Source organism: Setaria italica, chromosome III (assembly GCF_000263155.2).
Source record: "Setaria italica strain Yugu1 chromosome III, Setaria_italica_v2.0, whole genome shotgun sequence".
NCBI classification, from domain to species: Eukaryota; Viridiplantae; Streptophyta; class Magnoliopsida; order Poales; family Poaceae; genus Setaria; species Setaria italica.
Genome location: NC_028452.1, coordinates 48,298,518 through 48,369,252, shown reverse-complemented (window position 1 = coordinate 48,369,252; position 70,735 = coordinate 48,298,518). Strand labels below are relative to the sequence as shown.

At 46.6% G+C, this 70,735-nt stretch overlaps 5 protein-coding genes, 2 long non-coding RNA genes and 1 pseudogene across 8 annotated transcripts in view; 1 reads left to right on the top strand and 7 right to left on the bottom strand.

Annotated features, from left to right (window-relative positions):
* Window positions 1-1,418, bottom strand: part of LOC101766215 (protein IQ-DOMAIN 14) — a 2,238-nt gene extending 820 nt beyond the window's left edge. Inside the window, exons 1-3 of the mRNA XM_022825597.1 lie at window positions 550-1,418; window positions 183-434; window positions 1-103 (exon numbers count right to left, since the gene is read on the bottom strand). The exon at window positions 1-103 is cut by the window's left edge and continues 820 nt beyond it. Coding sequence (XP_022681332.1) covers window positions 1-103; window positions 183-434; window positions 550-1,008 — 814 coding nt within the window. The 5' untranslated portion in view covers window positions 1,009-1,418. The remainder of the gene's footprint in view (window positions 104-182; window positions 435-549) is intronic.
* An 11,989-nt stretch (window positions 1,419-13,407) lies between these two features.
* LOC101770524 (VAN3-binding protein) lies at window positions 13,408-19,259 on the top strand. 2 transcript variants are annotated; one of them, XM_022824853.1, is made up of 7 exons: window positions 13,408-13,864; window positions 14,333-14,443; window positions 17,500-17,899; window positions 18,000-18,314; window positions 18,420-18,469; window positions 18,584-18,641; window positions 18,758-19,259. In XM_022824853.1, the coding sequence occupies exons 1-7, from the start codon at window positions 13,532-13,534 to the stop codon at window positions 18,964-18,966; spliced, it is 1,476 nt and encodes a 491-aa protein (XP_022680588.1). In that variant the 5' UTR covers window positions 13,408-13,531; the 3' UTR covers window positions 18,967-19,259. The 2 variants fall into 2 exon arrangements, with proteins under 2 accessions (XP_022680588.1, XP_004963111.2); XM_004963054.3 differs by having other exon boundaries at window positions 14,330-14,443.
* Window positions 19,260-20,005: 746 nt separating this feature from the next.
* LOC111255695 lies at window positions 20,006-20,880 on the bottom strand. The gene is made up of 3 exons (XR_002677171.1): window positions 20,816-20,880; window positions 20,421-20,508; window positions 20,006-20,346 (listed from the first exon to the last, which is right to left on the bottom strand). It is a non-coding gene; the product is annotated as an uncharacterized LOC111255695 (long non-coding RNA).
* Window positions 20,881-20,903: 23 nt separating this feature from the next.
* On the bottom strand, window positions 20,904-24,604 carry LOC105914038 (annotated as a pseudogene).
* Window positions 24,605-25,095: 491 nt separating this feature from the next.
* On the bottom strand, window positions 25,096-29,102 carry LOC111256586. Its single transcript, XR_002676629.1, has 2 exons — window positions 28,817-29,102; window positions 25,096-25,427 (listed from the first exon to the last, which is right to left on the bottom strand). It is a non-coding gene; the product is annotated as an uncharacterized LOC111256586 (long non-coding RNA).
* Window positions 29,103-42,552: 13,450 nt separating this feature from the next.
* On the bottom strand, window positions 42,553-43,591 carry LOC101770130 (calmodulin-like protein 5). Its single transcript, XM_004963053.2, has 2 exons — window positions 43,070-43,591; window positions 42,553-42,972 (listed from the first exon to the last, which is right to left on the bottom strand). Exons 1-2 carry the CDS (start codon window positions 43,403-43,405, stop codon window positions 42,787-42,789), a joined length of 522 nt encoding a protein of 173 aa, XP_004963110.1. The 5' UTR covers window positions 43,406-43,591; the 3' UTR covers window positions 42,553-42,786.
* Window positions 43,592-57,133: 13,542 nt separating this feature from the next.
* Window positions 57,134-58,046, bottom strand: LOC101765798 (chitinase 2; the record flags this gene model as incomplete). Its single annotated transcript, XM_004964123.1, has 1 exon — window positions 57,134-58,046. A coding segment is annotated over one exon (894 nt), but the record flags the coding sequence as incomplete, so codon positions are not given.
* A 5,203-nt stretch (window positions 58,047-63,249) lies between these two features.
* Window positions 63,250-64,323, bottom strand: LOC101764584 (glutathione S-transferase T3). Its single transcript, XM_004964120.1, has one exon. The coding sequence runs from the start codon at window positions 64,321-64,323 to the stop codon at window positions 63,250-63,252; it is 1,074 nt and encodes a 357-aa protein (XP_004964177.1).
* Between the last annotated feature and the right edge of the window lie 6,412 nt (window positions 64,324-70,735).

Sequence of the window (70,735 nt, the reverse complement as noted above, 5' to 3'; positions counted from 1 at the left end):
GCGTCGTAGTCGAGTAGCAGCTGCTGCTCCGCCGCGCGGCCGCGCCGCCATTGTCCACCTCCACAATCTTGACGTTCTCCTCCGAGCCCCTCTCCACCGACTCCTGCCGGAAAAAAAACGTGATCTTCTCGTGCCAACATGATCATCGATAGATTGCTTCCAAGAAGAACGGCGGTGCTCACCAGTGGCTTCCGGGACCGCGGGTGCTGCGGCGACCGGCGGCTCGGCGTTGGCCGCCGCGTGGCGGCGGCGAGCTGCTGCCTGCCGTGGTCCTCCCCGAGGAGCCGCAGCCGCTCGGCGCGCGCGCGCCGCTGGGCGTCGACGAGCGCCTGCATCCGCCGGAGCGTCACGTTCGCCTGCCGCCGCACCAGCTGGCCCCTCACCATCGCCTGCAGCCTCACCATCCCTCGCAGCGCGCACAGCGCCTTCCTCGCCTGCGCAAATGGAGTCGCAAATCATTTCACCCCGGCAGAGAATCGCCGTGACCAAGAACTGATCGACGGCGGCGCAACGCAATGCGGCCGCTGGCCGGTCCAAGAACGTGCGTACCAGATACGATCGGAAGGCCGACTGGATCCTGATCGCCGCCGCGGCCTCCTCATCCTCACCGCCACCGCCGCCAACGCCAATCCTCGCCAACGCCGGCGGCGGGAGCGAGGCGACCGGCGCCGCGGTGGTCGCGACCTCGGCGACGGCGTGCTGGTCCTGAGACACCGCGACACGCACCTCAGCCTCCGAGAAGCAGTGCGACGACGAGGACGCGAGCGGGCCCTGTGGCCCCTGGCCGCCGGACGCGCCCGCGTCGACCTTGCCCACCGCCGCCGCAGCAGACCCCGGCCGCCGGAAGCTCCACCGCCTCTTCTCCCTCACGGACGGCGTCGCCGCCGCCTGCGCCGGCAACGGCGCCGACAGCACCGACTGGCAGTCAGCATCCGCTTTGTCCTTGGCCTTCCTCCCCTTCTTCCCCGGCAGGAAGAAGTTTCTCAGCCACCTGCCCGCCTTCCCCATCCGCAGACACAAGACGACGCACTACAACCCTGCAACCGCCGCCGCCGCCGCCGCCGCCATCAAGCACTTGCACCGGCAGGCGGCAGCTGGTGCTGATGCAGGGGAAGCAAAATGGAGCAGCAGAGGCTCTGTGAAAACCGGAAAGTGGAAATTATTGTGACGGATCACAGATCACTCATCACTCTCTGACGCCCACTTCGCTCCAGGCAAGGAGATTGTTCCACTGCCTCACACACCTCCTTTCTCCTCTCTGCTCCTGCCATGTGAGCAACTATTTACAGTCCCTTCAATTTCGTACCCGCCACCACAAATGACTGCCGGCTTCAATCGCATGAAATGGCCATAGCTTACCTGCCATTTACGAAACAATGAAAACCAGACCGATTAGTGTCCTGCTAACCACCAATTACGGTTTCCAAATGAAGACGAACGGCAAAGTAATCAACGGCGGTTAATGGTGCGATGAGGAACAGGCTAGAGAGTACAGAGGGTGTAGTAGGGTTTAAGGGGGTAGTCACCGGTCAGAGCTGCGCATGTGGTGAGTGAGACGAGTACCATCTTTTGCGATCAATGTGGGGACACTGCCGCTGCTACAATACAACAGTTTCATGGAAGGTCCCCAGCACTACAGCAGTGGCAACAGTGCTCTATCATCTTCCAGAAACGCATGCAGGCTGCAGGCTGACACATGGAGCAGTTCTTGCCTCCTCCTCAACCAATAACCATTAACGAACCAATCTGATTTTTTTTAAGAAAGAGAAGAAGAATAAGCAGCCATTGAATTTAGTAAGTGGTACTCGTTGGCTCATGATCCAAAGCAAACCTGCCCGGATTTACTGAATGGTCTGTACATCAGCTCGAATCATTTCGTCAGTACATGCAAGTAATAAATGTATAGATATATAAGTATATATGTATATTGTATGCAAGTTTAGAACGCACTGACTGACCTGCTGGTGCAGGGGTTAAATGTGCTAGGCTGGACGTTGGAACAGGAGCACTGTCGACCAGAGTGAAGGAGACAAGCAGGGACCATTGGGCCATGGCGTCGTCCTCTTCCCCCGTCGATGATTCAGTTTGAATGGAGGAAGCTGAGGCCGATCGGCCAGGGATTGGAAATTTCGAACTCTGTTCCCTCTCCCTGGTTCTCTTCTCTTCTCTGGGTGCACTGAAAATGCTAGCAGTAGTAGCATCCATTGTTGATGTAATGATGTTCATGTGTGTTTCTGCAGGAGTTTTGCTGGGCTCCGATAGTCATAGTCTGATGTAGGCGATGATGTTCTTGGCCCTCCGTCGTATCTCTGACGCCGGCCCGTTTCCGGCGGGCCAGCGGCAGCCGTGAATGTCCTCGCCGTCCTCCGTGCCGTTGGTCAGGCCGCGGCCGGAGCGAGCGAGAACGCGCGTTCGTTGGATCGGAAGAGACGACGACACGGCCGGCTCAACCAACTGGAGTGATGATACGTCGCGGCCGTGCGAGAGGACCACGAGAGATCTTCTTCCCCACGCTGACCCCGGAAAAGGACAGGGGAGTGTGTTTTTGGAGTGATCATCCCGTGGCCTGAACTGGAAAGCGCCCGCGGCAAGTGAGTGATCTTCCATGGATGCTGCCAAAGCTTGTCAGTAACTGGGGCGGTAAAAGACGACGGCTGCTGTAACTTGGGAGGGGAAAATGCTGCAGTAGCAACACACAGCTGGAAGAATTCAGACGATGGGACGAGTGGTGTCAGCTCAAGGTTTATTTGAGCTCCCGTTGCCGCGTTCCGGACAACTTGTTGGCGAATAAGGCGGAAAAAAAAAACAGGGCACTAAGGTAGAATGTTTCCCTCCAAGCACATTGCTACATCTCAATAATCTCATAAGTCATCTCATGTAGTGTCACATAGAATTTTTCTAATGTGAATAAGAGAGGGTGAAGAGAGAGAAAGATGTCGTTGTTTCGCCAAACAACCACCTCATAGGCTAGAGTTTAGGACTATGAGACGACTACTCAACCATTGTACGAGTTGTTGTTGCCATACAACTTATAATATTTCTTTTTTCTATGCACAAATGAAGGAAATAGAATTACTATGAGACAACTTAAAAAGACAACCCATTGTACAGATTGTTTGTTAAGTCGTCTCAAGATTACATATCCATGCATTAGACCGCCTATTAGAGCAACTCCAACAGATTGAGAAAACTTCATTCCCTTGTACTAGCTAAAGGGGATGGAGAAAACATCTTTTCATCATATAGGAGACAAGTGCTCCAGCAAATCCCCTTTCTCTATTCCTCTTTCCCTTTCTTCTGCCAAATGGACCCATTGTCAAAGGGTAATCTAATTTTTCTTTTCTTTTTCTCTCCTCTTCCTCCCTCGTCTCTCCCGTGTATCCCGCGAAGGCCATGTGGCAAGGGTAGGCGGGAACCGCGCGCGGCGGGGCAGCTGCCGGCACAGTGGAGCAGCGGCGCGGGAAGGCGAGGTGGCGGCCGGTGTGGAGGGGCAGGGTGGCTCTAGCGCCGTGTGCGGCCGCACGCGGCCCCCACATGGATGGGCGGCGCGGCCACCTGCGCATGGACCGCAGAGTTCACTGGCCGGGGCGACAACGGGTATAGTGGCGCGGCAGGGCAGGGCGGCAGCTCGACCGGTTGGGGCGACATGGGATGGCGTCGCGGCAAGACGGGCCGACAACGCTACAAAACGGGCTGGCGGAGTGGCAGGACTGTGACGCGGCCAGATGACCTGGCGACCAGTGCGACAGGATGTGGTGGAGAAGGAGAAGGCAACGCGGTCGAGCAGAGGCTGGAGGGGCGCAGCGAGTAGGAGGACGAGTGGAGGAGAAGGTAGAGACAAGAAAATCAAGAAAGGGGAGGGGTAGGATCCCTTTTCTTAAGGGGACAGGGAGGTGGGTTTTCTTAATTGAGAAAAAATATAGGGAAAGGGGATTGTTTTCTCAATCTGTTGTTGGAGGAGTGTTTTTACCCCTCAATCCTCTTTAACCAGGAATATAGGGAAAGGGGATTGCTTTTCTTAATCTATTGGAGTTTCTCTTATATAACACCAATGTACTCGCCCTGAAAGTCAATTTTACTGTATCACCATTAACAAATGGCTAATTCTATTTTCAACCCTCAGCTACAAAAATGTTCACCCTTCAAACCAAAATACTAAAACTGCTCATTTTTCAACCTTGGCTCATGTTTTGGAGGGATTTTGGGATGACACGGCATCGATGTGGTGGTGTGGTAAATGGTTGTTATTAATAATAAATAAGTGATATTTTGGAGTTGCCTTAAATCAGCTATTTGAATTTTTATTGCGTATTACTTGTGTGCTAAATTTTGGTATTTGAAGATGATACATATAAATTTTTCATTTTTCTTGATGTGTAGTTTCATCAAAGTATACTACAGCTATGTTCAATATTTTTTATTAAATACTAGTCAAGTCCTTGTATCGTAGACCTTGTCAACATACAAAACATAACTTATTTGTGAGTGCATGCACTATTTTGAATTTTAAAGATTTTTTTATAACTTTAAAACAATGAAAATTTCTCGCCTAGGAGTATATGCTAAGGACTAGCCTTAGTAATTTTATAATAAGTGGCATAAAATACAACAGTACTGCCAAACGCATAGTATTTGAAACAGAACCAAATCATTTTCATCACAGTTCACGCCATACCAAATTTGTTTAGGTTCTAAACAATCATATGTACACCCAGACTTTATGTTTCAAGTAGTTTACTGATTACCAAATTCTGGAAAGCAGTGTCCCAGTTTGTAAAAATACTATGTCGCAAAAAAACTTCAGATGTAAATATTCTTACAAAAACTCTAAAAAGGAAGGTAAAAGTTTAATTGGCACACACCATTTTTTTTTGTTAGGTTTATTAAAAATATTATACGGACAACTTATACTTATTTATATCATAGATACTCCGTAAGTGAAAGAAAAATTCAAGAGATTCTAATACATTGCCCAATTTTTCAATGCCAAAAGTATTTTAGCATTTACCATGTCGCCACGTGCAGCCACTAGCCAAGATTGAAAAATGAACGGTTTTGAATAGCCGAGGATTGAAGATGAATATAGTGTGGTTGATGATGGTTCCGAAGGGTTATAAAATGGATTTTGTGTCGAGTATGTTTTTTTTTTTGAGGTATTGTGTCGAGTATGTTGTGAAAGTCGACATTTCCCACTAAGGGAAAAAAAAAAGGAATGGCGGTAAGAGTGGGCCATGCGTGGGTCTGGAGTAGTGGCCGGGTCTTGGCCTGTACCTTTGAACTTTGGGCTGTGCTGAGACTCATTCTTGGGCCAGCATCCCGGCCGCTCCTCCCCGCACGCAGTCCAGCCAGCAATCCAATATATCTTCTGGAAAAGTTTTCTTATACATCTTCCTCTTTCCGATGTTTAAGATGCGTGCTGCTCTTTCTAAATCGTTGGATCGGAATACTTCTCCCTCCACAGCAACACACTGCACACAACGCGTGCACTAGGCTCCCAATCAGGAGAATATTTGGTCCTAAGTGGAATATGCTTTTGGATTTCAAACTTCAAATGTATTTTGTCTCCCAAACCGTAGATTATTATTTGAATCCATTTGAACCACCATATTCTTGAGAATTAATCTAACGTAATGAGATCCAATATGATTATATTTTGTTGTATTTTAACAATCAACATTTTAGATGAACTATCTCAACATAATGAACGTAAAAAAAAGTTGATGAATGTCAAAAAAATGTTGAGCTAAAATATTGGTAAATGTAAAAAATGTTAGTGCTAGTAAAAAATCATTGATCAATAATGTTGGTGCAAGTTAAAAAGTTAAAGAAAAATGTTGGTATATATAAAAAATATTGATCAACGTCACAATTAAGCCAGAATTTTTTTAAAAAAATGTTAATAAATGTGAATAAATGTTGATGGATGTAAAAAATGTATGTAGGTTTAATATAGGCTTTTATATGTTGGTTATCCGGAAGGCATATAGGAGGCCCCCAGTCCAGCTAGCTCGGTGAAATGGAGGTGGCGGACTGCCGCAACTCAGACACTGAGGTGATCAATTTCAGTTCCTCGAAGTATTACAAACATACAAGTTACAACAATATACCATGCAAAGTGTAGCTGCTCGTACGTCGAGGCTGTATCTACAAGCACTAACTGCAAGTGCAATGAAATTAAGAGTGGACGACCAAACTAAAAATAGGTAGCATGAGGGAGACAGCTTAATTCGTTCACCTCACACCGGAAGATTTTTTTCCTCTTTTGAGTCCTTTGAATCCATCTGTTTTTTTACTTCTGCTTTTATTAACATAAATGCAAAGTTCTCGCATGTTTTCAGTTTAAAATTTGATAGAAATTATAATGGTATCTATGTATGTATACTCTACGCCTCAACGGATTTGAGCATGGGATTGAGTATGGGCGTTATCACTATTGGATATAGAATTTTTATCTTCCAAATTTTACAACAGACTGAAATAAAATGCAAAAAGTGACTAGGGGTGCATGCCCCTCCTAGGCAGCTCCCCACACTTGTAGCTCCCCAATGATCGACAACTGATACTACTATCATATCCCCAATGACGATCGACAACCGATACTGTCAGATTCAGTGTGCCCCCATGTGGTGGCTACGATCACCAAATGTACCTATATCTGCGAGCAGTTTGTGGGCATGCCATAATGCTTTGAGGTATTCCGCTAGTTCTATTTATGTTGTATTAAGAAGGAAAAATCATAGTATGACCGGGTGTTGCCATCTTTGACTTCTTTATGTGCTACAATAGAGTTCAACTGGTGAAGATCCGATCCAACTAGAGGCAACGGGGAAATGATGGCTATACTACACCAAGGATAGAGACCTTGAGAAGTATATCTTCCTGGCAGCTCCGGCGAAGCCTTGTGACACGTGATACATGGGTGCTCCAGACAACCCCCTCGTGCATGATTTGAAGTACCGTACCCTAAGATTGAAGGATCGCGGCATAAATATTGCTATCATGTTGATGGCAGACGTAGTGCAACACCGTATATCTTCGTTAAGATAGTGTCCACATTTGACGTACACTTACTATAGCGTAACCTAAATAATTATTATAAATATGCAATATAAAATATATATGCAGTATAAAATATTTTTTCTTGCAAATTTTACAACAAACTGAAATAAAACAGCAACAAACTGAAATAAAACACGAAAAGTGACTAGGGGCATATGCCCTCCCCCAACTACGTAGCTCCCTAGTGATTGACAATTGTTATTGTCAGATTCAATGTGCCACTATATGGTGAGTGCAATCGCAAGTCATTCATACACACCGCATATGCTTTTCTTCAAAGTCAGCATGACATGTATCTATAACTCCCTAGATGTGTGTCTGAGCAACAAACAAGGGTGAAGCCAAAGAATTACCATGGGAGGGGCCAACCTTCGGAAATGATACATTAGGAGGGACAATACATAATTTCTTCATTGATTTACATGGTCAAAATTGTTTATGGGGTGTATCTAGCATGGCGTGTGATACTTGATGCTACCCTATTTTAATGCCACGTCTCCTCCAACATCCTCAATCCAACCAATTGTTTTCCATTTCCTTGTTCTTTTCTACTAGTATGCTAGCGGAGATTAAAGTTTGGAGAGATTGGTTCCCCATGTTGAGCAGAAAGAAACTGGAGAGCGGGGGCATCATCTTCAGGGCTAGCTGATGAAGTTAGTCGTGAACCCAATTACCCAATAGCAGTCCATTTCCGCGTGGCCCACGGGCCATTCGGCCTCCCTGCTGCAGTTTCCCTGTGCCGTCCGCTTGACGTGTTTGCTGCTCATCATCAGCAGCAAGCAACGTGGGCACATGAAAAGTCCGGCAAACATTCTCTCTACCTGCAGGCTGCATGGCACGTTGCTGATGTATATGGTTAGTTTGCCTTTCAATCCTCCCCGGCTAAAATTTTCCTAACAACATTACACACACATAAACACCACGTTGGTGCTTTGTCGTTGCCCGTGTACCATTTCGGAGACCCTTTTGATCACTCGCTACAACTATAAACCGATGAAGCCTCAAATGCACCAATTAGGTTAGAGAGATATTGTGATTATTCTAATATATAGCTAGGCAACAAATGACGTGCATATCACATGGTAATCGCAAACTTCACGTGGGAAGGGGGCATATGGCCCACACTGCCCAAGTTGAAGATCCTTTCCATGGAGCAAGAGATGCAAAGTGTGTAGTATGATCGTAATTAGGCATTCCTATAAATCACCGGCAGACCTAGTGAGTGGCCAACACATTGTCGCCTCAAGTTGGTGACTCAGCCACTGATCTTCCATTCGGTTGTTTCCGCTTAATTGATTGTGGGTGGCCAAGGCAAGGTGCACCATCCCCCCTACATATCGTGGGAAGAACTAAGATGAGATCATCAATGAAGCTAGTAACTTGTCTATACACATGCATGTTTCATTTCGGCAGCATATTGATCCTACAACATATATATGGATCCTAGGCTGGGAATGACGGATAGCACGTACATGGCGGGGATTGTGGCAGATGAGTACGTGATGGGAACAAGCCAACAAATAAAACAACCGTACAAGCGCAAAAGCACTGATCTAGGACTACCCTGCAAATTAAGGTAGGGGAAATGGAGGTCTGGAGTGAGTGATGGATGAGCTTCCTTCCCCACGTTGAGCAGAAACTGAGCGGGAACTTCATCTTCGGGGCTGTTAAAGTTACTCGTGGATCAAATAGAGATATGGGCCGCTATTTGATCCTAGCTAGTATGTATGTGGTTGGGGAGGCCCAACACATGTTCGCGGCTGCCCACGGGCTGCATCCACGTAAAGAAAGCTGTTGGTTCATGGATGGCTTGCTTGCTTGTACCGACGACTGTTCGGTAGGATGGCGGACGATGATGATGGTGATAGAGGTTGAACAGTCGTCGTGCCGTCCAATCCAGGTCATATGGCTGGAAACTAAACGCACGTGCATGGCGACATTTAGAGCAGAAAGCTCCGGCAGAACCCTCGCTGCATGGGCCATGCAAGCATGGACGTGCGCGCGAGAGCGACGACGGGGCTGGGACCGTACACGAGAGCCAGCGGCCAGCGAATCCGACCTGACTCCGGTGGTGCTGCAACCACAAGGAGATGGATGGCCGATCTCGTCGAATCATGCATGCACAAATAGCATCGATCGATCGTCGAATCCTTGGGAGTTATTGGTCGGCGGCCGGCGCATTATGATCGGAGCCCCTGGTCCCCTGGTCATCGCCAACCATCATGGAAGCGATCGAGACGCCGGCGGCGGCGGAATTGGGAATAAGCCGCCGGCGACGCCCGCACGACGATGACCCTCCCGGCGTCATTACCGACTCACCATACGTATGATACTGGCTACTGCTACTGCTCCAACTCTCCACGCGGCTCGAATTAATCCTGCGTGGTGTGGACCTCGACCATCGGTCGATCTCTAGAGCAGGGCCACTGGCGGCCGCGCGAAGCTGCAGCCTACATCCAGATCGATCGAGCTGTGCCTGTGCTCGCGCAGCCCGCGACATTCCCCTCTCCGACACGCGCGGTTTCTGTGCGTGCTCATCCTCATCATCATCGGCAGCAACAGGCGCATGCATGAAAAGTTGGGCGAATATTCTCTTCCTCTCTACCTGTGGCAGCAGCATCGTCTCCCGGCAGCGGGGGCAGGGGCAGGCGGGCAGCTTCAATTTTATCAATCCACATCCCCCGGCGATTGGCCCTACTTTCCGCGACATTCCTCTTGTAGCTAGTCCACGACTCCGAAGCATGCAGCAGCTAGCTAGGTTAAGATAGTACGTACTCCAGTAAGCTACAGTTCATGAAAAGCCCTCTCTCGATCGCTGCGGGATGTAAGTAACATTCTCTGCAGGTACAAGCAGGCTTTACCGCCCGATGGAATCACTGCATGCAATGCGCTTCTGCTTGCCTGCTGCATGCGACACGCTCTACGTTGTCACCTGCGTCTCCGGTTGGGGGGCCGCGGCTATGATTGCGGTTGCAGGGCACGCGCGCGCGCCTGCTCGTCCGCGTGCGAATAAGCTAAGCAATGCCCAGGCCAGCTCGATCGGCGAGGCAAGTCACACGCTCCTTCTGGCCTTCATCCATCCATCATCCTGATCGACTTCTCGAGACACCATCGTCGAAACTCCAAAACCTCAACTATCCAGCCGAGAGATTCCCTCGTCGGTCGTTCGCCGACTCGTCGCCCGCTCCTTCGCGGTGGCCGCCGGCGGTGTCCTCTACTCCTCTAGCAGGGGGCCACTGCCCACTGCACCAGCTGGCACTGCCAGTGCAAGTGCAAGTGCAACTGGAGCACGGATCGAGAGGTACAATGGCACTGTAGGATTGGAAGGAATCTTATGCTCTCAGACTACTCCCGCCAAGTACGTACAGTAGAGTACTCCTCCTACTACGCGTCTACAGTAGCCGCGATCTGCACCGCTGGCGGTCCTGATCCGTGGGGGCCTCGCTCTCAGCTGGGTCAGGGACCTGCATGAACTGCAAGCTAGCTGCGCAGCATGCAGCAGGGCCAGCAGCAATATCAGGGCATCAGCCAGAGCCTGGCATGGCTTTATCTGTAGCACTGGTTGCGAGTTGCGACTGGTTGCGCACTGCAGCTATCGTTGCGTGTTGTTGTTCGATCGAGTATCTGCGTTTGGCCGAGGTCCGAGACATGGAATTAGTAATAAATACTCTTATTTCTTTCATAAATAGTTGTGTCCAGCTGCACAAAAAAAAAACATGTGTTTTGTAAATTATTTTCTTATGTGGCATGGCAAGCAATGTCATGACAATTTGTATTTTTTTTGTGGGCGGTGGTAATTTTTTTTTTTGCATGCAGTGGAATTTGATTCTGGTGGGTGGGCCCATGCATGCGTTGACTCGCGTTGAACGTGGCCACGTCGCCAAGCCATTGACTCATTGAGCAAGAGATGTGCCAAGTGAACCTTTTTTCCTTTTCTTTTCAAAAAAAGTGTGGTGTGCCAAAGTGTGTCCTTTGGAGTTTGGTCTCCTACCGGGTGGACCTAGTGGCCTCTTGGAAATAGTACTCTGTACACTCCGTTGTACTCCAGCTGGGAGCTGGAGCTGGCCTGCCTGTGTGTCAAGATGATGAAGTGGACGGGGTCAGCAAGAGCCGCCAGAGAAAAAAGTAGGGGGTGTGGGGGTGGGGTGACGGTGCGCCGGAGGACTCTCTTTGACCCCCCCTGTTTGTTGAATCGATGAACATACACACCAGCTAGATAGAAGGAAGCTAGCCAAGAACAAGTGCCGGTTATGGTGGTCTTGCAGTCAGTATCAATAGAGTGATGGGGATAACAATTTTGGTGGATGTCAGCAGGGCTGTCAAATCCCTCATCCGATAATGCGAGTGACCACAGTCCACAAACACTAGTCTCCATGATGAAATCGGTAGACCCTAAACTGGAGCACTCAAGCAAGATGAACCTCGGCCCTACTGTTCTGTTCAGCTTCAGCCAACCAGCTATAGCAAGCCTGACGGAGACCCTGAAGCAACCGCACCCAACACTAGCCAAGCATCAGCAGTTCAGCCACACACTAAAATCAGCTAGCAAATCTGTCTCTGCCTGTGTTGCTGCCAACTGTGTCCCTGGCGGGTGGGCCCACCTCCCAGTGACTCAGGTTACTAGGCTCAGCGAGCAGACAGACAGTACTGTTGCAAACTGGAGCAAGAGATGCCGATTGTTCAGTGTGGTCTGAAATCTAATTACTCCTCTGTTTCAGCACAACTAAAAATTGACACTCTTTTTTTTTCATCGTTGTACATGCATGACGTGTTTCATGAGCTCCAGAGCTTCTAGGATCGAGGTTTGCATCAAGCAATGGATAAGAATAATCAGCTGGTGCTTTTAAACAGGTCCAACCAACCAAAGGCCTCCTTTTCAGCACCTTTAAGGCCCAACCAACATCTAAAACTGGTCCTAAACAACACAAAACATCATGATGGTTGCAGTTTGAGGCTCACAGTCCCAATGCAGCTCAACAACCAGAGTTTTTTTTCGGACCACGTCATTGTTGCAAACTTGCAGTTGCAACGGACACCATGCGTCGTGTGTGACAGTGTGAGCGTGAAAAGCCAGCCTCACCGGAGTGTTGGTTCTCGATCCCACAAGCGGCCAAGACGGCCGGAAGCTTTTTCTCTCGTCATCTGGTGTGCAGTGAGTGAGGAGTAAAGCGGCCCAGGCCCAGCCGAAAAGGGGAGAACTAAAGGGTCAAAACGTCTGAACAAGGCAACTGAAGAATTATGTTGCACTGTGGTTCTAGCTTGTGCCAATAAGCTGCATTTGGAGGAGTAGGCTGTTTGGAGAAACATTGCAGTGGTGATGTTCTTTTATTTTAGGTACCTTGCAATCCATGAGGTAACGATGATTATGCTTTTAATAGTGCCTGTTGGTTTCTATCGTTGACTCTATGCTATCACTGTACCTCCTATCATCTTGTTATTGTCGTAGCTGACCTGTAAGCCGACCTCTGATGGTCCGACTTGTCGTTTCCGAAAAAATAGTTAGCCCATACACATGCAACTAATAAATCCTTCACAATTATCAATCATATTGCATACCAAAGTGTATAGTCTTGGAGGTTAGGATCCAAAAATTCATCGAGTTGACATCATCAATTTCATATAAAAGTGCGTTGTTGACACCTTCAAGAGAACAGGCTGACAAAATTTGTCGTATCAAACTATCCTCAATGTAGAAAAGTATAGTCCAACTAAATGATCAAAACATGGTACTCCCTCCTTTTTAAATATGCACGTTAGCTTGGTCTAAGTATCATGTATTTAAAAGTGCAGGAAATAATAAGTTGCTTAACAATCCATTTTACTAAATGACTCAAAGTTGGTACTAAGGGCCTGTTTGGCAACCATGTGTTAAAGTTTAACACCTGTCACATCGGATGTTTGGATGCTAATTAGGAGTATTAAACATAGGCTAATTACAAAACTAATTGCACAGATGGAGTGTAATTCACGAGACGAATCTATTAAACCTAATTAGTCCATGATTTGACAATGTGGTGCTACAGTAACCAATTGCTAATGATGGATTAATTAGGCTTAATAGATTCGTCTCGCGAATTAGCACAGGGTTCTGCAATTAGTTTTATAATTAGCTCATGTTTAGTTCTCCTAATTAGCATCCGAACATCTGATGTGACACTGTTAAAGTTTAACATCTCGTATCCAAACACCCCCTAAATGAAAAGCTGCAATTTTTTGAAGTGAAAAAAAAAGCTGTAAAAAATCACACACAAACTTTTATGCTTAAACGGTTAACCCATCTGCAGTCACTCTCCCAGTCTCCCTCTATAAAACCGCCCACTTCCCAAAAGCAACCACCGCACCGCGGCCTCCCTCCCTCCCGCTCCGCTCGCCACCACCTTTCCGCCTTCCGCGCGCGCCCCACGCACGACACGACCGCGCGCACTGCCCACGCACGCACGCACGCGCGCAGCAACCGCCGCCTCCGGCTCCGATGACCGACGCCGGCGGCGCCAGGAGGGCGGGCGGCGGCGGTGGAGACCTCCCGCTCCGGCCGCCGGAGCCGCCGCGCGACCCGCTGGAGTTCCTGTCCCGCTCCTGGAGCGCGTCCGCGGCCGACGTCTCCCGCGCGCTCGCCGCCGCGCCCGCGCCGGCACTGGTGCCGATAGCCGGGGCGGGCGCCGCCATCGACGAAGACGTCGCCGGGGAGCTCGACTGCGACGGCTCCGGCGCCTGCGGCGGCGGAGGGCCCGCCTCCGGGAGCTCCTTCTCCTTCGCGTCCGCGGCCACCTCGCAGCTCATCATGGACCGGATCATGGCGCAGTCGGTGCGTGCGTCCTCCGCCGCTTTTGTTTCCTCCTCCACTAATAAACAAACAAAAAACAAATCCGGTCTTTTTAAAATTCAACACGGTCTTCTTCGTCGAATCCTTTTTTGTCGAACTGGTTGGTGCGATTGTGTCATGTCGTTCTAAATGTTTGGTTTGATTTCGCATCCCCTTTGCTTGCCTCTGTTCTTCCTGCCGATTACTGGTACTAGCTTTCTTTAATGCCACTACCTGATACCTGACTTCCCTGTACTCCTGGGGAGTAAAAGTGAGGACAGCAAGAACAAGACGAAGCTGAGTTTTTTTTTTCCCAATCCTCCTCCACGAACAAACCAAAAGAGAAACTGGGAAAAGAAGACAAACATTTGATGTTCTACTCCTGTTGCACGATTGACGCTCTGTTTTTCCGGCGATTGGGGGTACTGAATTCGTAGCTGATGGGTTTCTTGTTTCGCTGGGCTGCAGCAGGAAGTGTCGCCGCTGACCTCCGGCCGGCTCTCCCACAGCAGCGGGCCTCTCAACGGCGGCGGCTCGCTCTCCGACAGCCCCCCCGTCTCGCCGGAGATCGACGAAGCCAAGGTCTGTTTTCCCTCTCCTCCGCCGGTTCCGCTGCACGTTGTTACTGCTAGTACCATTACTGGTTGTCACATTAATTAATCATCCAATGAATCCTAAAAATCTGAATGGACTTGTTGGTTTCAGTTTAATCTGAACACTTAGTACTAGCATTCTCGGGGCAGCATTTCAAAGACAATTAAGGTTCTTTTTTTTTTTGGCAGAAGACACATTCTTGGGGCAGCACTTCAGTACTACTTCCTTGATTGCTGCTTCCTCTGCTTTGTTAGGCACTGCATTTTTTTTGTTTGGTATCTCTGCATGGTAATATGGTATTAGCAGTAGCAGTAGCTGGCAGGCTCAGATATGCTGCAAGCCTGCATCTGCCTCGTGATTTCCTCAGCCATTTCTCTGAGCTCTGCAGGCTGTATGAGCTGGTCATTTGGTCGCTGTTCCCTCTGTTTGATGCTCTGTTTTCCTTTGGGAACGGATCACTAGTTTGTTTTCTTCCTTGTGCGTGTGTGTGCGCTCAAAAAACCTGGTCAAGGATAGGTTTAACAAAGTTGTAGATACAGCAAGGAAGCCGTGAGAAAAGTAACACAGGGGGTCGGTCTTGCAGCTTTTCTATCACAAAATTTTCTACAGGGAGGGAAAAGAATCAAAGATTGAAAAAAAGAGCTCGAACATACGCCTTTCTCTCCATCCGATGAAGCACCACTTTACTTCCATTCCATGTCTCTGAATCTATAGATTTGGGGGCAAAGTGGCTGCATGCCAAAATCATTGGGCAATGCATTGTAGAATTTGCAGACAAGACATATATGGGGATGAATATGAACGCCTTTTGCCTGCTCTCTCACCTGTAGCATTTCCTCACCCCAAAATGGGAGGCCAAAATTTGTGGTCTTGTGCTTGTAACTTGTGCAAACCAAGCCATTCTTCTTGCTCATGTCTTCCCCTTCTCCTTTTGCTGAATTCCTCTATTTGCCACTGCTGCAGCTGCTGCTTGCTCGAGTAGCTAGTTTGTGTTTTCAGCTGTCCACATGAGCTATCACAGCAATGATTGCTCATTTTCATGTCCTTTTTGTGGTTTCATAGGCGTGCGTTACCTTTTTCTACTACCAGTGCTAGTTTTTGCGCGTCGCGCCGTGGCCTATCATGACCCATGCCGTTTAAGCTGATGCAAAACAAGAATTAGGGCTATCAAATTAGTCGGCAGCTTAGGATAGATCCCTTTTGTTCAGATTCCCGCTGCTCCCTCTGTTTGATGTTTGGTTTCTGCATTTTTATCATTGACCTTTGCTTAACAGCAGTCAAGTTTTGGTCTCACAAAGGTACTGAAAATCTGAAACTCATACGAGTTCTTGGTCAAAAGACATGATCCTCTGCCTCACTCTCTGTTGCCCATCTTCAAACTGAAAGAGGGCCAGGCTGGGAGTGATCTCACTACAGTGACCTGCAACGCTCCCATCCCATTCCATCCATCCTCCTCCCTTGGACCTTGGTGTTTGCCCGGTTGCCCCTGATCTGAACTGTGCCTTTGTACTACAAGCTCTGACCATGGTGGTGGGGTAGTGGGGCCTGGTGGCGATGTGGTGGTCTCTGCCTCTCTGGTGCTCTCTTGCTTGGTGCTGAAGAAGCTTTGGGCCATGTTTAGTTACTCCCAACTCCCAACTTTGACACTATGCAAAAAAAAGATTCCCCATCACATCAAACTTGCGGTACATGCATAGAGTACTAAATGTAGATGAAATTAAAAACTAATTGCACAGTTTTGTTGTACTTTGCGAGACGAATCTTTTGAGCCTAATTAGTCAATATTTGGACAATAATTCACAAATACAAACGAAACGCTACAGTGTGCTACAGTGCTGTAACAGTAATTTGGCACCTCCCAAATTCCCCAACTAAACAAGGCCTTGATTCCATAGCCCCAGCTGCAGCTGCCTCTCCAGCTCTGCAACTGCAAAGGCTGCAAGCCGCAGCTCCTCTGCCATTCTGGTCTCCTCCTCCAACAAGCAAACACTGCAGCATGCCCGGTGCCCCACAAGCTGCCCCCATTGAAAAGAGCAGGAGGGCTTGCAGGCCTATGCAGTTCTTGCCTCACCACTTTGACCTTTAGTTAGGGGGTGTTTGGATATGAGGTGCTAAACTTTAACAGTGTCACATCGGATGTTCGGATGCTAATTAGGAGGACTAGATATGAGCTAATTATAATACTAATTGCAGAATCCTGTGCTAATTCGCGAGATGAATCTATTAAGCCTAATTAATCCATCATTAGCAAATGGTTACTGTAGCACCACATTGTCAAATCATGGACTAATTAGGCTTAATAGATTCGTCTCGCGAATTATACTCCATCCGTGCAATTAGTTTTATAATTAGCCTATGTTTAATACTCCTAATTAGTATCCAAACATCTGATGTGACAGGTGTTAAACTTTAACAGGGTGTTCCCAAACACCCCCTTAATTGCTCCCTTTTTGCACACGCCTTTCTTACCCCTAATCAAGTGTTACTGCCCCAGCTTTTACAGTCTAATCTAATGATACAGCCTTTTGCACTGTCTTCTCCTGAGGCTAATCCTGTCCTCTAAAAATGCTGCTGCTGTGTCTCTCTCAGTCTTTGCTCCCCCCCTCATGATTGTGCCATGTGTTTGTGTTGGTTTGCTCGTGGCTGAACGTTGGTCAGTGAGTGCTCGCTGGTGCATGCGTTCGCTCGGCAGAAAGGCCATGGCACGCCCTCGCGATTCCATCAGTGTGTGCCTAGGGAGCCTAGATTAACGTCATGGAAACACAATGATTTGCAGTGGTCAGTGAAAAGGTGGCCATGCTTTGCAAGGATCATTTACAGTTACTGCTTCTGTGAGTATATGGCCTACTGACTAGGATTATTGGGATGAATCCTGTCAGCTCATAATCTGTTCAAGTTCTGCAGCATAACTATTTGCAGAATGGCATTTCAGTTAAGGTGTAGGATTAACGGAGCAATTGTCTGCAAAAGAATGCTACCTTTGATGTGAAGAATAGTAACTGAATGGCTAACTGAACAATTGGCTTTCTGAAAAAAAAATGCAGTTCTGCAGACTGGCGAGCACGCCGAAGCCGCAGCCGTACTCTCGGGGTGGGAGCAAGACGGTAGGCCGGTGGCTCAAGGACCGGCGGGAGAGGAAGAAGGAGGAGACGCGAGCCCACAACGCGCAGGTCCACGCCGCCGTGTCCGTGGCGGCTGTGGCCGCGGCCGTCGCCGCCGTGGCGGCCGCCACCGCCGCGGCCTCGTCGGGGTCCGGCAAGGACGACCGCGGCGCGCGCACGGACATGGCCGTGGCGTCGGCCGCGACGCTCGTGGCCGCGCAGTGCGTCGAGGCCGCGGAGGCCATGGGCGCCGAGCGCGAGCACCTGGCCGCCGCCGTGGGCTCCGCCGTCAACGTCAGGAACCCCGGCGACGTCGTCACCATCACGGCAGCCGCTGCCACAGGTTCGCGCCAGCTGGTTCCAACCAGACCCTGCAGCATTTTAGTTTTTGTTCGCTCCAATTGGAGTGACATGATCGCGTTGCGTTATTTTGACTCTTACAGCGCTGCGCGGCGCCGCGACGCTGAAGGCGAGGGTGCTGAAGGAGGTGTGGAACGGGGCGGCGGTGATCCCCGTGGAGAAGGGCGCGATGGCCGGTGGCGGAGGAGGACGGCATCACCAGCAGAGCCACAAGCACAACGGCCAGCTGAAGCACCAGCACCAGCACCAGCTGCGTCAGAGGGAGCTGGAGAGCAGCAACAGCAGCAGCAGCTGCTTCAGCGACGAGCTCTTGCTGGCTGAGGAGAACAACTTCCTCGGCATCTGCACGCAGGAGCTGCTGGCCCGCGGCAGCGAGCTCCTCAAGCGCACCCGCAAAGGTATCGAACGCTTTGGCCGATGTTCTTCGCTCATCGCATTGCTGCGATCTTCAGTTGCCGTGCGCGCGTGCTGACGAAGATGATGATGGTGATGATCGTGTGCAGGATCGTTGCATTGGAAGGTCGTCTCCGTGTACATCAACCGGATGGGCCTGGTATTATGAACTTAAACTCCTGTTTTCTTGAATTGCCTTGATTTTCTTTGAGAGAAATGCAAATTTGTAAAGGAAAAAGTTTTGAATCCTCATCTGTGCTTGCCGTTTCCGCAGGTGATGCTGAAGATGAAGAGCCGGCATGTTGGGGGGACCATCACCAAGAAGAAGAAGAGTAAGTGTCCTGATTGCAAGCTGCAAAATGTCGCCATGGCTGGCCTTGTACACTGTTGCTCCGTCCTTAGTATCCGGTGGCGCTGACATTGGATTGGACAATGCCACATTGTGCAGGCGTGGTGGTGGACGTGTGCCGTGACGTGGCGGCGTGGCCGGGGCGGCACCTGCTGGAGGGCGGGGAGCACCGGCGCTACTTCGGCCTGCGGACGGCGGAGCACCGGGTGATCGAGTTCGAGTGCGGCAGCCAGCGGGAGCACGACATGTGGACCAAGGGCGTCGCGCGCCTCCTCGCCATTGCCGACGCCCGGAAGCGCGCCGTCTGATCTGGCAACCGTCGTCGATGCAGGTGGCAGCGACGGCTGATCACAGGGTTGTCATGTAGCTATAGCTAGGGGTCTCACACTCTCACTCTTACTCTCATGTCGCGGCTGTCTTTAGAGCAGGGATCAGGTTAACGCGTGGAGTCCCATCTCTCAGGAAGAAATCGCAAGTGCTTTGATGTGATGCTAGCTGTTGGTCTCACTTGTTAACGGATTCTGATTGCAATAGCTGAATGTTCAGCTCCCTTTGCAGAGGAAAGGCAAGCTGAGGTCTTGCTTTGCCTTTGCTACGCTTCTGCTGTGCCTGTGCACTGTCTCCACAAGCTCAGTCCGACCTGGCACATGCTCCATCTCCATATGTGTTTGCTCTAGGGACAAGACTGTGACTGTGAGACGTGCTAGGCCTAGACGACGGCCCGACGCCGCTGCGATGAGGGCGGCACCGTAGAGGTTTGCTAGCAGCAGCGGGGAATTGGAAGTAGAAGCAAGCTATTGGGGACAGGATCAGAAGGATTCTGGCAGGACAGAGGAATTGGTTTGATATATCAAAGGTGTTCATTTGTTCATATCTCCGCCAACCTATCCAACTTTCAACTCAGTATGCGCTTGCCATGTGGGGTTTCTCCCCGCCACGCGTTGCACGTTCAGTGCTCAGTGTTTGGCACACATTTGTGTCAACAAACTATTATCTACTCGCTCTGTTTCAAATTGTATGTCATTTTAATTTTATAGGTTCATAGATTTTACTATGCATCTAGACATACATTATAAATGTATAGCAAAAATTATGCATTTAGAAAAACCAAAACGACGAAACACAATTCGGGACAGAGGAAGTACAGTTTTTTCTTCTTGTCTTCCCATAACTGAAGGTTTCAAGGAGACAACACCATTACCCGCGCGCAATCTTCATCTCAATTGCATGTCCTCACATAACGCTTATATGTGCAGCGAAGCAATCCTAACCGTTTCACCTAAGACAAAGATTGCACAGAATTAATAAAAGCACCAACTGGCAGGTAAAGAAATGAATGACCCACAATAGAGGCTGTCCTTTCACATTAGCCAACTGAACAGCATAGCAATAAGAAGAAATATGCTAGGAGGATATATAGGACAGCTCGGTAACTGGAAAAGAGTACACTAGCCAAGAATCAAGAGTCAACTACCATTTCAGTAGAGACGGAAATTACTGAACCTAACCAAATAAAAGGATTAGCAAAAATATGAGCTTGAACATTTCAACCTTATACCTTGCAGCCATGCGAAAATTACGGTATGGGCAACATTCCACGCGGTAGCATTTCTTCATTCAGATCCAGCAAGTTGGTCTACTCCACGAAATAGTTATCCAGGACGTCAGATGGCAAATTTCCCATGAGGCTGAAAAGATGAAAAATACTTTAAAAACTATCTCATTCGATTCCCATGCTCAAAAAGGTTTTCGCTTTGCATACTTGTATAAAATACAAAGTGCAGCTCTGGTCTTGCTTTTTTACTTCAACAATAGGGGCTGAAAGCTGTAACTCAAGATCTCCCATCACTCTGCATAAAAAGAGGCACTAATAGTTAGCGTATAGACACCATGTTTCTTTGCAGTGAATAAAATGCTAGAAAATAAGGACCATCAGTCCCCCTCCCCCCAAGGGTCTTCACCTCTGGTTTCCACTTGAAGCGAGAAATGAGACAAGTGACTGGTAGGCCTTACCATCACTCTTTTTTTTTCTCATCTAAAACTGAGCTTTGCTAACCAACAATGAGACAAAATGGTGATGCTTTTGTTTTGTTTCCCTTTTCTGGATGGGTGTCTAGGGGAGTGATAGACTTGTTTCTATCAATCAAATCAACTTACCGTAAGTGATCGGCCACAGCATGATTGGCAACTTTGCCTCTGCCATCATTCAAACCATATTTGACCCCCTGTGTCAAGATTTTTACAAGGTAAGCCATAAGCTCAGTATCGATAACCATGAAAAGAGCAAACTGCGCCGTAAATACAAATATAATATAACTGTCTGCACAGTATGAAAGTAACAGATTTTAAGCTTGAGGAAGTGGCTAGCAAACAAACATGGTTGCCATGGTAATCTGAAAAAAATAAGAAGAATATGACTAAGAGACAACTTACTTTCGAATGTTTGGATCAAGAGAGGATGCTGGACTTTGCATGGTCCCATTGTACCTTCGGTTCAGAGATTCCACATTTATCTCTGCACAGCACATAGACATGATTTCCTATGCTACTGATTGGCATCATATTACATATGAAATTTGTCCAATATACCACCAACTTGCAAGTCGCATGGTAACTCAAATTCTTAATAGCACATAAAGGCAGTCTAGACTTGCTCCACATGTCAGTTTCATTATGTGAAGAAAGAAAAGCTGGGCGAAACCAAAAGAAAAAAAACTAAACAGATTTAACTTCAAAATTCAGAATGCAACTGGCAGTATAAGACATTATTTTTCCATGCCTCTGATTCGGTATCATGGTAAATGTGACCAATATAGTCTGTCCAATATAGTATCACCAAGACACCAAGTTGCAAGTCACGTGGTTATAGAAGCCCAATATTTTCTTGACAATACTTCAAGGGAATTTACTTGCTCCAGGTATCAGTTTCATTATACGACAACAGAAAACATGATGAAACCAAAATGAAACTGAAAGGTTTGACCTAAAATCCAATTAGCAACAGACAGTACAACAGTAATGGCTAATTACAGGTATTAACTTCAGCGCACATAATATATTTTTTTAGGACAGCACACACAATAATAATAATGGAAAGACATTCTAGATCAAGACTTCTGGGGGTGCATAATATCAGCATTCATTCATGTGCACTCATGCTTGTGTCATGCATTGTTCAATACTGCCAGAAAAATGGTACTATAAGAAACACAGTTATCAATACCTATACTCCGGAGCTGATCCAATGCAGCCAGAAGATTGTTATCTATAAACTCAATCTTTTCCCTGACATAATCCAACAACACTACAACAGCAACAAATGGTACGCGTGTCAAGATGCAGCATATTAGCATTAGAGTATTAGACAACAAAGGATGGTGCAATAACATCTACAAATTACCTGATGGTGCATCTATCCAGATCCTTGGTCAAGTGAGTCCCTAAGAAAATAAGGGCATAGATAGACTGTTATGGAACAAATTTGCAAAGATGCAAATTTGTAGTAATGCAGCAACTATGAAATCTCTGAAACTACAAATCCATGAAGTTGAAAGGCTAATTTCTTACTATTGCACTCTTATATACTTCATAATGCTTCCCTTAATTAAACTAGCATAAAATTAGCATTTTTTTTGTGGCAATGGAAAGCGAAAAGGTGGGATTACCTGGAACCTTGCTGATGTGGTTGGTGAAGTCACATTGCAAGTAGATGCGACTGAAATGGAGCCTTTCCTTCGAAAAGGAGGAGATTTTCTCCAGCTTCTTGTTCTCAGTGTTGACAGCAAGCACCCAACCGCTTGGGTCAGTACCCGTCATCTTGGCCATCACATAAACCGTATCTTCGTTGTACAGATCCAGTGTGGGGAATGAGCTTATCACATTGTTCAGGGACAGCTTCCTATCCTCAGACTTCCAGATAGCAGGAAACAAATCAGGTAAACATGAGTCAGCGGGCGAGAGCTCAGCGGAGTCAGCGGTGCCGCAAGCCTCCCAATTATCTGAATGGATCATCCTCTTGAACATGGCGACCGTCCATCGGAAGTTTAGTTCACTGCGGGCATCCAACTGAGGGAATCCAATCTCGATGAACCTGAACCAGCCGTTCCTGAAGGTGACGTCACGGACCCTATCCAGACAAGGCACGAAGCCATCGGAATCCACTCCCAGCCTGTTAACGTTGACGGGCATCAATGGGGGCAGCTGGATCAGACGAAGGAGACCTCGATGGGGTAGCCGGCGCTCGTCGCGGTTACAGCGGCGGTCGCGTTGTCGCGGCGGCGGCCCATGTGTGCTACCGTGTCGAGGAGGACCCAGTCGGGGAAGCCGGAGCGGCCGGAGGTGGAGGTGGCGGGATCCGCCATGGCGGGCCGGCGAGAGGCGGCGGCGGACGGCAGTTTGAATCGGGACACGGGGGAGGCGCGACGCGAAAGGTGGCGGCGCCGGCGAGGCAAGAGATTGAAATTTGGGGGGTAGTTTGGATTGGGCCCACGGCGTGGGGTGGGGTGGGTTGGTGTCGGTTTACTTCCAAGTCAAGCCCAACTACGGCCCACACGTCACACGGCCCTGCCGGAAGCACAAATTCCAGCCCGAACCGTTAACGTCGCAGATAGAGAGGTGGACCATGATGAACTCTAGGAAACCGCTGGCGACCGCAGTGGATCATGCAGCTTGGAATCATGCACTAATTTCTAATGTTAGAGCTGAAATTAAACTCAGGACCTTGGGTGGTAGAGTACAACTATAGAAATGGTATTTTCCTTATGTTTGGTGTTCTTTTACTTAGTCACCTACTGCAATAGCTACTAATATATGTTCAATATACTTATATGATTTCTCTCACTTGATACAAAATCTGGTTTTTAATATTCTTTATTATATGCACGAATGCTACTTTCTTTTTGTAATGTGTTGTTCTAGGAGAAGGCTGTAACCATATAAATATGATATATTCAACGATTTACAAACTATTCTATTCCGTTTTGTGTTTTCGTATTCCTGCCGGTAGTTATAGAAAACCCTTTTTGTTCGAATTGGTTTGTTTTTGTGAATTCGTGTTCGTTTCCATTCCTAAACTTCCTGCTTTTTTATTTTTTTAGTATTAAAATGTAAAAGTGAAAACGATAAAGGCTTTATTCCGATCACTTCCAACCGCTTTCATCTGATCCCAACAAAGGACCCAATACATACTCAACCCGCAATTGCCGAGCTTGACGATGGCGCCCTACCTAAATCCATATACGACGTTTAGAATAAGCTGTCTAGTTCAAAAATGAACTAATTTGCTTGTCCTAAACGAACGGAGGTGCCAACTATGTTGACTAATACTATGCATGTTTGACAAACCGTGTGTTCCTCTCTTTTAGAGAGAGATAAAAAAAGAACACAAACGACGCCAAATTGTCTCAGACTCAGCTAGCGGAACACCCATCAGTAAAATCACCCTGGAGCCTTTCTGAGGTGCTTAGAGAAGGCACACTGCCGGTAGATGCGACAGAAATGAAAACTCTACTCTTCAAAGGTCGGCATCCTCTCCAGCTTCTGGTTCTTGGTGTTGACAGAAAGCACCCAACCGCTTGGGTCTCGATCTTTCATCTTGGCAATCATGTAAACCACATCATCATTGTAGAACACATCATCTTGAAGGTGATGTCATGAACTCTGTCCAGTTCGGGCAGCATGCCATGAGAACCCACTCCCAGCTTCCAGAAGCTCACGGGCATCAATGGCGGCGGCTCGATCAGGCGCGCCTCGGGGTGGTCACCGGCCACCGAGTCGAACAGCAGGATCCCGTTCCGGAGATGGACCCATGCCATGGATTCCCCCTCGAGGGCGAAGGCCTTGGTGGGATGGAACCGGCCGCCATGCGGCTGCGTGCCACGAGCAACCCTCGACCTTCGTGCTCCACGCCTTGGTCTTGCTGGAGAAGGCGTGGAGGTCGTAGATCATCCGGTTTGGTTTGGATTGGGCCCACAGCGGACGTGGATTGATTACGGGGCTGGGGATGATCGTCGTGTCGGTTAACATCCAGGTGAAGCCCAAGAACGGCCCATACGCACAACCAAACACATTGCCACATTGGCCACAGCCCACGGGCCAGCGCAATGGATCATGCAAGCGGCTGGAATTAAACTGAAAAGGACGGACCTTGGGTGGTAGAGTAGAACTGTAGGAGTGACATTTTCTCTATGCCTTTTATGTTCTCTCTTTGTCATCCTGCAGAAGTTGAGAGGGGTGGAAAAACTACAGTCTAGTGCTCTTTGCATATGGTTTCGTCGCGACTTATAAAATCTAACAACTCTAGTACATGACTAATCTTAGTTGTGGCAATATTTAATTAGCATAAAACAAATATGCCCTTAATCACGCTCAATCGTGCTCAAATGCTTCTTTAATTTGCAAAACCAAATCCCCTCTTGCAAAACAAACCACAAAGGAAATGCAATGGAAGTTCTCAGTCGATCATCATTGATAGTCTCTTATTGTGTAGGAAAAGTATAAGCCAATCCATAATGCTAGATAACGTGAAAGAAGGGACTCCTTCCTATTGTGGCAAACGCATGCAACATGTCAGCCTCACTATGCGCCTGAATCACAAAAGAGTTACAGGGTAAGTTTCTGGTTCTCTGCATCGTCCCTCCCGTTCCTGGTTTTTTTTTTCCCACCGCACATGACTCCGAACCTGAACCTGGCCATCATGAGTACATGTGCATCCACCATGCTACTAATGAACTAGTGGAAATCAGGCACTGCATGTCGATCGGTCTCTGATCTGCACGCAGGAGAAGACGGAAATTTAATAGTAAGAACAAGATTGAAATTGAAAATTGGATAATAGAGGAATTTCTGCACCACATTTGGATTTCCAATCGTAATCTGACCATGCACATACTACAGGTCCAGTCCATTAAGATGCAAAAACTAACCAGCCTCGACCAAAGAAATACATGTATACATATAACTTCTACATTACTGGGAGATTTCGTCGGAGCAATGCAATTGGACTAGCTACTTAGCTAGGACGTATACAGGTCTATGAAAACATATGTGCCCATCTAGGTTGTATCACTTGCAGCATCCTATAACATCAAGTTTTAATCAAATAGCTGAACCCAGAGAAGTAGAGGTTTCAAACCAAATACCTGGTCCAGCTCAATTGACACTTACAGGTCGTATATAGAAGCAAGAATCCCATCATCTGGGTCACAATACAAGCATTGGCACCCACTCATGGTGCACGTTATCAAGAGAGCAATCCATATTTATAAAGCTGATTCAAGCTAAGAAATGAAGGATTTTGTTGAATTCATATGAGAGGACCCTGAAACTCATACAATGACTATTGGGAAGAAATTATTAGGAATCAAACCTTTCTCGGCCTCCGTTAGCCTACTTGTGATTAGCGCATCAAATTTGAAATTGAGAAAAATGATTGGCAATCCTGAAGACACATGAACAGGAGCATGGATATCACCTCCCCTGAATCCACGGAATAAGTGCACCATCATCAGCACCATCCACCATATAATCTCAAATGCTTTTTTTGAGGGAATCAATCCAGCTTCTCCGTATAGCATAACCAGAAAAAAAAACAGATTTTTTTATTGGTTACCAATAACTACTCCTACCACATTCCCACTGTCGAGCCACTGGAGATTGAAATTGAATATGAAAAAAAAATCAGACATTAAGGAATCAAACGGGAACCAAGTGGCACTGGGTAGGACGCACCCTCATCCTTCCCGACGGCCACACCATCACGCGGTTGCGGATGGTGAGAAGGATCGATCGCATTGGCTGTACGCATGTTGTGGGGGTGTGGAAGCTGATTGTGACATTGGTTGACAGAAGAATCATCCCACTGAAAAAATGTAGGGAACATTCTGAGGCCGCCTCCGGTCCCATGTTCTGCTGGGAGAACGTAATATGATTCCCCGCCAGTCACCTCATGATTCCCTGTGTCGTAGACTAGTTGGGCACTTGTGTTTTTAGATAAAGGAACACCGATGGAAAATCATCAACATGACTACATGAGTTGTGTGAGCCAAAACTATCCCTGCACAGCCTATTAGGTCCAACCACATAATGGGCCATTTGGTCTTGTTGGGCCAAGGCCGCCCAATGCTCCAAGAAAATTTCGCTGCATCGTTCCTCCTGTCAGTGGGACCTTGGCGCTCGTGCACACAGGCGCAAACTAGCAGTTCAATGAGTTTACAACAGTAAGAGCGATGCATATATCTTCTCCAAAACTCTAGCTACTTTGCTCGCGCCAAGCAATGATCCAACTTTAAATTGCGACCCATCCATCTACAACGACAAGGGACAACAATGATGCATCACTGTGGCATGGCAAAAAAACATTACATGTAGTCCATGCACTTTTTTTTTGCAAAGGGAAAAAATTTAGAAAAAGACGCCGGTGAGTTTGGATAAAGCCAAGGCATTTGGCATATGTAGATGGATGGGAGGGGGAAAAAAAAAGGCAGGTAGCAAAGCCGGCCGGCCGGCAACCTTTTGGAGCCACACGATTGCATGGCCAGCACTCCACGCCACCATCCACACACCACCAAGGTCCCAAGTCATTCATGAGAGGAACAGCTCCAAAACTACCCACATTGCACGCACGGTGTGACGGGGAAGATGGAGGGCATGATGGTGCCCTGGAGCGTCCTCTCCCTCTGAAAGCTGCAGGAACACATACACAGGCAAAGGACAGAGAAAGGAGCATTGGAAAGGACAAGCCTGTGGGCATCTTGTAACAAACTGGCCACCCAACCAAATCGCCATAAAGGAGGGCTTGGAGCTTTGCGTTCATGCATGTGTATGTGCAGTGTGTGGCCCATGAATCTTCCAAGGGACCATGCAGAGTGACGGGTGCACTAGTACTTGGATCATCCATGCCCAGCCATGGCATGAGAGAGAGAGGAGAGGGTGGTGGTTAGAGATGCCAACAAAAAACTCCAACTAATTTCAGAGAGAGAAATGTCCTTGCAAGGAAAGGTCAAGAAGTACAAAGAGAAAACCTCAGGAAGAGACCATTTCATTTTTATTTGAGCTGGGCGGACAGATGGAGTACTAAATATCCACCCCCCCCATAGTACAAGGCCCAAAAGAGGAGAAAAGTGCGTGCAATCATGCAAGGGGGTCATGAAAAGATGGACAGCAGTTTCACCCTTCAAGCAAAGAGGCAATCAATCAGCTGTACTCGTGTAGGCATATCTTGCAAGCAACCATTATCTCCCAAAATTCTCAGCTGTCCAATCAAATGCCCTTATTTTCCCCACACAGCTTATTCATTTATTTTCTTAATCAACAAGAAGTAATCATATATACATACATGCCTTGCTATATCACACATCATTCCATCTACATTATTGTGAGCAGGATCGCAGTGAATCATAGCCACACTGATGAAAACAGTATATCCCATATTCTCACACAGGACGATTCCTGCATTCATGTGCAAGTATGTACTGAACCCAAACAGAAGCACAATCATTGTAGTTCACGTACAGACCAGTTTACAAATACAGGAACTTCTGCATGGCTTCTACTGCTAGAATACACATAAGGGTAAACACAGAGCTTAGACACTTGGTTCTGATTATTTCCTTCTTTCTGATTATGGGCAATTGCCGATTTCCAGATGACAAATGTTACCTAGAAGGGCCAGAAAGGAAATCTAAAGAAACACAAACCTTTGTACATATATGTACTAATATGAGGGAGCATGCGTAGCATTCTAGTACAGAGGTCAGATCTCATGTGTGCAAATTAAAGCACAGTTCAAGTTATCGATTCAGGCAAGTTATCAAGAATCCAATTGAATTGGAACAATTTCATGCTCTTTAAAACAGCACTAGGATTCAGGCGCTAGCATACCGCATCAATTTGTCACTGTTCAGCTTTAAAGTATAAGAAAGAATCAAAGGAAGATCCAAATAATCAGAACAGATTCCTAGTGCAAAACAAAATCCTAAATACACCCTCTGCATAACAGAATTGAAAGAGAAGCAAAGGCGTAAAGCAAGAAATTAGCAGAGTATTCATAAAATCAGCTTCAACTGAAGAAACTTGACCTGATCTGATCCATACACCTATATCTGATTTGAATCTGATCATATCTGATCCAGGTGCAGCATGAATTCTGCAAGAACTAACCTGATGAGACACCCACCGATGTTTCGATGCATCGATGGAATTCTCAGGTAGGGTTTTCGATGTGCTCCCACCAGCAGATGAAACTACAGCATGACCTGACTCATATTCCTCTTTCCCCCTCATCCTGAATTCGTCCATGACAATCAGGCAAAGAGAGGTAAATACATCATACCATCAGATCATGCTGGCAGCTTCACCAACTTGTGGTGCACCACTACCCTCTAATGGAGGAAGAAGAGCAGGAAGAAGATAAGAATCAGATGAGAGAGAGAGAGAGAGAGAGAGGGGGGGGGGGGGGGGCGCGAGATATATAGAAGACCGAGCTGTGAGAGACTGGAATTGCTGCCTCATATAATTTTGATCTTTTTCCTGTGCTTTTTTGTACGATGTTTTTTGCAAGGATAAGCCTGGGAGCTGGAGGAGATAGGGCGCGGCGTGGAGGCGTGGAGCTGACGGATGTACAGAAAAAAAAATGGGTATCTGATGAGCTCCTCCGTATATCAGGTGGGGGGTCCACACAGACAGTATGTAAGTGTTTGCAGAAATTGCTACCCAAAAATATTCACCAACGGCAATTGTAATTTTATCATTATTGAATCAATTGCTAGTGAAAAATGCTAGAAGAAATTTACTGCATCCAAATCTAAATAATTGCTTGCCATAGAGATCAAAAATAGTTTTCTGCAACGTATGTAGCTGTAAAAAAGGCCTTTTGGAAATGAAAAAGGATTTGGGTTTCAATATAAAATTTGCTATCACTGCAAAGAGACTTAACAGCAGATCATGCATTGATCTCCCTAAATAAGATGCCCATTCTACAAGTTTGTCCATTATGCCTGGGACCATATTGTTGGATGAAACTAAAAAAAAAATGCATGATCAACGCTGAATCCACAACATACCAAGATCTGAGCTCTGACACTACCCACGATCTGCACTCTGATCTACAGTTAATAACGAACTGCAACTGTGGCACATGAACCTCTCTTCACCAACAGTGACCCGGCTTTGGAAGCAAGAAAGTGACAAGACCATTACTTGGGTGCCTAGCTAGCTTTGGCTTGGAATTGGGCTCCATGCATCGCACCTATAGCCTTTTATGCAGATCGAGATCCTTTGTTTAGATATTGGCTGATCTTCTACTAATACATGTGAGCATAAGGACAATTGGACAAAGATGCATGACCCTACATTCTATAGTATATATAGTTCATGATAAATCAACTAAAGTTTTTTTTAACACTTAACAGTGCTGCAGCATGCAGTAGGGAATATTTGTCATTAATTAGATGTTAAAACATGAACAGAAATAATACTCGATATACTAAATTAAACAAGCAGAATCATATGTAGCATAGGCTAGAGTTTGGTTTGATATTCATCTATCAAATCATCATCTCCATATAAACTAGTAAGTTGGTACTAGTGTAGTGGTAACTGTCTGTGGCCAAGTGATTCTGTTGGACATTTTACTCAAACATCTGATCACAGAATCAAAGAGACAACTAGGTGGCTGGCTAGGAGGTAGGGGTCACTAAACTATGCTTCTTTCTTCAATCGATAAAAAATTAGTAGTAGGTGCAATCTAATATTTGATTGGCAGACATGATTATAAGCTTGGAACTCACATAAACATACTCCATCCAAGAAAGGCTAGGCTATTTCATTGGACAAATGCTACGCGTGAAAAATTATCTTTGAAACATCATATAAGCTTGAAAATTCCAACCAAGACCACCTAGGCTATCTTATTGCAGAAATGCTACATGGAAAATTATCATTCTTAATATTAAGAAATAATACAAGTACTTCATTGTAGATGAAATATTTCAGAGAAAAATGTACTTCTTTCCCTGTCAAGCGGCTCCTCCATGGATCGATGGTACTCCAAAACCTGAAGCATGACTACATAGCACTTTCAGCAATTAATAAAGTAGTAGCAGAAAAGGGCCAGGCATCATCAAGAAGTTACCCTAAAACCATTCAGTTTCGCAGATAGAGTATATATGCTCAACATTGTGAAGAAATGAGGCTGTCATGCATGATCTAACAATGATTTGCAGGTACACCAGGCAAATCAATCTGATGATTGTGGGTGTGCCGATGATGCCAACCAAAGCTAGATCATGCTGGCAGCTTCACTCATTCACATGAGCATTTGTGCTGCACAATGCATATATCCCAAATCATGTCCTATACTTCTTCCTCTCACAAGAGAAACACAATCCCACTGACTCAAAGATGCTAAGATCCATAACTACCAATGCGAAGCAGTACAAGGAGAGAAATTAAACACGAAATTGAGAGAATGTGCCTGGAGAGATTTAACAAAAGAAACACAGCGGATCCAAGAAGAAGTTCAATTCACAAAGAACACTAGACACACAAGTAAGACCAAGAAGAAGAAGAAGAAGGAATGGAAGAACAGGCTAGATGGAGTTATAACTCTGCCCTGTGGCTAGCTCTGGACCTTTGCCGTGGACGATGGACAAGGGCCTGTATTTATAGAGGAAAGCCATGGCACGATGGCAGTAGTGTGTCCATGGCAAGCAAGTTTCGGTGATGGTGTGTACCATGCCAGCACCAGTTAGGGGGTGTTTGGGAGGCATGTGCTAAATTTTAGCACCTGTCACATCGGATGTTTGGACACTAATTAGGAGTATTAAACATAGTCTAATTACAAAACTAATTGCACAACCCCTAGGTTAAATCGCGAGATGAATCTATTAAGCCTAATTAATCCATCATTAGCGAATAGTTACTGTAGCACCACATTGTCAAATCATGGACTAATTAGGCTTAATAGATTCGTCTCGCGATTTAGCCTAGGGGTTGTGCAATTAGTTTTGTAATTAGGCTATGTTTAATACTCCTAATTAGTTTCTTTCAAAATTTTTAAATTTCTGTTTGCTGTTTTATATAATATATATAATAAATAATGCCAGGCTAGATATGTAGGGTTTTGGCTAGGTAGCTAGAGCACGTCTGCATCAGAGACAGAGTAGCTAGGGTGCGGCACAATGCAGATCAATCGAGAGGCCTGCTCCTGCTCTGCTGGTGCTGGGCTGCACAGGATCAAGAGTGAGCAATGAGCCAGCGTGCCTGTGCATGGCACATACACCTAGGGAGACCTCCGTGTTCTTTACTACTCCTTTTATCAGAACGAGGTGCAGTGTGTGAGGGCCGGACAGTTGATTAAACAATACGCACAAACTCCAGATCCCATTCTTGTCCTACGCTAGGGCACATCGGCTAACGGCACACATCTTCAACGGTAGAGAAACACCATCCATCCTATTACCAGGAGTAGAATAATGTACAAGTACATACAGTATATGATGAACCGTGATTGGACAATTCTCCTAACCTCTGTGTATACAACTCTCCTAACCATGATTCAGGGTTGTTTTCTGTTTTATTTCACAGAAGTTTTCACGAGTTCCTCCTTATGAAATTTCACCAGATAAGTTACTGCTAGAACTGGAACTGAGAAGGCCGCAGCTGTTGCTATAATGAATTGAAACCCCACACAGCAATAGCAAGTATACAATGTTTTCCAACAGCATGAGGTGCTCTTTTTTTAAAAAAAAAAGTGCTTCTTTTTATTTGTACAGGCTGAACGGTGCATGAGACACGCATGCATTATGCAAACCATGCCAGGCATGCGTAGCAATAGGATCAGATGCAGGCCTATACTATGATAACTAGTTTATGCTTCCAATGCTCTCATCTTATATTGGCGAGGGGCATCGAGACGCGACTTCGCTTGAACACTATCCCTACTAGCTCCATTAAAAAATATGTTGAGCATGCATGACTGAGCTACGCATCAGAGGAACCTAGGTAGCATAGCTTTTTGATTATTTTTACAGACGGAGAAGTGGATCTAGAAGGTACGGTAGCTGCTTGTTTCCGGGAAAAATTCATAGTGCTTACATATGCCTTTGATGATTTTCCTCCCTCTCTTTTGACCTCATGAATTATCCCTCTGTTTTCATCATTTATGAAGTTTGTTTTGGCCAGGGTTCATCAGCTAAGGTCCCCGTTTGGATACACAATGCTAAACTTTAGCACAGTACTAAACTTTAGCACCCTCAAATGGAGTGCTAAAGTTTAGCACTTGGGGTTGTTTGGATACACTGCTAAAGTTTAGCACATTGGGTGAGAAATGACTATATTGCCTTCATTTATAACTGGCTTGGGAAAAGTGGAGAGGAGAGAGAGGGGGGCAGCAGGGAAAAAATGGGCTTGGGACCACTTTTAGCACCCATTAGCACCTTTTAGCACCCCTTGTGTGTGTTAAAGAAAATAGGGGTGCTAAACTTTAGCACACCCCTTTTAGCACCCCTATTTGGGAGTCCAAGTGCTAAAAGGTGCCAAAAAGTGGGGTGCTAAAGTTTAGCACCCCCTCTCCAAACAGGGCCTAAGTAAACACACCCAAAACTCTTCTCTCTTATTCTCAAGATATTTTTTTTGCGCAGCTTATTCTCAAGGATATTAAAAGTACATGGTCATCAAAGTCATTTTTCTTCACCATTATATTGTCATGGTTGCGTACACTTTTTAATCCTCTATGCTCAACAAAAAACATATATGCCTTACAAACTCTTATGAATGATTTCTTGTACCCTACTCCTTATGATGAAAAATATATGTTGTTTTGGATATTGACACACTTTGCAAGATGACACTTTACTAGTGGGTAATACCATTTCAACTAAAATAATTAAACATCGTGAAACTACTTCAATGATGCATGTAGCAAAATAGATTTTACGTTGTTAATAATATACATATTTTCATGTATTCATGGTTAAAGTTAGAGAATAATGTTTGTCCATTAGAAATCATAAAGTGGCCAACATTTGTACCCATTGCATGTTTAGTTTGTTCTCATCAGATCAATCAGCTATTAATCTTTTGATACAACAAAGCTAAGCTAATCTAATCACCATTGAGTATACATGGGAGTAGCTTAATGCAAGTGGTGGATCCATGTTGGTGCCTAGGAGCTAGCATTGTGGGTCAGTAATAAGTTGACCAGTGCAAGCTGTGATATGACGTGCATGTAGCTAGATGAGAGGTCACATCATGCTCATGGTCTGAGAGCAACCTGTTCATAACTGGTAAGGATTCTCTTCCTGGAAATGGAGCGGCACAGTACACACTCCCATCCCAAAGGCCACAAGGAAAACCCTAGCCAAGCTAGGAGACCTGTGTAGTAAAATGTACTGCAAGTATCATGCATCCCCACCTTGTTGCATTGCTTTACAACGAGGCACCACAAAGGCCACACGTTTTTGTAGCAATATAACCACCATCACCACCAAGCTCCAGGCCAGGACCCCTCTATGCATTGCATGCAGTGTGGTCCTTTTCCTAGCTCATCGATCACAGGCCGGCCAGCTACGCTACACTGATGCGTGGTGTGGTGTCCTCTCGGATCTGTAGGTCTCTTTTTTTTCCCCTTTGGGTGCACGTCATTACTCCCTCCGGCTCTATTTATAAGGTATGGGATGGCGTGGCACGATCTTCCAAATAACACTTTCACCATTCATTTATCTTATATTATATTATATTATTTATGGTTATAAACTTATAATTATTGTAGATTATATTTGATTATGAATCCAATCATATAAAGTTTGCATTATAAAAATAAAAAATTAGTAGTTAAATTATTGGTTCAAAGTTTTAATCTTGATATGCGTGTGCACCTTGTAAATAAAAACGGAGGGAGCAGTTCTCACCATGCCATCGTATTGGTAAAGCTTTGTCACCTGCAAGTCTATGGCAGTTAGAACTGCCCTTTCCGCTGAAAAGAAGCACCTACCTGTAGATGATATATCTGTGTATACACATATACATATTGAGAGAGAGAGATCGAGAGAGAGAGAGTTGCATGAGTGGTGGTCCAGCAGGCCGGCCAAGGGCGCGCGGCGTGCATGGCAGTGCCCAATGGCCAATGGTACGCATGCATGGCTGCATAGAAATGCAGCGGCCGGCGCGCTCCTCTTTACCCGCATGCATGAGGAGCAATGCAAAAGCCATGGGCGGCTGCGAGCTCCAGCTACTTGTCCCTTGGCCCTTGGTACCAGGGCTAGCTACTCGCTCCTTTGTTTGCATCGCATCCACGCACTCCGTCCATAAACTATTAGATAAATGATAAAAGATCTTTTTATCTAGTGCACACATATACGTATATATAAATGTAGTATCTGCAAGCAACGAACTTTATACGAGCACGCGCGTCCATGCAATTAATGATACCACTAGCAAGAACTCACCGATCCTACCCTTGCAGAAGCATGCATGCGTTCGGTGTTGCGTGTCCCCTTCTCCACCCTTGCCTGCAGATCCACGAAGCTAGCAGATTCAGTTGGGTTATAGGTTATGGATACTATAGTAAAAAAAATATTTTAGGATCACAAATAATCTGAAATGAGATACTCATGATCTCGAAGATTTTTCAACTTACTATCTTAAATATGATCCAGCTTATATAATTCATGAAGGAAACAAACAGTACCCATAACTCCTGCGTTACACGCCGCAGGTCATCTTCTGAATTGAAGGAAGAGATCGATGTGAGTGTCAGGTTTCTGATCTGTATACGTCGTTAGTTCTGTCTCTCTCTTGCATCCTACATGCATGGAGTATGCATATACTGTATATGAACGTATTAACAGCAGGTAGCAGCAGGAGTTGAAGAGGGTTGGGGCATCCATCGCTGTCGAATTGCCTTGCGCATCATTGCCGCCGCGTCCAGGGTCATTTCAGACGATCGACGGCGATGTGTATGTATACCAACCAATACAACCAACCCAGCAAGCACGCAGCTGCAGGAGCGGCGTCCATCGAGTAGCGAGCTCATCTATAGCCGTCTGATCTGATCTGATCTCAGGAGCATGCGGTGGTCCTCCTCGTCATGTATGTAGCTAGCTAGCTAGTAGATGCCCTGCGTGCTCGCTGCTCCGTTCCGGTCCTTGCAACTGTCTGAAAGCGAGCTCACACCATGCAGATGCAGGCAGCTAAGCTAGTAGTAGTGCGCCTAGCTAGTAGTAGCCTGTGCGGCCACAGCCAGCAAGCATGCAGCAGGTAACGTGTATTGCCGATCGGAAGCAATTGAATTGCAGTATTGGCAGTATACGTAGCTCGGCTGCATGCTAGCAGGTTCATGTCCGTATATATACATTGTATAGATGTACGTGCACAGGCTACTACGTATACGAGTATACTGTATACGTTACTACTTGCTGCGTATGTAGATGTCAACAGTTAGTACAGTGTGATCGTGATGCTTGCATTCCATTGGTCCAATGCAAGGTCCATTTAATTATTTTTTTTTGACTCGTACGTGTGTGTTAGCTTCTTCTTGGTTTCGACTTGTTTCACGTATGAACAAGTCTTCATACGTGTGTGCACACGTGCCACGAATAAAGGTGCAGTCAGACATGTAACAATTCTGTCAAAAAAAAATGCTCTAGAATTTTTTAATAACCTCAACTTCGCTCTAACGCAAATATCTTTATCCTAAGTCGATTTTTTTTTAACCTTTCCTTTTAATATTACTAGATTTAGTATTAAAGTATACAAATATTCACGAAGATATTGCTACTCGCAATATCGTATATGAGACCATATTTTTCTAATGAACTAATATTTATCATCCGATCCGAGGAAGCATTTTTTAAAAACAAATAAACTTTCCTGCTACAGAGGTTGGTCAATACTCTTTCTTTCTCCTCGCGAAGGAGATCTCGCTGACTTTGAAATGTCAAAGAGTTGCTGCACCCTTCAACATTAGCTCTCAACGACTGCTGCTGCTATCGACTTGCATCGTTGAGCTTGAGCTGTGCAGCTGACACGTGTGCAGAGCTTGCAATGCCGTGTGCAGACTGCATGCAGGCAGGCGACGGACTGACGGGCCGGCCGGTCACCGGCCAGCGAAGACACGGTCCGGTCCAAGAAGTCTTATGCCTTTGACACGGTAGTGGGCCTTTCGCGTTGAAATGGGAGGCTAAGGCAGCCGGCACGGTTTGATTTGACCCCATCCACCGACCCATTCATATTATATAACACATTAATCGACTTTGAAATTAAGACTTTAATTGACAGTGATCACACAAAATTGATGATATTATATTCTTATAATTAATAATATTTACCTATGGTTATGATTTTTTACATTACAATATTAATAGAGTAACTGGTGGCCAAAATATTGTTTAGAATATTAAAGGGAGGGAGTACTTCTCAGATAAATAGAAGTTGTTTAGAATATTAACAGGATCTATAGGTGAAATTTGGCTACAATTTTTTTTTTAAAATATGATATTTAAAACAACATAAGGTTCCATCATTGTCAATCTACCTATTTTTTATACACTTATTGAGGAAAATGAAAAAAAATAAATTAGCTGTTCCAACTCACTCTATACATATAGGTGCCACTTGTCCGAATCTGTCGATTGGCATGCGTAAAAGAATAACCCTCTCACACATCATATAGCTAAAGAAGTCAAAACCATCTCATCATTAAGTAGCGAAGTTAGACATTGAAAAGATACTTAGCAATTATACTCATCTTCACTGCTTAAGAAACCTTCGTTGGTGGTGGTGGTGGTAGTAGTAGGTTGCACATCCTCCACCTTGTAGGGTCTCTTGTAGGCTAATCTTTACATGCATTTGTATGTTACTACTTAGTAAAGATAATACTTTATAGATTCATTTGTTTTGTGATATTAGAAAGTTAGAGTCCTAAGGCTTAGGATAAAAAGAGTTACCAAACCGTTACTGTCCTAGCTTAGAAACTATCATTTATATTAAAACCCTGATAATGTACGAACATCTAGCTAGTCATTGAGTAATAACAACTCATCGAATGCTTAGCTATTCTACTCATCTAATTAATCAACTATCAAAAAGCAAGAAATAATGTGAACACAACATTAGAGATCGACTTACACCTAGCAAGCAGGTCAGAAGGATTGCAATTTTGATGGGAGCAATTGTATGTCAGCATGGGGTGGCCAAAGGCATGGACATATTGATATTTTACGATATTTCTAGATTGAAGATACTTTTGTAAAAATAATCTGCTATCTTGTTATATGGTGATCGAACAATTAATATAACCTAGCTCAAAAGTTTTAGAGACTAGAAGATTTAACTTTGAAACCAAAGAAGACTTGCTTTGTTGTATTCCTGGGTTCGGGCTTTGTCTTTTTTAATAAAAGGCAGGCCAATATGATTTAATTTTATGACACCACCCTTCCATAAGGATAACCAGTTCTCGATTTTATTTTATTTGGTGGTATACAAGGTTTTGAAGCTCGCTGTTTCAAATGAAAGTTGGTATATTTCTTGGTTTCCTGCCTATAATAATCTGATCTAGTTGAAAACAAGCTATTACCTGATGGAAAAGTGAAATGAAACTCGAGTCACGTACACTAGTAGTCCATGAGGGTCTTATTTTTTTTTGACCTATTGCTCTATTAGGAACAATTTATTAATTGCTTTACCTTTGATATCACATACTTTGAGGAAGGATTTAAGATTTCTAGTTCAGGGAATACTCTGCTAGAAGCCCCTTTCACTGAATAGGAGATTAGGGAAGCCATCTACAGATCATGTGCGCATGGGGCTCCTGGTCCGGATGGCTTTCCTTTCCTCTTTTACAAAAATTCTGGAATATTATCAAGTTTCATTTCATGAACCTAGTGAGAGCCTTTGAGAAAGATGAGTTAAACCTAGAAAGACTCATCTATGACATGCTTACCTTGATTCCTAAGGAAGCAGATGAAACTGACCTCAAGAAATTTCGTCCCATTGCTCTAATTAACTGTAGTTTCAAAATCTTTAGCAAAACCCTTAATAATAGACTGATAAAAATCTGTGACAGACCGATTGCTCTAAATCAAGCCGTCTTCATTAAAAGCAGATACATTTTGGAAAGTGTAGTAGCTGCGCATGAAATTATTCATGATGTTGCCAGGAGAAAAGAAGCCGAGATAATTCTAAATCTAGACTATGAAAAAGTCTACGACAGAGTGAATTGGAGTTTCCTTGAGGAAAAGCTCAAATCTAGATGTTTCTGAGAAATGGTTGAGAGTGACTAGATGAGGATCTGTCTATGTCAGGATTAATGAGAAAAATAGTAGTCATTTCTCTGTAGGAAAAGGTTTAAGGCAAGGGTACTCTTTATCCCCCTACTCTTCAACCTTGTAGCTGATGTGTTCTCTAGGATGCTCCTCAAAAGAGCAGCCCACAATTTAATTGCAGAGCTCTTAACTAATGTTTATGAAGGTGGGATCATTAGTCTACAATATGCAGATGGCACTTTGTTGTTCTTGAGAAACAATCAAACACAGGCTATCCATTTCAAGTTGCTCCTAGCCTGTTTCTGAAAATCAATTATAACAAGAGTGACCTGCTAACTTTAGGAATGTTAGAGGAAGAGAGCAATGATTATGCCAGGCTCTTCTGCTGTAATTTAGGAAACTTTTCCCATCAAATACCTTAGCATTCCTTTGTATCACTCTAAATTGAAAAGAGAAGACATACAAGCTGTAGTAGATAAACTGATTAAGAGAATTGCAGGATGGAAGGGTAGATTGTTGGTCAATGCTGGTTAACTAACCCTTTTTAAAGCTTGCTTATCCAATATACCTATTTACCTCTTGTCGGTGATCAAATTTCCCAAATGGGCTATTGAGATTATTAACTCTAATATGGCTAATTTTTATAGCATGACTTTAAGGTAATTATAAATATCACCTCTCAAACTGGTACAGCTTAGCGAAAAAAAGAACATGGAGGTTGGGGATCCCTGAGCATCTAAATCTCTGCCTCCTGGCCTCATGGATCAATAGATATCACCTTAGTGATAACGTCATTTGGAAGAAGATTGTGGACTATAAATACAACAATAACCAAACATTTTCCGCTGCTAGGAAATTAGAGCATCACCTTTTTGGAAAGGTGTGCTTTGTGCTTGTAAGACAGCGCATTATTGGCGGCAGTTAGCACGCCAGTTTGTGAACCGCAAGCGCACGAATCATCGTAGCTTTTCCCTCAGAGTATTCCATCCAAGGTTGATCAATCCGTGGATCGGCAGCGAACTAACTAGGGTTTTACATCTAATCTAACGGATCTAATCCTAACATGAAGCATAGATTGCATATAAAGAGGGTAACCTTGGTGTAAAGGTAAATCATGAGAACAGATAGATCACATCCACAGATATGTATATGATAAAACACCACCAAGGGTAGTAAGAGCCTATCGTCTTCTAGTTGTAGTTCTAGCTAACAAGCAAGCACAACATGCATCTCATCCAAAACAATCTTTAAACTACTACATCCGGTCAACCTCCCAAAAACTCTCACCTTACACAAGCCAGATCCTGTCACGATCCTCTCTATTAGCACAAGCAGTTTAAAGGTATGAATACAAGTGAACATGTCTAAATATCATAAAGGGTCAACATACTAGATCTAATCACCATGATTACATAAATCATGCTATGAAGTCTAACCTCAAATTAGACTAAGGAACAAGCATATTCATGATAAGAAGAAAGCATAAAAGGAGACAAATATATCGGATGACGTGAAGAATATTGCTCATATAATAGAATTATTTAGATCATCACCACCGAGTACATACCATTGATGATCATAACTAGCTTCTGAACTCCACCATGAGACAACTGCGCAGGGAGGCCACGGTGGCTAGGGTCGACCTAAGATATCTCCTAGACAACTTCAAAGACTTGCAGTGGCCCTCAGCTCCCTCTAGTGGATGTCCTTCATTTCGTCGAGTTCTCGTGGATGGATGCCGAAGCTCGGTGAATTTTCAGGGTACTTGTAGTCTGGGGAGAGCGTGGTGAAAACAGGAAGGCGAGAGGAGCAAGGAAAGCCTAAGGCCAATCGGCCTGGCCCTTCCTTGTGGTCTCTCGCGTCCTTCTTCATTGCCAAGTCTTCTTTGATGCTATGGAAACTTATTTTTACTTGCATACAAGAATTGCACGTTGATAGCCTAGGATAAGGATGGATCTTGATATCTTTCCAAAGTCCTGCTTGCTTCCATCTTTGATCCTAATGTGAACTTGCCATATCTTGTGAAACTTAGCCCCTAAGTATTTTTGGAGGAGTCATCGCCAAAGATGAGCATGATCGGGGCCCTGAGGACCCTAGGCCGATCGGCCTAGGCCTCTATAGGCTGATCGGTCTAGGCCCTTTTTGGGCCAGTTGGCCTTCGTCTTTCTCTAGGTTGTTACTCGTCCAGGGTCTTGTCCAATTTCCTGCGAAAATAGAATATCCTTCAAAATACAATGTATATGCGAAACCGGGATTATCTTAGGTGCCAAGTGGCGGGTTAGTATGAGAATATTTATAAAAACACCACTTAAATAGCACTAAGAGTGTGTAAATAACGAGCGTCACCAATCCCCCCATGCTTAAACCTTGCTCGTCCTCGAGTAAGTTCAAGATACTTGCTTGATCAGGAAATCAGCATTACCTTTCGATGTCGTCCTTGCACTCAGTTATACATAACAAGACATATTGTTCTCTCAAGTATTTAGCATTAAAGTTTAAGTTGTGATTGGATAATTTTCATCATGGAAGATATACTAGCAATAAAGAACATGCCGCAATAAAATAAATACAATACCCTTGAACTTAAGTGAACTTTAGACCTTTACCTTGTTTCATCGCGAAGATTTTTTTTAAAAAGATGCAAATCTAACACAAGTGAGATTCTTTTGCAACAACTCATGGAACACTCATCTCATCAAGTGACTCAAGCCTATACTGAATTATTTTCAACCTATTCTACTCATATATGAAAGTAGAAGGCTTATGTGGAGCTTGGTAGATAAAACAATCCTAGCAAAATATTATATCTGAAATATTGTTAAACTAAGAGAGAGATCTATTGGGATTACTGAGACTTGTAAAAAAGACCATGGAAAATAAATGTTGGAGAGGGAGAGGGATGAAACACACATATTTAGATAAGTGAATACGTGCAAGTGGCAAATGAATGATCCCGATGCACAAATGAAGTCTTCGTTATCGGATTGCACATCGTTGGAAAATTGAGTATGGATCAATCCTTAATCTTGAGAGCATTGTGACTTTAATGAGGCTCAAAGAACCGAGGAGCATTTTATTCTTTTTCTTATTATTATTTTTTCTTTTTCATTCCTTTTTCTTTTCTTTCTTCTTTCTTTTTTTCCTCATTTTTCTTTCATTTTGCTCTTTTTTTCATGTTGCTCCTTAGAACTTCTTGCAACATAGTACATTTGATCCAAATACAAAAGTTGAGGGACTAGATTAGCCATTCTATAAGTTGGGACAGAAATGATTATTTTGCCTAAATAAATGACAGCTAAGGTAGAGTCAAATCGGTGAAAACGTCCTCGATGTCAACAATACCAGGACAGATGGTAAAAATGTAAAAAGAGGGCCGGGGACAAGTCCTCTCCCAGTTGGCATCGTGTGTCGGTCGGTGGGTCAAACGAAATCCCAAATAAAATACTGCTGCTAAGCCTGCATGGATCATTGGTAAACCTACTCTGTTTCTTGCCATCGAACGAAACGAAAATGCGATCAGCGTTCGCAATGTTCAACGGGGTTGAACGCCCAACGCGGAGCACACACTCTATACTATTCTCCTCTTGCATCGCTCTGCTGGCTAGTCAGGATCATGGCACTTTACGTGCGTTCTTAATCAATCACCAGTCGTCATCCTTTGACGAGTCGATCAATAAATCGTTGATTAATCATCAGCTACAGACAATGAATAATCGTTGAAGGAACACGAGAACTACAGAGAGGGAGAGAGAGATGCTCCATCGGAGAAGAAAATGGAGGCTGGGAATGGGATGGAAAAGGAACGCTAGCCTGCTAGCTACATATGGCCGGCCGCCGCCGCCGTAGAGATGGACGGACCGGACGGATTCATTGGTGTTGGGTGACGGCGGCGGCTCCGGCGTGGCCTCCGCCGTGGCCGTCGGAGAGCATCATCATCCTGACGAACTCGTCGTAGTTGACCTGGCCGTCGCCGTCGAGGTCCGCCTCCCGGATCATTTGCTCCACCTCCTCGTCCGTCAGCTTCTCGCCGAGGTTGATCATCACGTGCCGCAGCTGCAACGCAGGGAGAACCGGCCGCATGTCAGTCAGAGAGAGATGAGAGACGGTGGAGGACCCACAGGTCGGTGGCAGAGAGAAGAACGCAACGTACCTCGGTGGCGGAGATGTATCCGTTCTGGTCCTTGTCGAAGACCTTGAAGGCCTCGCGGAGCTCCTCGTCGGGGTCGGCGCCGTCGCCGTCCCCTCCGGCGCCGGCGGTCTTGCGCGCCATGAGGCCAAGGAACTCGGCGAAGTCGATGGTGCCGTTGCCGTCGGCGTCGGCGTCGCGGATCATCTCGCGGAGCTCCTCCGCGCTAGGCCGCGTCCCCTGCAGCGACCCCATCACCGTCGCCAGCTCCTCCACCGTGATGCAGCCGTCGCCGTCCTTGTCGAAGAACGCGAACGCCTCGCGGAACTCCGAGATCTGCTCCGGGTTCAGCAGATCCATGGAGCGGCTGGTACGTGTCTCTACGAGAACGAGAGCTCGATCGACGCAGCGGCAGTGAGCAGAGCAGAACAGAGCAGGCTTTGAGAAGCTGCTGCTAGCTTCGGCGGACGTGCAGAGAGAGGGAGCGTCGTCGGAGAAGTGACAAGGGAGGGAAGCTTGGGGTTTAGTGCGGCGGTGGAGGTGGGTGGCCGGCCGATTTATAGTGGACGGAGGGGCGGTCTGAAATCTGAACGGGAAGAAGGAGAGGAGCTGGCATGGCATTGACTTTTCATCGCCCTCCGCCTCCGGTGGGCCCCAGCTAGGTATACTTGGTCAAAATGGAGATCAGCGTATATATTCTTTGCCTGCACAAATATGCGTTCAACGGGATGGCGCAGGAAAATCTGCGGCGGGAAATCACGACCGGAAAAAAGAAGGGAAAACACGTTTGAATGAAACGCGATGTGCTACGATAATCCTGCGGTGAAAAGGCATTTTTTGTGCTTTCTACCTGTCAAATGCTGTGGATAATGGACATTATCAGGTTTTGGAAAACGGAAAAGAAATGTGTACGTACTCCAAATGATCTGCTTTTCCTTTTAGCTGCAGGGAAAAGTATGAATATAATTTCAAGCAAAGGGACCAACTTGTCAGTCAGTGATTAGACGGAGTCAACAAGTAAAACAGTTGCTACCGGGCTTACAATTGGTGCTGGTAACTCATTTGCTCGTATTCCTCTTTTTTTTTTCTTTTTCTCCTCACATGGCGCACCCGCATTTTCTATAATCTTATTATTGTACCCCGCTATTTTACTTTTATATATCATTAAAATTATGCACATTCAACCCTTCCTAATATCTCCCCTTTGCTTCCACCTCCGGTCCACCGCCACCCATGTACAATAGCGTCTCACTCATGTCTCTCTTGTCGTGGTAACTTGCCACCTGCCCATCCATCCCCCACTTGCTAGATTCGGATCTATCACTATGATTCGAAATATCCTAACACCTCAGCATGTATAACCCAACTATCTCTCCTCGGATTCGATACTACTGCTCATGGCAACCAATAAAATCCTACATCTCTTTAAACTTGATATATACTCGGTTTGGTTCAAACCTGCCATTTCGGGGCAAGCGAAAAACCCTAGCCTACCTCCTCCAAACCTTAGTAGCGACATTCCATATACCCTGATAAATCATGGCTGTTGAACTAGCCATCATAGCAAGTGAAGTAAGGAAGGCGATCGAATTTGAGTTCGATCATCCGATTCTTATGAATCGATCCATATACTCTGGATGGATAAGGGAGGTATGGATTTTCGGCTCAGCTCAAATCGTCTTCTTTTCGTTCTGTTTGGACAAGAAGAAATATGAAAGAAACAATTCCAAAAGTCCAAATTCTTGCAAACGAAGGAACGGGCCCAAATTTCGTCCACTCACGGGTTTGAATTCAAGACATAGAAAACGGACGGATGTAGTTCGTCTTATTGGGATCCGGCCTTGGATTAGTATAATAATAATGTGCCGGAGTGTACTGCACACGCTTAGCTGGTGACTCGACACGCGAGAGACAGCACGCGTGGAGATTGTTAATTAATCCCTGGAGGTGGAGCGCGTCCCCATGGACGGACGGATTGCAGGTGAGGAGAAGCTCCATGACCATGCAGCGGCGGGCGAGCTGTGCACAGCTGGCGGGGCGGCGGCTGTAGGGCGACAGGGGGGATGAGGTGTCCGCCTCGACGCGTACAGCCGCGGATTCCCCCCCGTCGTCGTCTTCCTCCAGCCCCCAACCGTCTGCTGAGCCCTGCTCTGTCGTGTTCACTGCTTGCGGCACGGAACGTACTCCCTCCATGGCTCCAAATTTTTTTTTTGAAAGAAGAATCCATGGCTCCATTTGAAACGTAAGGCGTGACGTGATCTGATCCGGAATGGTCTCCGTCGCTGCAATTTTGGTCTCCCAGTTTGGAGGCAGGACTCAAGTTTAGTCCCTATCAGATGAAATGTTCAGGTATTAATTAGGAATATTAAATATAGGTTAATTACAAAACCAATTGTATAAATGAAGGTTAATGTGCGAAACGAATCTATTAAGCCTAATTAGTTTATGATTTGACCATGTGATGCTACAGTAAATATGTGTTAATCATGAATTAATTAGGTTTAATAGATTCATCTCGCGAATTAGCCACGATTTATGCAATTATTTTTATAATTAGTTTACATTTAGTTCTTCTAATTGGTATCCAAACATCCGATATGACCCGAACTAAAAATTAGTCCACAGATCCGAACACTCTCTAATTCCACTTGCATAGGTGTTGTATTGCAGTGGGATGTTCAAATCTTGTATGCAACGGGAGGTTTAGATCTTGTATGTTTAATTCCTCTTGCATTGTGTGTCGTATCGCCAAAGATATTTAAATCTTGCTATGGGATGCAATTTCATATAGAGAAAAGAAAAAATAAGAAAGAGATACAGGAGCTGCTTGGTTGATGGCTATAGAAAGCCATACAAACCGGTGCGCCACGGACTGTGGCGGTAAAAATCGGTGCCGAAAAACTGCAGAATCAATGGAACCAAACATCCTCGTATCCCTTTTAATCATTTCGAATATCATTATAACAAAAACAAAGGGTGTCTCTACTCTTCAAATATTTTATCATTCAGACATGGTTCCAGCCAAACCTTTAAAACTTATTTGACTATCATCAATCACCTCGAAGTGGCATCCGTCGGTTGTGAGTTGTGACTGTTTGTTAGAGGGTTGGGCCATTAGGTTGCTGTACTTAGTTTCCTTTTTTTTTTTTGCTGATTTTTCTTCAACAAACCGTGGACATCTCTATAAGACGAAACGTGACCCTGGGAACGGGCCATTCTCAGTCGCTCGTTTAGCCACGTCGTCTGATTTTTCCGGCCGTGGGATCTCAGCCAGCGTCTACTCTGGTCGTTGATCTCGGACTTTGAGCTCACCGTCGTTTTCCAGGCGGAGCCACGGTGGAGAGCCAGAGCAGCGACTGGACACATGCTTTCCTCATGCTCGAGCAGTCGAGCTCCGCCAGCGCCGAGCTACGCCACGCGTCCGGCGAGACCTTGGCCATCCCCCTTCGATTCCGCTTCAATCCAAGAGATGCGTGCGAAGGCCGAACCCACGGCGGACAACTGCGGGGGAGCGATGCGGGGCGGCCGTGCTCGAGAAGGCGCAGCTCGGCGAGCTATCCGCCAATGCTGCTGCATCGGGTGCCGAGGCCGCAGCCCGCAGCGCAAGGGGTCCAGCGCCGCACAGGCACAGGCACAGCGGCACCCGCGACCATCGCAGCACGCGGCAAGCAGGATCTGCCGTCTATTGAGATGCCCGGCTACTCTCTAGGCTCTTACCTCCACTGCTGTGCCATGTAGGTGAGCTGTCCCCATAGGTGGAGCTGTAGGAGAGCGTTCTGGAGCACGCACACAAGTTGCTCGACGAAATGTCGCTGCTGATTGTGGCAGTAGGTTGAGGACGTCTATGGCTCCAAGCTGCAGGTACAACAAAATCTTGCAGCAAAACTCCCCAGTCTTCAGGATTGATATACTCATCTACTCCTCTGACTCCATCCTTGTGTCCTTAAAAAATGTTCTCAATCAAATTGATAGCTTGATACAGTGATATCTCGACTGCATATCATGCATTGAAATCCTAGCAACTAGCGTGTTCATTGTCTTGCTCGGTTGATACATTAAACAGGCAAAAGGTTACAGCCATGTCTTATATATACTTGCAAGATTTGTAGTATGCTTATATTAGACTTTGATGTGCCTAAGTTGTTTTCATCTAACAAGTTAGAGATTGACAAATGAAAGCTTAGAAATAGGTTGATATTCCATAAAAAAAATGTATAGTTATGTACAGAACTACAGATTACAGTTCCATTTCGATTAACAAATGGAGAGAAAGAAACATGGTAGTGTCTATGAATATGTTTGAGAAAGCTGTCCATTCCTAAACCTGTAAAATGTAATACTTGTCGAATTGCTGCTCTTACAGCAATTATGCCGAGCCAAGCTGCAGGTACATTGGCTAACATATTCTCTAACAAGCTAATGTGCATCAAATAGTACATCAATCGGTTGTCTCTACAAGTCAAAGCTTCGTGTGTGTGCATAAAAAAAAATCAAACGATATAGTTAGTAAAGAAGGTAACTCATACGGTCATAGCCAACAGGTATTGGCGCGGCAACGCGGCGCCGTCTTTCTAGTCTATCCATCTATACGGTTTTCAGACCTTGTGTTCCTAACTGGTGTGCCTACAATGAGCAACAAGAACTCGTAGCGCTTTTTTAGGGGTTATTACTCATAGAAATCTTACCGTGCGTGTATTATCCACGATAATAGAAATTGATTAATTCCACTAAATACGAATCCAGGTGATTGCATTGTGCTGAATTTGCACGTCATATACAGTGCTTTGGATCCAAACGAGGCCAGCTAATGTGTCCAGCTGGTAAAGTCTTTCTAGCTAACTGCTCCCTTCGTCCTAAAATTACTATTCGTTTTAGTTTTTTTAGATACATAGCTTTGCGCATGCACCTAGATGCATTATGTATCTAGAAAAGCTAAAATAAATTGTAAATTGGGATGGAGGGAGTAGATAACAACTATGTAATGAATTAGCTGATGTAATTCGGTAAATTTTGAACTAGCAAGCTACTGACGATTTTGTGGATCTAAAAGGCGCCTATGAAATGAATTGGCTGGCGAACTGGTTTTACGACGAACTGTGCCGTGGGTGGTCCTTGGGAGTTGGGACGGAGCGATCCACATCGTCGTTGGTAAAGGTAAGCGTACGCACCACGCAGAGTGGTAGGACTGGTACGCTGCCACGGTAAAGAACAACTGAACAACGACGTACGACCTGGACCTGATCGTACTGCAGGAGTAGATAGAGACAGAGTAGGTAAAGTTGAGCGCGACTGGAGTGAGACCAATAATCGTGGCTGCTACCTCCTCGTATCACATTACTGCGTCGTCGGCAGTCTGAGTGAGGTGCTGACTGGGTCAACAAGTTGGCCGGGTTGGTCGTCTCGGAGTGCCATCACATCACATCTTGTGCCCTCGGTCAGCCGGCACCCCGCGCTCGTGCCATCTCTTAGTTCATACTAGCAATGTACTAGGCCGACGAGTCTGTCGCCCGACCGGGGAGCGTGGAGGAGCTGCTGTCCCATGGTTGCTGACGGCTATTAGCATGTCAATTTGTAAACCATGGTTGTTAATGGCTATTAGCACGTCAATTTGTAAACCGCAAGTATACGGAACTCTTCCCTTAAATATTCTCTTAAGGTTTATCAATCTGTGGAACTTATATGGTGTTTATGAAAGATTCATATCCAATCTACTAAGCATGTATAGGCATATAACAAATAGAGCAAATGTAACCAATTTAGAGCAACCTAGATTATGCATATGTTGTAATTCTGAGAATGTATAGCAAAACAACATAGATATGATCTTAGTAAAAAGTATCTTTAAATCTACATTTTTGGTCCGGATCCCAAAATTCCCTACCTTACACAAGAAAGATCTTGTCATGATCACCTCTATTAGCTCAAGTAGGTTAAGGGTATGATCATAACAATATGTCATACTCATCGGTAGATCATGCATGCAAATCTGGTCACCACGAACACAAGAACACCCTAAGCAATCCATCATCGATTCATAGATTGAAAAGAAACCAAACTCGACAGCATAAAACCAAAAAATCTGCCTAAATTTGATCGTTCCCGGAGGCCTTGCAGTGTCGGTTTTCCAATTAGTACTAATACTCCTTCAAGCTTTAATACAGTTGGTAAACTGTTCTCCACGGGTGAATTCAAATGAAAATATCTCGCATGTTAAGTTACATACGTTGTGTAGGTGAGACGTGTTGTGATTTGAGATGTGTGTGAGTGTACAGGCTTCCTCAGGGGTTTAAAATATTTTTTCGACAATTTTTTGGGCGCACCAGCCTTTAATCACCCGGTACCAATGGTCGAAACTTTTAATCTTGGTTTCGAGGTACCTGTCCAAAATCGAGACTAAATTAGGTACTCATGTGTCCACAGAGTATGTTTCTGGCTAAAGTCTATTGTAAATCTGCTAGGCACCCATCTTCATACACCAGACATCATATAGTAATAATATATGTTACTTGAATTTACCGTGCACATGCTGCACTTTATTTGTGAGCTACATGAGAATACCTTTTCTATGGAGAGAGCCATATGCATCCACTACTAGAAAAATGACCTCTCGTCCCGAGGATCAGAACTGGTTGCATTTTAGCCCAATACTAATGTGAGCATTAGTACCGAGCCTAAGGGATAGTCCCTGAGGAGGCCCCCGTGACCCCCTTTAGTACTGGGTGGGGTTCGCACCGGGTACTAAAGGGGGGTCTTTAGTACCGGGTGGGAACCCCACCCGATACTAAATCTCCCATACAGATCCCACACCCCCTCCCCGTGCGTTGCACTGCCTCCTTATCCTTATCCTCCTCCTCCTCCCTCCTCTCTACACTGCCTCCTCCTCCTCCTCCTCCTCTCATAGTCTCCTCCTCCTCCTCTCACAGTCTCCTCCTCCTCTACTGCCTTCCCTCCCCTTCCCCCTCCGCTCACCCCTCACTGACGGTGAGGAGCAGCAGCAGGACGAGGTGGGGTGGCGGCGACGATAGTAGGGCGGATGCGGTGGGACGAGGCGGAGCGGCGGGGCGGCAGGCGGAGGGGCGGGGCGACGGCAGGGGCAGGCGGGCGGAGGAGGGTGGCGGGGCCGAGCGGAGGGCGGCGGAAGGCTGGGGCTAGCGGGGGCCGGCGGCGGGGCCGGTGGGGATTTTCAATTTTTTTAAATTTTTTAATACCCTTTAGTACCGATTATCTCAATTAATACTAAATAGACCTCCCTCTAGCACCGAATTGCTAGTACCGGTTGTGAGGGGGTTCCCAACCGGTAGTAGAGATGTTTTCTCTGGTAGTGATCGTTGTACATGCGGCTTACCTTAATACGGACTCCATCGTGACCTTTAATACTGTGCTTGCATCCAGGGCATACCGAACTGATGATCTCCACCAGACCACCACCAAGACAATCTCCCTGTGAAAAAACACCTTTTTGGCTCTTGATATCGAGGTGTGGCCCTAGTATCATGGTCGCTCTGCATGGCTGCACTATCATTGCGTAGGCATCGTCCCTTGGTAGCACTACTATGTGAACATCATATCATTTTCTAGATCATGCTTAGGTCAAGCAAGCATCGTATTGTCTCAAGCTCAGGCTCAACCTAGTCTCAGATTCTTAACTCCGTTCTTTTCTAGTGGACGATATAGCCATCATTCTTTTTGATTTAGCTTGATGCGCCTTTAACCCCTCACGCAGAGTCAGATCAGCAGGATGGTAGCTTGGCACAATCTTGTTGACAACCCAGCAAGTCAGAAGTGCCTCTTCCTACCTCTTTTCACGATCTGCCTTTGACTGCATCTTCTTACTTGCCAAGCACTTGTCCATGGCCCATGGCGCCATTGTAAGGCCTACCTCCTACTTATGCACACCCCGCTGGCTTTGCATCCCCCTGGTAGATCGAGCGTTAGAATATAGATCATGGCTACCTTTGGCTAGAATTGAGATTTCTATAGTATATATTTCCAAATTAGCATTATAGCTTAGGAAGAGTCCATATCTCATTTTCTAACCTAATCTATATGTATATATTTAGTTCCTTATTAGGAGTCCTCAATATTCCAAAGACTTGTGTATTCATGTGGAAAACCATGTCGGTCAATACTATTGCTCATTACGAAACTTGAGAGAGATGGAATAACATATGTTTATTTATTAGAGCAACTCCAACAGGATGGCTGTTTGGATCTCCAAGCTAAAATTTGGCAAGTTTGCTGGAAAATCAAGCTCCAACAGAGTTGCCATCCGGCTGAGTTGTGATTCGACTTGCAATCCCATCTGACTTGCCAAATGCTCCCTCACACTCTCCAAACTTGGCAAGCGAATTTGCCTTGCCAAATGTGTAAAATGGAGAGTGGAAAATGAAGAGTCTGTTGTGGTGCGAAATGGAGAGGCTCTTGGAGTGGATGGAGAGTGTAGATTTTTAAAGAGGAGGATAACTATTGGATTTGGAGAGTGGAAAAAATGGATAGTCTGTTGGAATGAGCAAATCAATATGGAGATGAATCTTTTTTGCCAACTTGGATAGAGAGCCTCTTAGCTTTGTTAGTAGCTTTGTAAGGTATTTTTTTTAATTATTAGTTGTGTTAGGTTGGATTTCTTTGAGTAATATAGACCGTTAGATCTTCATAAAATCCAATGGTGCAAATTCTTCTCCTTTTTTATTAATGTGGGAATTTCTATACTGAGGACCAATGGTGGTCACCCTTGGATGATGAGTGATTGACAACGTTGTGTATAATGATGTTGCTCTTGGCTTGTGATGTGCAGGTGTAGGATGCGGTGTGGCGACTGACAGCGTGCGGTGAAGGTCAAGTGAAAGGTTCATGCTGATGCACCAAGGGCGGTGAAGGATGAACACGAGTAGGCTTGGACCAAGGGACCCGAGGATTTCGGGTGGAGTCGTGATCCACATGGTGCGCGGAAGGGTGAGAGGACATGCTGGGACGGAGACGGCGTCGGTCGAGTCGAGTGGGAGGCTTGGCGGAGGCTAGTCACGCGTCGATATCGAGGAGGTCGCGTGGCGGCTAAGCGGAGATGGACGGTTTGGACCTCAAAACCACCGCGTAGGTAGGTTTTTCGGTTTGGACCTCAAAACCGGAGGCGAGCCCGGTGTAGCCGGAGCTTCGAGAAGGAGGGCACGTGGCATCATCACGAAGCTTGCGTCGAGGCGAAGCAAAGTTGTGAAGGTGGCGTGTCCGTCCGATGCGCCGATAAAAATCTGGACCAAAATACCCCTGCGCAGGGGTAGTTTCGACATCTGCCATGGACTATACATATGGGTGGATGGCTGGTTGGTTTAGCACCTCTTGAGAAAACCCTAATTCATTTGCTAAGAGGCTAACCAAGTGCTTAGAGAGAGAGAGGAGAGAGGGAGATGAGAGGGTGATTGCTCTTTTCTCTTGATTTCTTCATCTTAGTGGGTGGATGAAGGGAGGAGGCTAGTCCTCATCTTGTAATGTTGCCTTCGTGATTTAGTTGAATTTGTGTCTCAAATCCGTGGCTGAATCTTTTGTTTCTCCTATTTTTCCTTTTTGGTATTTTCGAAGCTATTTTCAGGGATTTTTCGTTCTTCGCGTTTGAGCTCAAATCCCGTGAGGTTTGTTAGGGGAATTTGGTGCTAGGAACCTTGTGAGCATCTTTGATGTGATCCCCCTCAAATCCCCCACAGATTCGGCTTGAATTTAAAGTTTTCTCATAACTCTCTCATTTGTGTTCTTGACCGTACTCCATGAAATCCATAGGAAGTCTTGATCTTTTTGAGGAGATGTTTTGGGCAAAAACTCGCTAGGCTTGCGGAGCTATGGTTAAAATTTCATGAATTTTGGAGGTCATTCGATTGAATTTTGAAGCGTTGACCTAACTTTTCGGGTCGTTTTTCCGAGCATTAGGAAGTTCCGACACCGTGTAGGAAGTTCCGACGGGACGGAAGTCCCGACATTGAACTGGAAGTTTTGATATTTATTTTTGAAAGCCTAAGAGCTCTTTGTCAGCAGTTTCTCAATACATTCGATAGGTGCCGGAAGTTCCGATACAGGGTCGGAAGTTGCGACAAAACCGCAAAGGACCTTTTGTCGGAGCTTTCTAGATAGTTCCGATACCACTTCCGGAAGTTCCGACCTCCGATACTACTTTCGGAAGTTCCAATACGTAGAAGGTGTTAAGATTGATTTTATCTCAATCTTTTGTTTTTGCATTTACTTCCGTGTTACTTCTGAACATGCTTCTGAGTGCGTTTGTTTCCGTGTTGCTTTTGAACATGCTTCTGATTGTCTCAATCTTTTATGTTTGCTTCCGTGTTGCTTCTAAGCGGTAGGTAGATCCGATGTGACTACGAGATCTTGATAATAGCTTATCGGAACTTCCAATACGTGGAAGGTGTTGAGATTGATTTTGTCTCGATCTTTTATTTTTGCATTTACTTCCGTGTTGCTTCTGAACGTGCTTCTGAGCCTTTCCGTTCCGTGTTGCTTCTGAACGTGCTTCTGAGCCTTTCCGATACGTGGAAGGTGTTAAGATTGGTTTTGTCTCGATCTTTTATTTTTGCATTTACTTCCGTGTTGCTTCTGAACGATCTTTTGAGCCTTCTTAGTTATTATACGTGGAAGGTGTTGAGCTTAGTTTTTATACGTGGAAGGTGTTGAGATTGGTTTTATCTCGATCTTTTAATTTTGCATTTACTTCCGTATTGCTTCTGAACGTGCTTGTGAGCCTTCTTAGTTTTTATTTAGTTTTTATTTTTTATGTTTGTTTCCGTGTTGCTTCTGAGCGGCTCTCTTTCACCCCGCTGCGTTGGTCGCCCGTTCCAATCCTTCATATACCCTCTCGCGAACCCTGTCCGTTGGTCGCCCGTTCCAATCCTTCGTATACCCTCTCGCCTCTCGGCGAAACGTGGTGAATAAATTCCTTGACTTCACTACCGACGATGCGCATTTGGGATACTTGCAGCTAGTAGCGCCTGCATGCCGCACTGATATGTGATCTGAACAAACAAGCTGCAGGGAACAAACAAGCAAAGGTCACACGTTGCTGCCGTCCGGCGACACCGGGGGCACCGCCACGTCGGGCGCGGACGCGGTGTCCGGCATGCCACCCCCTGGCGCGGCAGCATCTCCCTCCTCCTCCCCCCACTAGTAGAGAATTGAGCTTTAATCCCGGTTGGTAGGGTGCAAATATCTCGAAAATGCATCCAGGATAAACCAACCGGGACAAAAGGGGGGGTCTTTTATCCCGGGTCACCCAACCGGGACAAAAGACCCCCTTTTATCCCGGTTGGTAATACCAACCGGGATAAAAAGGTCGAGAGCGCCGACGCTGCAAAAAAAAAATTCCCGAGCTCCCAGGCAGGCCCCCCACACGCGCACGTCGCAAGTCACGCGAAATATGCGCGTGCGCGGTTCGTGGGATTCGAACCCACAACCTCCAGCCTCGCACGTGGCTTCCTTGCCATCCCACCTACACACCACATCTGACTATGCAGGGGATACTATCCTTTTGTATTAACTCGTGGGGGACACTTTTATCCCGGTTGGAAACACCAACCGGGATAAAAGGGTTCGAGGATTTAATCCCCTTCCAGCCACCTTCCAATGACCTAACCAACCGGGATAAAAGGGTTCGAGGATTTAATCCCCTTCCAGCCACCTTCCAATGACCTCGTTAGGGAACCCTTTTATCCCGGTTTGAAACACCAACCGGGATAAATAACCCCCTTTTATCCCGGTTGGTATTACAAACCGGGATAAAAGGCTCTTGACCCTTTTATCTCGGTTGGTGTTACCAACCGGGATAAAAGGGGGTCTTTTATCCCGGTTGGTGTTTCAAACCGGGATAAAATGCCTCTCAGAATCTTTTTTTCCCACTAGCCTTTGCAACCGGGATAAAAGGTCCCGGTTGGTGAGCCCCCCACCAGTGACCGACTTTTAATCCCGGTTGGTAAACCTTTTATCCCGGACCAACTTTAAACCGGGACAAAAGGGAGCGGATGGAAAGTCGTTTCTCTACTCGTGCCCGTCGCGTCGCCCAACTTGTCCTCGGATGACGTCGGCATGGGCGGCCCCGCGAGGTCCGGCACTCCGGCTCCCCGAGCCTCGGCGGCGTCTGCCGCGGCGCGTCCTCAGGCAGGTGCGCCATCCCCGGGGGCGGGTTCTCGACCACGCTGCCTTTCCCGCCGCTGCCGTCCTCTCGTTGCTGGCGCGTGTGCGTCGTCGTCGACGATGATGTGGACGACGATAAGTGCCGCCGCCGGCGTAGTGGCGCTGCCGGAGCAACGACCGTGGCTGGCGCGCGTTGTCGGAGCTGATGGAGGAGGAGTAGGGCGGTGGCCGGTTTCGGTGAGCTCCAAGCCATTGCGTTGCGTGCGTGAGGATTAATCAAGGAAGGAACGCGCTCGTGTTCAGCCCTGCTGCCTGCCTTGTGCTGCTCATCGATCGCCGTCGTCGTTTATATGCGAACTAGAGAGAGCGGCAAGGAGCGGTCCGCAACTTCTCGTGACACGTGGAATCGTACGTGTCAAGGGCACGGCTGCCGCATCAACTCATGAAACGTTGGCAGCTGCTGGCGCACCTGTCTGTCTGCCGACACGACAGCTTTCCTGCATGGCCATGCATCCCCGGGTCTCGGAATGGGCACAGACACAGAGATTTGATTTTGGAGACAGGATATATCGTATCATCTGTTCGTGACGGCCTGCTGCCTACAGTACTGTAGTAGTAGGCCATACGATACGCATAGGGCAGGTAGCTAGGAGCAGGTGAATGTGCTACAGTCGCCGCCTGCTTGCCGGCCATTTTGTTCTCAGTGCACCGCCGGCGACCGTCGACGAGCCATGAGCATTCACCGAGTCAAATCAGGTCAAACAAACAGACGCACACAGCTCGCTCCCACCCCTCGCGAGTCGCGACCTACCTTGCTGACGACCTACCTCACTACTATGTCAGCTCCCAGTTGTACGCGTACCCGTAACACCACGGTGGCGCAGCATATGCAGTTCACGGACCACTATGGCGTGTAAAAGCTGTGGAACGTGGATGGAACGTGGATGCCTAACTTGGCTCTCCACGGGATGGGTGTTTATATAGGAGAATAATCCCAAGAGATAACAACGAGTTTGTTACATGGTAGCTGTTGTGCTTGGCAAGGACTTCTAGTACATCTCTAATAGAATTCTATCTCTAGCCGAGCTTAACAGCCAACAATATTCATGACAACTTCTCTGGATACAACCAAGAGATAGTTGTACACATTACATGACATGTGATATGAAACCAAGATACATAATCTCTAACACAACGAGCAAAGCTTCGGGACGGACCCGGCAAGCACGTGGGATGAGCTTGAGGTTGGAGGTGGAATCGATCACCGGTCAAGAGGTGCTTTCGGATAAGGAAGGATCAGCATCTTGAGGTCGGAGGTGGATTTAACTAAAGGGTAAGGATGGATTCGGTATGGGGGCTCATGCCCCCTACCATTGCACACACCATCTAGCCCCCACCCTCCTACATCCGCTGTTCTGGATCCGTCACTACTACCAATAGGCTAAAGAGTTTTCAATTGTACACTTTCTAACATATTGTGGGCAATGAGTGCCTTAATTGTTTGTAGTGTTAATGAGTGACTTGCTACGAAGTACTTGTTAGCAGGACATCCATACCCACCTTTATGAATTATACCACATAGATATAAGAATATGGATGAAAGTAAAAAAACAACATTTTTATCGACATTTTATCATGTTTGGATAAATGAAAGCCTCAAGTAAGGAAAATGTAATGGTAAAAGAAATTCGAAAATGATAATGTCTGCATGCATGTATGACCTAGTTTGGACTCTGGAATCTATTGACTGATGAACAAGATTTTTTTGAAATCAACGGTCTATAAATCATGAGTAGGTGAGAGAAAAAATTTAACAGTTGGATGGATATCATGTGACGGAAGTAACGTAGAATCCTTGAAAAATTTCAATTTGGGCCGCTTTGTTACAAACGAATACAAATGTAATTTGAGTTTTACAAACAACCACCCACGATTACACGAAACAAACACACATGTACGGAACCAAAAACACGTAGGCCTCGATCGCTCAAGTGAATCCTGGCGCGGCGCCGGCGAGGAACCTCTGCGCGACGCGCTCGTAGCGGAACCCGTCCGCGGCGGAGTTATCCGCCGCCCAGACGAAGACGCCGTGCAGCCTGCCCTGCCTCCGCAGCTCCCGGCACGCCCGGAAGAACCCCTTCCCAGGCCCCAGCCCGTTGCTAGCCGGGTCCGTCCCGAACCCGACGAGCACCTTCCCGCCGCCTCCGGCGTACCGGCTGCTCTGCTCGTTGTAGTACCCCAGGAACTCCGCCACCGTGGTGTTGGCGGCGTACGCGTAGAACTGGAAGTTGACGTAGTCGAACTCGCGGCCGTACCGGCGCCAGAGCTCGCCGTAGTGCGCCTGGACGTCCGGGTTGGCGAACGGCGCGACGGAGGCGAAGGAGATGACGCCGAGCGCCCTGAGCGCGCGCACGAGCCGTCCGACGCATTCCGCGAAGACCTCCGGCGTCTCGCGCTCCCCGAAGTGCTCGTAGTCGACGTCGATCCCGTCGAGGCCGTACGTGGTGAGGATCTCGGTGAGGGAGGCGACGGCGTTCGCCACCCAGGCGTCGACGGAGGAGGCCCGGAATGTCGCGTTGGCGCCGTGGACGGTGTCGCCGCCGAGGCTGAGCGCGACGCGGACGTTGTTTTTGTTGTCGGCGCTGCCGCCGCCGCGGTGCTTGGCGGCGGCGACGGCGGCAGGGGTGAGGTTGGCCTCGTCCCAGTAGACGACGAAGCGGCCGTCGGTGGGTTGAGGGGGAGCGGAGGCGTTGGCGGCGTCGACGGCGTAATCGATTGCGAAGGAGAGGATGAAGTGGAAGTCCACGCCCGGGTGCACGGGGACGTCCGCGAACGTCACGTTCTTGCCCTCCGCGCCGATGTACTCGCGGAACAGCGGCCGCCGCGCTCCGCTCGACGCCGAGGCCGTCGCCGTCGCCCCGACGACGAAGAGGAGGAGGAAAGGGAATAAGGTTCTGACCATGGCGGTGATCCTCTGATGAAGAGAAGCCATGGACGGAGCTCGAGCTAGTGCGATCGAGATGACGAGGTTGACGCGGTTGGTGCACGTATTTGAAGGTGCGCGCGGCTCGGTGATGACTGGTGAGCAGCTGGTGTTAGTGCGACTAGGTTTGACTGAGTCAAATGAGTTGGAGTTGAGTGAGTCGAGAGGCTGCCGGCGATCAACTTAACTGCCCGGCCGGCAACTGCGTGTCCGCATGCGGATGATGCAGGCCGGCCAGGGGTTGCAGAGTGTGATCCTCTAGAAACTAACATAGGGCAGGGGTCTACACATGCAGGCCGGCCATGGATGGATCGATGAGTGCCTGTAACATAATCGATTAGCAATGCTTCTGTAGTCAGTACAGCGGATCAGACGGTACGGCGATTAATGGTGTCGCGTCGCGTGACGTGGCAAATGTAACCCCGACCACCCCGGCCGCCCTGGGAGCTCGCTGCCCTGCTCGCGCGGCGAGGTCTTGCCGGTTCGCATGCGCCGCTGACGTGCTCGGCGTCGCCACCAGGAGGTGCCTAAGACCTCGTCGGTAGTGCCGCGCGTGCCCCGGCGACCCGTGACGCATGTGAGCCTGAGCCTGTGATCATTCGTGGCGCCGCCGCCGCCGTGCTCGGCAATCGGCATCGCCACCCGGCGGTGCCAAATACCTCGTCGGGAGTGACGCGCGTGCACCGGCGACATGTGACTTGTGAGCCTGAGCCTGTGATCATCCGTGCCGCCGGGCGATCCATCGTATCTGCATGCCGCACCGCCGTTCTCCGTGTCGCGCCGCGGTGACGTACGTCGTCTCTACGTCCGCCACCGCGCTCTACCTCCGCGCCGCCGTCCCTCGCCGGAGATCAACTCAACTGCCCGCCCGGCTGCTGCGTGTGTCTGCGCGCGGCGGCGTGTACGTGCAGGACGCGCATTGACGGCATGCGCCTGTTGGCTACCATACCTGCGTGTTTGAGCTGCGATGATGCAGTCCAGGGGCCCGTCAGGCTCAGGCAGGGCCTCTGGATGCCTGCAGGCCACGACGGATACAGTACCAATCAGCTAGCAACAGTTGCAGGAAACAGCAACCTCTGGTCTGCAGTTATGCACGCTGACGTCAAGGTGACGTGTCGTCTCCTCCGCCGCGCGCCTCGCGAAGGCATCGCTTCCAGCTTCCCGGCGGCGACACGCCGACACGGTTAGCTCACCGCCGGGCGGCGCCGGCAGTGAGTGGCAGAGCAGAGGACCCCGCTGCTCGCACGTACGCGCTGTCGTGGGCCAAAATCCCCACTGTCGGAGATGTCGGGCTTAGGAAATTGGGCCTCCGCTTGGCCCAGGATACGCTCACCCTCAAAGCCGCGAGACCGAATCCTGACCGCACACGCAAGATCCAACGGTTGAAAGGACCTCGACCCCGGACGGGGAATGAAATACCGTCCAGGGTGGACGGCAAATGAAACCCCGTCCACCCCGCCGGGTTCGCCTGCGCCGCCGCCCCAAGACCTCGTCGGGAGCGCCGCGTGTACTCCGGCGACCTGTGGCTGGTGAGCCTGCTCCGATCACGCGTGCCGCCAGCGCCAGCTGATCGATCGGACCCGTCATATATCTGTGGTCCTATGCAGACGCTCCATTCAGGTACTCCCTCCATCTCAAATTATAAGTCATTTCAAGAATCTTGGAGAGTCAAAGTATCTCAAGTTTGATCAAAGTTATAGAATTATAAATATTTATGACATCAAATAGGTATACTATGAAAATATAATTGATGAAGAATCTAGTGATACTTAGATGACGTCATAAATGTTATTATATTATCATATAAATTTGGTCAAACTTGAGATACTTTGATTCTCCAAGATTCTTGGAATGACTTATAATTTGGGATGGATGAGTATTATTTACCGTCATTATATTATTTCAGGTCCTTTGTCCTTGGCATCATCGATCTATATTTACGAGCCAACCATCAAATACCTACCGTCAAACCAAAGTGCAGTACAACACAACCAATTAACCTCTGATCCCTCTATCCAAAGCTTGAAGAAGCATGCATGGCCCTTGTTATATAGGGGACAGGTTGTGATCTTATTACAGTCTTCTGTTGCGACATCCTCATATGATTTTTAGGAAATGGAAAAGTTGAGGTCAGTGAATTGGTGATCACCAAACCAGCTAGAGATGTATTATAGACCAAAAATATGAGAAAACTACTAGTTGGAGTGGGAAGGCACGACATAATATGCATCGGGAATAAGAGGCATCTGGAACACTGAATCCCTGCAGTGATGCATTGGATAAAACGTGTGATGATATCCATGGTGCAGCCCTGGTAGCAAGTTCGGTCCGTTGATTATGTGTCCACCTATAGAACAACATCAAGCAAGCAGGACAAGATCCTTTGACCCTAGCATAAATGTTGTGCCAACAAGCCTCATCCAGCGCCTTGCTACTCGTTACCTCGTAGATTCACGTGTCATCTGGTAATCTGCTGGCTGACTTTGAACCAGTCGCTCAAAAAAAAAAACTTTGATCCGAAAGAACGTCCGATCCGTTCTTAGAACACGAGTGCAAGATGCATGGAGTAGTGAAGATGGGATAGAGGTAGCTAGAGCATGCATGGCGAGTTGCTGATGAATGAGATGAAGGGGCCAGCTTGTCATGCAAATAGCCAGGTTCCATTTTTTTTTCAACACCAGATCTATCTCAGCACTTATTGTTGGAGACATGCATGGACCTTCTTGTCGTCAGTCATTGTACCATCCACGTTTGTACACACGAAATGAATTTGCATTGTGGTCTTCTCTGACTACTACAAAATAGGATCCTTCCCCTGACATCCTCATATCTTCAGCTAGCCTTAACTAGGTGTGGCTAGCTAAGTTGCCTGAAACAAAACACATACCCACCGTTTGAACCAGCAGTAGGAAGAACCACAAGCCATGGCATTGCTTAGAGGTGAGAGATGGAAGGATGACGTAGAGCAATGGGAATAGGAGGCATCTGGAACTCCATCACCTACAATTTTGTATGAATTGCTACAAAAATGGACGGGACGACAGAGCCCGACCTCATTGCCACCCTGCAAAAATAGATGTTTATGTACAACAATCAGAAATCTTGTGCTGTGCTGGAAGACCAAGGATGTCATTGTCAGAATTGCTATGTACTTCGCCCCCATTCATTTTCTGTAGATCATTGGCCAAAAAATGTATTACAAATCCAATGGTATCAATTTTCTGGTACATTGTTCACATATTGCTGGACTAATTTTGGTCAAAGAATGATTTTGGAGGGTCATATCAAACTGTGCCCATTAAAAACTAGCGATGGAATAGTGATTAGTCGAAAGTCAATGTAACAAATACGAAATCATTTTATTAAGGAGGATCCTCTTTCTGTGTTGGGTGGTTTGACCCCTAAATTCGATTGTTTAAACCCCAAAACTCATCTGGAAGTGCTTCGATTCCTGTTTTCAGAGAAGTTGTCGTACAGATTTTCAAAATTTTCAAAATTTAGTTGAAAATTGAATTTTATGCAGGAACCTTATCGCTCGGTGCCTCCTCTTCTTAATCTTAGCTATCCTTATGCTAGCTACTATATATATAACCCAAAACTGTAGCACAACACATTACACATGCAAATCGACTGATATACATCACCTGGACTTGGAATCACGGTATAAGACTAACCGCAATAGTACCCCCAATAAATCATCCTCTAAAAGAATTTCAATAGTCCTGTAAAAAATTTGACCCCCTAGTTCCTCTATCCTGCAACAGTAACCTCTATTCCATCCTCCATCCGCCGTTACTGTGGCCTCTGCCTCGCCGCGCTTGCTGCCACCGCCACCCGCGTCGTCGGCCTGCTACTCCTCTGCACCTACGCGCGCTCGCACCTCCCTTGCATCTGCGCGCGCACGCACCTCTTCTACCTCCACGCCTTCCACGCGGCCCTCCACACGCGCACGTCGCCGCCCCGCCGCGCATGCACCTCCCCTACCTCCACGCCTTCCACGCGGCCAGGCACGCGCACGTCGCCACCACCGCCGCCTCACGTTCTTGGCCTACTCCCTGTAGCTGCGCGCGTCCCTTCTGCTGCGTGAGGTTACAAAGGTAGCTGCTGACTCAGATTTGTTCTTCTTTATGAAATGTTCCATTGTCTGAACTCTTAACTCTGAACTCTGCTTGTCGATTTAGTGCTGGAGACAAATTTGGTCAATCTTGTGCACCATGGATCTCCCCCGACCATCTGTGCGGCTGTACCAAACAGTGAATGATGATGATTGTACATTGCTTCGGTACTTGATTGCAGAGGATAAGCCGAATTATGAGTTGCTTGATGATGACGATGAAGAGATGGACACTATGGTGGTAGCCATTGATGCAGAGAGCTCCTTCCACCGCTCAACACATGTGAGACGACTTGTCCCCAGAGACCATGCTGATGGAGAGGCAAGGATCATACACCATTACTTTGCTGACAACCCTGTGTACACCCCTGGACAATTTCGTAGAAGGTATAGAACATGGCATATCAAATTTTTGTCTTTTTGTCAATATGTGTATATTGCTTACATTTTCAAACTTGCAGATTCCGTATGAAGCGTTACGTGTTCATCCGCATTCTTAATGCAGTTAAGTCTGTGGACAGATACTTCCAGCAACGTGAGAATTGTACTGGGTTGTTAGGATTGAGTGCTTTGTAGAAGGTGGTAGCCGCAATTCGCATACTTGCGTATGGTTTGCCAGCAGACATTGATGAGTATGTGCAAATTGGCGAGTCAACTGCTCGTGAGGCTCTTTACCATTTCTGTAGTGCTGTTATAGTTGCCTTTGGGAAGGAATATCTCCGTTCTCCAACCCCTGTCGATGTGGCTCGTCTACTGCAAGTGGGTGAGAATCGTGGTTTCCCAGGTATGCTTGGTAGCATAGATTGTATGCACTGGGAGTGGTGGAACTGCCCTACTACTTGGAAGGGCATGTTCACTGGACATAGGAAGCACCCGTCCATGATCTTGGAGGCTGTAGCATCTCATGATCTATGGATATGGCATGCCTACTTTGGCCTTCCAGGCAGCTGCAACGATATCAACGTACTGCAAAGGTCACTTATTTTCTCAGCATATATCCGAGGAGAGACACCTCTTGTTCAGTTCAGTGTCAATGGACGGACATATGACATATGCATAGATTGTATGCATGGGTTGACATTGATCAAGGTTAATTTCCAGAATGCGCTCGTACTCTTCCTTCTCCTTCTTTTCAGCCTCCATCTTAAGCCGTTGCTTATCCATAGCTAACCTTTCTCTCTGTAGCTCCAACATCATCTTGCAGTGTTCGCGAGCCTCCTCTACCTTCACTTTCTCTAGAGTAACAATTTTATCAAGCCGGGCCTTTTGCTCAACCTCTGATTCCTTGAATAATTCAATCTTTTGAACTGAGAGGTCATGCATCTTGGACACGTACTCAGATGACGCAGCAGCAACTTTCTCCTTAGCCGCTTTTGCTGCATCCCTCCCCATGGGTCGTTTTCCTGTTGAGCTAGCTGCTGAGGAATCATCGGGATCAAGATCCAAAATATTGCGTTGTTCACTAGTGAGGACATTTTCCCTGGAAGCACTATTTTGAGGGGTGTCCATTTTTCTTTTGAGCTCCATCCATTTGGGCTCATCCTTCAAGATTTGCCAGCAATGCATGAGGGTGAAATTATGTTTTTCTATGGCTGCAAAATCAGCAGCAGTAGCCACAGACTTATCTGCATCCAACATGCCACTAGGATTGGAGCGAATCATCTCAGCCATGTATCCAGAGAATTTGCTCACTTCGGCCTTGATGTGATCCCAACGACTCATAATTGATTTCTGTGTCCTCTCCGGATAGGTGCTGCATTTTGAGTTGTATCTGTTGACCACACGAACCCAAAAGGATTCCCTCCTCTGGCCGGTGTTGATGACAGGATCGCAGCTGATCTCCAGCCAAGATTTGCAAAGCACATCATCTTCATATGCTGAGAAGTTGGTCTGTTTGTTCCTAGTTGCCACCACCTTGCGCCGTCTAGGGGGTGGGGTAGCAGAGGCACTCATGGAAGAATTAGAATATCCTCCACAACCAACACTCTGTGCTGCATCAAGAAGACCTTCTCCAGAAATACCAATTGATGCATCATTGAGGGTATTAATATAATCATCCATCCTACATTTTTGCAAAGAAACATGCATTCAAGATATATAGTGAGACAGCAGCTGAATAAAAGAAAATGCACATAAACAAGTATTGCAGGGATGAATTAGTGTATATATAACAAGTACAGTCTAGTTGGATGTATAGCAAGGTTCCATGGAATTATAGCTTGATAAAAAAGAACCATTAGTATAGAGAATACATTAGGTGTACAAGTATATGTAGTTCTACTAGTTCTCTTCTTTCATGATGCAGGAATTTTCTTGTAGTTTCTGTAGAGAACTACAAGAATGTTAAAACTGACTGCACATATACTTGAAAGATTTGGTTTTACCTTTGTCAGGCATTTACCAAATAGATTCAAGCTAAACCCACTATGAAACTATAGCTCTCGTAGCTGAGATAGGACAGCAAAGCACTATGAAACAAATTTGGATTCACAGTCGAATTGAGGAGCAGTGTGGTGCGGGAAAAATTTTACCTTGAGGTGGCTGGGTACGTGGATCCCACGCTCTCCAGGTTCACCGATGCAGCCGCGGATGCTTAGGATTCCGCGACGATGGCTCGTGAGCTGGCGACAGATGCGGATCGTGCGGCGAGGACTCAGGCACGGGCGCTGGCAGCGGATCGAGCGGCGAGGGCTCGGGCACCGGCGCCGGCAGCGGATCGTGCGGTGAAGGCTCGGGTGACGGAGCCGGCAGCGGATCGCGTGGCGAGGACTAGGGCGACGTCGACGGCGCCGGGAGGCAGCGGACACGAGTTTGGCGGAGGTTCGGCCACCCCTAGAAGATGGCGGCTGCTTTACCGGATGCCGCTGCAGCCGGTCCAGGCGGAGGAATCCCCTATTTTACAGGTTCAGGGTGGTGTAGAGGGTATTGTTGCAGTTAGTCTAATGTGTTGGGAATAGGAGGCATCTGGGACTAAATCATCTGCACTATTGCAAGCACCAATTGGTACTGCATGAACCTAAGGAACTCGGGTACTTTTTCTATGCTGGTGTTACGAAAGAACAAGCACAAGTTTATTTCAAAAGGCCGGGGTGGAAGCACGGCAAATCCCCTCCACCGACCTCTGGTGCCACTTGAAGAGCCCAATTGTTGACGGAGCTTGGAGCTCTTCTGGAGGATGGAGCGGATCAACACAACGTGTCGGTGACCCAGTGTGTCACACATGCGCAGCCATGGATGATTACAGCTAGCGCTGCTACAGGCATCTCTACCTGGAGGTAAAGAAGCCATGATCCAGCTAAGTGTCCCTGTGTGGGCACTAAAAAGTCATGGCATGGGGTACATGGAGTATTAACTTTAAGCGGACCAAAGTGACACAATTACATCTAGGACTAGGAGATAGCATAGACGAAAACCCCCATATATGTAATACTAATTACAACCTATAAAACTACCTGTTTCAAAGGGAAAAAATTCACACTTGCTTCCACCTCTGAATGATCCTTTTAACTGGTGTAATTAAAATTTAAAAGCAAATCGTCTTGCTTGTCCATTACGGCCTACAAAACCATCTTGTCCATTACGGCCCACTGAAGTCCTTGTTGGGCTTCCTGACCCATCAGGCGTCAGCCTCTCCCATAACTGCTTTAGAAAGCTTGGCACTCTCTGATCAACTTCAGAATAGCTAGAGACAGAATCCTTACCTTCACGAGCCGAGCCAACCATGAAGCACCTACTGACCTACCAAATTCACTGTCTAACCAAAAGTGCAGATATGCACAGGACGAAAGGATCGCTTTGTTCAAAGCTTTAAGCATGGCCTTGTTATATGGGGGGACAGAGTCTTCTTTCCTGATATCCCCGTATATTTCTTAGGAAATGGAAATGTTGAGGTCTGTGAATCGATCGGTGACCTCCAAACCAGCTATAGATATAGAGCAATAACAGTGAGAAACTACTAGTTTGGAATTGGAAGGCACAACATAATGCATTGGAAATGAGAGCCATCTGGAACACTAAATTGGGACTGGTGTTGGTGGCTGCTGATGTCTCCCCCTAAATTGGGACTGCTACGCCCCCAAGAAGGTGATCTTCTTCTGGATTCGCCGCCATGGCGGATCGCGCACCCGTGAGCTCCTCCACCGGCACGGCACCCTCAACGCCCCGGGCTGCCCATTCTGAGCCGGCGTCGGTGAAGATGAAGACTATCTCTTTGTGCAGGAAGCGGCGGAATCCATCTGCGGCGTCCTATCCAGTCTCACGCCGGCCATTGCCCACATCGGAGCACCCACGGTCGCCTGGGTCGTTTGGAAAGCATGGAACAAGACGATCTTTGACAACGCCCGGATCTCTCGCGCTAACATCTCCCGACTCATCCTATACCATGTCAAGCTCTAGCCCTGCCGGCTCGATGTTGAGCCGCTAGAACTTTGGTGTAAAACAATAGCTAGCTGATGTAAATTAGCCTCTTGAGTACTCTGCCTTCTTCCCCTCACACTGTCTTCTTTCTGCAAGCGTCATGCCTGCTCGAAAATGTAGCCTGTCTTGATGGAAAGAAAAGTTCAGGTGGGTCTCTGGCCCCCTAGGTTCCTCAAAAAAAAAAAAAAAAAATAGAGCATACGTGGCGAATTGCTGAATGTCCATCTTGTCATACAGCTACATTCCAGATTTCTTTTAACACGAGAGAGATCTATCTCTCAGCACTCAACCGGAAATATGAAGTTGATGCTATCACACTATAAACGACACCCTTAACCTGCAAGCTCTCATGCATGAGCTAGCTTTATTTTTCCCCTTTTTTTTTCCATTTGGAAGTTCCTGCTGGCTAGCTCCAATTTCACGAGCATGGAGTTCATCAGGTGCCTTTGTCTACAACTTGCTCTCTTCTCATGGCCATGCCAGAAAATGGTAGCTTGCATTATTGATACCACGAGCAGGAATAGGAAATGAACACCACTAGATGCAGACATTTCATTTGTACTATATATTGGGTAGGACGGGCCCACATAATGTTACGATGGCACTCAATATAAATAGAGAGGTCACATAATGCTACCCAGCTGAAAGCATGATGTACTGCATGCGTCGTCTGTTATAACTTAGAAATAGGAGTATCTGGAACTAGGTCACCAGATGATTCTGCTCACAAACCTAAAGCTGATGGCCACTAAAGAACCACCGATATCCTTGATGCTTGTGGAGGCACACTGCTTTCTCAGGCTTCCTCCATATGGCAGTCGCCCTTGGTGACTTGTGGCCTCTGGCAGAGGGTTAATGTAACACCCAAAATCTCCAACTTTGCATTTTACTAAAATTTGCTAGAAACAATTTTGCTTGTTTAAGGCATATAAGGTCGTTTTGCATATTTCTAGGCATTTAAGCATTTTTCTAATTAAATAATGAAATATAGGATTTTATTTGTGCATCCATGCCGTTGCATAGTTTTCATCATGTTTGATTGGTTTCGAGTTCGAGTTTCGCTTTTTTGGCTCCTCTTCTTTTCTGTCATTTTTGGATAGCTGCATTCAGTTTCAGTTTTCAGACAAGCTTTTGCCTAGGTTCAGTTCGTCAGTTTAGCCTCTGTCTGCGTCGCTCTGTTTTCTGTCAGGCAACAGCTTCGCGCGCGGGCCTGCTTTTGATTCTGTTGTCTTCCTCTGCACCGGCCCGAGCTTCGCGCCAGCCCAGCAGCCAGCTCTTTTTTTTCTTCTCCGCTCGGCCCAGCGAGCAACCGGCTGGCCCAGCTAGCGGCCAGGCCTCCCCCGCACCGCCGCTTCTCTCCTGGCAGCCCAGCTCCGTTCCCCTTTTCCACCCGCGCCGGCCCAGCTAGCAAGCAAGCGGCCCAGATCCGCTTCTCCCTCGCTCGGCCCAGTAAGCGCTGGCCCGCGCGGGGCCCGCCCGTCATCTTCCTCAACGCGCCGCCCGTTCCTCCAGCGCCCGCTTCTCCGCATCGGACTCAAGTCCGTACGGTGTGCGTGCCGCGCCCGCGTTCGACTCGGCTCTGTGCCCGCACGCCGAGACCGCGTATAAAGGCCGCCGCTATTTTTTTCCGAGTAAACGATGCATGGCCGGTCCTCAGCTACGTCACTTAGGTCCCCATACTGTCCCCATACTGCATATCTAGCTCGCTAAACTTAGACTCGGGTGTCACTAAGATCCCTATACTCTCATAATACATATTTTACTTCCTAAACTTTGCTTTGGGTGTCATATAGGTCCATAAACCCTTGAAATGCAATATCATCCCACTAATAAAACATGATAAGATCACATTTTATGCATTCAACCATTACTTTAATTAGCACATTTTGACTTGTTTTATTCCCCTTCAGCTTCTCCTAATATTCATCCAATAATTTATTTTATAAACTCCTAGTTTTAGTTTAGTAAGTGCAACTAAGAGTTATTCAAATTTGGACAATCTTTTAAGAATAATAGAGCACACATGTCATACACACTAGCAAGTTAAGATATTGCCTCCAAAGTAAAAAGTTATCAATCTTTCTAGATTCAGCACATCAATATTCTCCACATATGTTCATCTGAAATTCATTTTATTTGACTATAATTAAATTGTATATATGTAAAAACAAGTTTCATCACTTTAATTGAGATGACAATACTTTTAGAGAGTATATAGATCTAGATGACACCCAAAGCCAAGCTTAGGTGGCTGGATTTGCATTCTAAGAGTATAGGGATCTAAATGACACCCAAGCCCCAAGCTTAGTGAGCCGAATATGCATTTTGAGAGTACGGGGACCTAAGTGACACGTCCGGACAAGTTTAAGGACCGGCCATGCATTTTACTCTTTTTTCCCCAACCGCAGAACCTCCACTTCCGCATCTACAGCTCCGCGCCGCCACAAGCCCCTTTGCGCCGCCGCCGTCGATATCCGCCTTCCCTCGCCTCAAGCTTCGCCTGGAGCTCAGCGAGGAGGTGGGGAACCAACAGCCCTGTTCCCGTTCAACTTCGCGCTTGCCTTCAGCCGGACGACCTCGCCGGAGCCGCCGTTCACCGCCGCGCTCCGCACCACGTCCTTCGCCGCAAGAACTCGCCCGTTGACACTCTAGTCGAGCTCGCCGCTTCCCCCTCTTTCTCTTGGGTGAGCCCGCGTTCCAAACCGCGCCCTGATGCGCTTTTCCCGGGCGAAGTCCGGCGAACCGCCGCCACTCGTTGCCGCTCGCCGCCGTTGGCGTCATCGCCGCGTGGCTAGCCGTCCGATCGCCATCTGGCGGTTTGCACCGAGTCAATCCGGTCAATACCGGTCAACAGTCGCGCGTCATTTTGCGTTTTAGCCCCTGCGGTTTCTACGTTTTGTGCCGCTACCCTTCCGCAGTTCAAAAATATTTAAAATTAGATCCTGGAAGTTTGGTTTCTTGCAGTTATACCCCTGCATCTTGTTTTAAGCATAGTTTTTGCATTATAGCTTCGTTTTTAGCGTTCTTTATGTCCACGTGTTCATTTTAATGTCGTAGAATAGCTTTTCAAACTTATTTTCTCATTTTAATTATGATTGGTGTATTGTTTTCTTTGTTATGCATTTGTTTGCTTGTATGTTCTCGTGTGGCACATGTAGACGGTCAGCAGTTCGACGGATTTGAAGATCAAGCTTTCGAGGAGTACGAACAGCAAGAGCAAGGTCAAGAAGGCAAGTCGTGTCCTTGATCACTTCTTTAAGTCCTATTCACCTTTTCTTTCATGTTCTATATAACATTGCCATGCACAATATAGTTTAACTTGATGGGTCCCAATTAAGGATATCTTAGATTTCTTTACCTTTGCCTTGACCAATCGGGTTAAATTTATGTTGGGTAGCTCATGCCTAGTGCTCAAACATGGTTATGGTGGTTTAATCTAAATCATTATTAATTTGGTATTATTTATGTTATACCTTTCATTAATACAAGACCATAATGTTTAATCGGAACATGAAACGACCACCTAGGAAAACAGTGCTACCACAAGACTAAATGGTTCTGGTCTTGGCTGAGTAATTAGAAACCTTAGTCTGGGGTAATCTTACTCGTGAAGAGGCAAGAGGGGGGACTGAGTCGTTGCATCATCGACCTGCGATAGGTTGTGCATGCCAGACACCGAAATCTTAGCGGGTTACTACTTACTAATTGTTGACACCGAATCATCGGACTTCTATAATTAGTTTCAGAACATGAAGCATTTATACTCCGAAACTGGGGGGCCTGTGTTGATACCAAATTTTAATCGAATCCCTTAATACGGAATATGAGGCCATTGGTGTCATATGCGACTAGTCTCTGCATGCGTATGTATATTGGAAGGTCCTAATCAATATGTGAGTTGATCAAGGAAAAATCTTGCACATACATGCAAGTTGGCTGAAATAAGCAAGGCATATGAGAGGCTCACGTGTGGAAGAAAGAAGGAGCAAGGACCTGGTAGCAGTACGAAAAATGAAGCTTAATTAATTAGGACTTTACGTAAGGAAAGTTAGAGTCC

Bases quoted from the DNA above. Each gene is read 5' to 3' on its own strand.
- LOC101764584 (XM_004964120.1), bottom strand. From the start codon at position 64,323: ATGGATGATTATATTAATACCCTCAATGATGCATCAATTGGTATTTCT.
- LOC101770524 (XM_004963054.3), top strand. From the start codon at position 13,532: ATGACCGACGCCGGCGGCGCCAGGAGGGCGGGCGGCGGCGGTGGAGAC. The intron at 13,865-14,329 runs GTGCGTGCGTCC...GCTGGGCTGCAG, and splicing joins ACCGGATCATGGCGCAGTCG to CAGGAAGTGTCGCCGCTGAC. The intron at 18,315-18,419 runs GTATCGAACGCT...GATCGTGTGCAG, and splicing joins CCTCAAGCGCACCCGCAAAG to GATCGTTGCATTGGAAGGTC.
- LOC101770130 (XM_004963053.2), bottom strand. From the start codon at position 43,405: ATGGATCTGCTGAACCCGGAGCAGATCTCGGAGTTCCGCGAGGCGTTC. The intron at 42,973-43,069 runs GTACGTTGCGTT...CCTGCGTTGCAG, and splicing joins GATACATCTCCGCCACCGAG to CTGCGGCACGTGATGATCAA.